This window comes from Miscanthus floridulus, chromosome 16, assembly GCF_019320115.1.
Source record: "Miscanthus floridulus cultivar M001 chromosome 16, ASM1932011v1, whole genome shotgun sequence".
NCBI lineage: Eukaryota > Viridiplantae > Streptophyta > Magnoliopsida > Poales > Poaceae > Miscanthus > Miscanthus floridulus.
The window spans coordinates 21,195,172-21,256,119 of NC_089595.1; the positions used below are offsets into that span (position 1 = coordinate 21,195,172).

Here is a 60,948-nt window from a genome sequence, read left to right on the forward strand (position 1 = left end):
TTATTCGCTCTCCACTTTTGGATAGCCTACCTCACTAGCCATCCAGCCTCTTGGTTTTACAGAGTCTGTTGTAGTACTCTACTATTTTTTTGTCAAATCTATTTTAGAGAATAGCTAAATCAGTAAATTTAGCTAGTCTTTTCGGTTAATCTCTTGGAGATGCTCATCTCGAGCAGTAGGAGAAAACCTAACCCCAAACAAGTTATTTGGGAGCTTTAATATTTTTTGAGGGGCCTATACAGGTCTTCACGCGAATGAGAAATTTTCTCTCCCAAAATCACGTATGTCGCGCGGGACCCATCTGTCAACGGGTAATCTTCTTCTCTATATTTTTTCACCGACCCCTCTTCCTATCTCTCTCTCTCTCTCTCCTCTCCATCCCAGATCGCGAGATGAGCACCGCTGACAGTGGCTCCTCCCGAGCGACAACAGCGGTGCTCCCCTACCCACAGCCAAGGAGCTCGATTTGTGCCTGATAGAGGTCGATCTTGTAGGGTAGGAGCTCCATTCGTTGGCGGTGGAGGTCGATCTAGTGCTCATGGTGGCTAGGATCTCATCGTGGTAGGAAGGATCGACGACGGTTGCTTGTGAAACTTCACTTCCGCCAAAATTACATGGTATGCAGGGAGGGGTTGTTCCCCCTTTTTTGAGGGGTGGAGGTCTGGTTTTGAGGGGATGAGAAAAAATTTCTCACTGGAGATAGAATTGGAGGACTGTTGGAGCTTGCAAATCCTTCAAAACTACAGGTGTTTCTCATTGAGGGTGTGGATCGGGGGACTGGTGGAGATGCTCTTATATACCTAGGGCATATAGTTGGGCTGGGGCCAAATATATGGGCTGGTAGCTTATAAATATTGGACACTGTTATTCGGGCTCGTGGCCCCGCGGGAGAAAATCTAAACCTGCACCCACACCCGCCCTGATTCAGCAAAAGTGAACCCGTCCCCTCCCCCGTCGGGTCCAAAACCCACAAGGTCCTGACCCGCCCCGCCCCCACTCCCATCTTTAGAGAAGAGAAACAACAACCGGTTTTGTTTGCAAATAGGCACCTGGCAAAATTTTGATTCACAACGCTATGGTTACTTGCAATGATCTGTCAACAATATTCTCTTTCTCTTCTTTATTGAAAAATCACATTTCATTAAGTGTGTTTGGTTTGCATAACCGATGCATGCGGAATGTTCTGAACCTAAATACGGTGTTTGGTTTAAAGCACACAATCAACTCGTCCATCACCGGGTCATTCCACTAGCAGGTTAAAATCAGGGACCAACTCATTCCCTTAGAAATGTCAGACGAGTGCATCTGATCCTAGCAGGAACTCATGACGGATATGTTGACGGAGAACAGGATCGGTCCCCAAACCAAACAGCCCATTAACACTTTACACTGGAATTATGCAGGGAGCCACGGGTATGGGTCCATGGCCCGTTCCATCACTCCATCCGGTCGGATCTATTCCCAACCAGCCTAATAAGCGGAGCGGATCGCACCGTAGCCCACCCCGACATAGGACATGTCTGAATACCTTCGGATTCTAAAAATTGGGATAAAAATCCAGGATGTCTCCATGTAGGGGATTTTGGAAGGGATATAAAAAAATCCCAACGGTCTTGTTTGGATACCCCCGTATCTATCTCAATAATCCACATGTGTTGGTGTGCCACCACTGATTTGATTGCATGCTAGTTCCACTATTCCTTATTTTCTCTTCATTCAATAATTTATTTGTAACTTGCATGTTGTAGGTCTGCGTAACTATTGTTTCAATGCCATTTACTTATTTATTATTCTTGTAGCCACCTGTTCATATCAGCGCTCTTATGTTTTTACTTATTGTAGGGCAGCAGTATGTATAATTGATGAACTAGATAGTGAACAACAGGAATGATCGGTCCTATGCAGCTGTGCTCCTTATGCTTCTAATTTGGTTTGATTCAAAGTCTTGATACCTTGATCATCTGTCATACTAATTCTTTGCATTATTAAAGTCCAGGAGATGTCTATTTGAAGAATTTGGAGATGTTTGATGGTATGGAGAATGGAAGATTTTTGTTTTGTTATATTGTTATAAAGCATGTGACAACCATGTGATGTAACACATTCATTTTCATGTCGGTTTGCTTGTAGTTGGTGTCAATCGATGCGATGTTCGAGATAAAAAAAATGGTTGAGGGTATTTTTGAGAAAACAAGGCTCCAGATAGTTATAGTCTCAACGTAGAATCTAGGATCCAAACAGATAGAGATTATTTTTTATCTAGAATCTGAATTTTAGAATCCATGAATTTTAGAACACAAGGATGATTCGAGTTCGGAACGATGATATACCTGACCGTCTAGGGATAGCATCAATTGAAGAAAAGTTTGTCCAACGTCGGTTAAGGTGGTTTGGCCATATCCAAAGGAGACCTTCAGAAGCACCAGTGCATTGTGGAGTTCTAAGTCAAGATATCAATGTGAGAAGAGGTAGAGGAAGACCGAAGCTGACATGGACGGAGGCAATTAAAAGAGATTTAAAGGGTTGGGATACACCTAGAGATCTTTATTTGGATAGGAGTGCTTGGAAAACAGCTATTGACATGCCTAAACCATGACTAGGGGCTCATGTTGGGTTTCAACTCTAGCCTACCCCAACTTGCTTGGGACTAAAAGGCTTTGTTGTTGTTATTGTTATATTCAGGATCTAGATTTCAAGAATCCAGGTGGGATTCAAACGCTACCATAGTTGCCCCAACCCTAGCCCCTCCCGAGTCTCGCACAGCACTGAGCGCTGTGCAACTAGAGGAGCGAGCACTGCTGCTTGCGAGTCGATGGCGAAGAGCCTCAACGGAAGCCGGCGTCCACACCTCGAGTTATTCCTCCAGTGAGTCACCTTCCGGCCTTCCCCATTCTCGGTCTACTCTGTTTCCTTTCTTGTTCCCCCAATGCCTCTTCCTGTTAAATCATTGAATGGGGATCTACACTAGCACTATAGATGACACTATGTGCAAGCTATAGTTCCAGCAGCTAGGAAGGGGGTTACCACACAATGTGATGGCTACTGTGGTTTTCGGTTTGAAGTTCACCTTTGTCTCAGCTTGGTGGGAAGGATCTGGTCATGATGCCACTATTCTAGCAGATGCATTGGTGAGGGATGATGGTTCAAGGGTGTCACCGGTTAAGAGTAGCTAGCTAAGTAAAATAAAAGTAATAGTAGCCAAGTAGGTGTAACATGTGTGTGTGAATGATGTGATGACTTGTAATAATTGGTATTTTTTATATGATGATAATTGGTATTGCTACTATGGGTTGTATCAATTAGTGGCTTGTAATAACAAGTCATTAATTTGTGATAGTTGGTACTGCTAGTATGGAATTGAACTGCTATTATATGCACTGATTTATTTATGTCATGTGCTACTTATGCTAGCCATGGCAGCGAAGAACAAAAAGCCACCAAAGATAAAAAGGACTAGTACAAGGTACATCAAGTCAATTTTATGGGCAAATCAACAGCTATCATATGCCGCAAGGTTGGAGACTTAATCCCATGCCCACTGGTGGGGCTCAAAAACTAGCTTCTTCTGAGACATGATACTAGTGTACTCGACTCTATTAGAAGACTTGATAGAACCATATCAGTCAATTAAAATAACTAGGAAACACTTGTTTGCAACTTACTTCGTGCTAAACTTGACGAAGTAAAGAAGACAGACACTCTCAATTATCTAGATCAAACTTGATATTTCGATAATTACAAGGAGGAAATAGATGAGTTGTGCTGTGTTTTAGCAGCATACGCAAAGTTCACTAGGTTTGTTTCTATTGATCAAATCTTCTTTTCTAATTTTCACTTTTTAAATGTTTCTAATCTTTTTCAATCTTAATCTATTATAGTTGGATAATTATAAGGAGGAAATAGATGAGGTGCGCTGCGTTTTAGCAGCATACCTAAAGTTCACTAGGTTTGTTTCTATTGAGCAAATCTTCTTTTCTAATTTTCACTTTTTAAATGTTTCTAATCTTTTTCAATCTTAATCTATTATAGTTAGATAATTATAAGGAGAAAAATAATGAATTGTGCTGCGTTTTAGTAGCATACCCAAAGTTTAATAGGTTTGTTTCTATTGATTAAATCTTCTTTTCTAATTTTCACTTTTTAAATGTTTCTAATCTTTTTCAATCTTAATCTATTGTAGTTGTTGGTTTAGCAACCAAACATAGAGAGAGGGAGTGAAGAATGAGAAGGAAATGTTTCTAATCTTTTCAATATTAATCATAGTTTTGTTGGTTTAGCAACCAAACATAGAGAGAGGGAGTGGATAATGACAAGGAGAGCCGAATGAACATAGAGAGAGGGAGTGGAGAATTAGAAGGAGAGCCGAATGAGTGAGGGTTAGCTCCCTCTCCACCTTGCCCCCTCTCCCCTTTTATAGATGAAGTGGGAGGGGAGATTTTCACCATTCCCCTAGTGGGGTTTGTGTTTTACATTAGAGCCTCTAGGGGCTACAAATGGACCCTAAACCTTACCCTACAAGCCCATAAGCTATGTAATTGGGCCCCGGAAACATCAATGAGGTCCTAACATATTGTACACCCCCAACAGTATCTCCTAAGCTATTTGGTTTTGATCGAAGGTACAAGACCCAATAGTTGAATACAATTAACACTACTAGAAATATCCACTTCTATGACAAAAATCTTAACGACAAATCCAAAATTGTCAGAGAAGATAGCTTTTTATGATGACTATTTATGTTTTGTCATAGATCAGTGGTGACGATCCTCCAACCCTCCCTATCTATGACGAAATCAGACATCATCACACATAAACGTCATAGAACATAACAAGGTTCATCACAAAAAAAAAAACTCGCGTGACTGTTCCTGCTCATCTGTGAGGGGCTTCTTTAGAACTGTGACAACCAAGGCTTCATCATTGAACTAATTACACATCTATGACAAAGTTTTAGATCTATAACAAATGACACTTCATCATAAATCTCCACATGGTCCTTTGTCCATCCGACGTGTACCTATGGGACCTGCAGTTACTCATCCGTGATGCTTCCAATTCTTCATAAAGTCTTCGCTCGGTCCTTTCTCCATCCGATGTGTACCTATGGGACCCTTCTTCATCCGATGTGTACCTGTGGGACCTGCAGTTACTCATCCGTTATGCTTGCACTTCATCATAAAAGTCTCCGCTCGGTCCTTTCTCCATCCGACGTGTACCTATGGGACCCTTCTCCATCTGACTTGTGGGACCCAATGGCTTATGTGTCAGGTGTACCTGTGGGACCTTTCTCCATCTCCATCTGACATGTGGGACCTGACGGCTTGCGTGTCACTTGTACCATGTGTGTCGTCGGGTTAATTTCTCAAAAAAGGTCTGATACCTGGAAGTCAAACCCGGGATCTGGACCAACGAATGGAACGTCTTTACCATTGCACTAGACACCTAGCTATGCTGATATCTCTTTGGAGTCGCTATAGTATCCTATTGGCTGTGTGGATGACCTACAGGTTGACCTAAATTGGATATCCCCTACAAGTGAAAACAAATATGTGTCCGCTGGCTTTGCGGCGATGGAGGTGGAGGATCCTCAGTCTGCTGTGGTGGCTCAGGCATCCTTTTGGTGGCGTGGCGGGGCTCTCTCGGTGGAGCATGGCCGCATTGGTGTCCGCGTGATTAGTTGTGTGCCATGGCAGAGGTAGTTTGTAGCCGAGCAGTGCCAGTTCATAGAACAAAGGTATGAGTACCTTCTTCTATGATTATAGGACTGTATTTTCTATACACGATAAAGTAAAGTACACATAAAGAAAGGCTATTCTGTACGAATTTCAATTGAAGTCAATGCTTTTGTCACACAAAAATAGAAACCAGAATGTTCCACAGTATTATGATATGAATAAATGCATAGATTAGTGCTCTCGAACACTGTATGCTTTGTTCTAATGCTAGTTTTGCCATTGTCCACCCAGTAGTCTAAAGTCTAATGGAATTTGTATACCTTTGCTACAATGGATGGACAGAACCTAGATTACTAATGGGGTACCATTCTTGGATACGTTCACCACAGGAGTTGGAGAGTTCATTGAGTGGGTTAAATAAAGATACACGGTGCAAAATATCTCATGCCCGTGTCGACAATGTCTTAACCAAGTGGATCTGACTTGGCAGGACCTGCACGGCCACTTATATGTACACAAAATGTCACCCACATACAGCAAATGGATTCATCATGGGGAAGAACCTTTAGGTACTGACATTATAGAGCCATCAGATATGCATGGATCTCATTATGATGGTTGGATTGTAGAGGAGGAGGCACAGGAGGACGACGACAATAACATATTCTCAAATTTTGATGATTTAGTTAGAAACCTGTTCGCATCTGAAGAGCAGTCTGGAAGAGAGGCAAAGTTTAAAAGAGTGTTGGCTGATTTGAAGCAATCAGTTTCTTCTAGATCTATCTACTCAAGATTATCCTTCCTTGTCAGGTTGCTCTATATCAAGTCCCACTATTGAGTTAGCAACAATTATTTTGATGCACTATTGGTGTTGCTGTCAGATGCATTCCCTAGGAGCAACGTATCAAAATCATGTGAGGAGGCACGCAAATATATTCAAAAATTGAGACTTGGTTATGAAAGTATCCATGTGTGCAAGAACAACTGTGTGTTGTTTCGAGGTGATCGTGAGTCAATAGAAGTGTGCCCAAAATGCAAAGAGTCTAGATGGGAGGATGTGGATGGTAGCAGGCAGGTTCCTCATAAGGTTTTGAGGCATTTTTCACTAATACCGAGGTTGTAGAGGATCTTTGTTTCACAAGGAACCTAAAGTGGGAGGATCTACTGAAGCCATTGCCATAAAAAAAGAAAAGTAGGAGGAGCCTAAAATGGCACCATCATTTTGAAGTTGTAATATTACAATAGTTAATATGTTACCTATGCATTGTGCTTATGTAATCTCTATCAGCAGTAGGCAGATTAAGACTTATGCACTACTTGTTATGAAATAATCTCTTGGTTCTGCAATTTAAGTCCTCTTGCATAATCTATAACCTAATGTTTACTCCTTGGCTTTCGCAGGAAGCTATGGAAAATATACTAGCAGAACCTGTTGTTGATGTTGTTTCCAAGGTCCTCTCCTAGGCTAGCTACAACACCTTTTCTTTGAAGAATACTGGTATCAGGACAAGCTGCTCCAGACTTTGGGAACGACTTGCTGCTCAACAGGAAAATTCAGCTGGCCTCGCCGAATAAGTGGATCAACTGAAGAGGATGGCAGAAAACACTGATAGGGAGTTTGAGGAGTTCAAGAAATAGCAACAGGAGAAGAACAATAAGTTTCATGAGCATATCAGGGTCTTAAGCGCTGGTAACTCTCAATCTTGTCAATGGAGTGAACATGTGGTTTGTTTGCTATTTTGATGTGAACTTGTGTGGCGGCTTGATATGTGAATTCTATTAGTAGTTTGCTGCTAAGCTGAACTAGGGGTGGATATGGGCCTTGGTCCACCAGGGCCATGGCCCTAGGCGTGGCCCAAAAAATCTCTTATATCCCTCTTAAATTTTCATGGCCCAAGTTTTCCACCCATGCTCGCGCATCCCAGTTTTGTCCAGCTCGACGTCGTGCCTGCCTAGGCATCCGTGTTGCTCTATGCCGGCCTTCCCTGCTGTAGTGCCGCTCATCTTTCTCCTCGAATGCCCCATCGCCTGCTGCCTCTCACTCGGCATTCTCTACTATCCAAACCCTAGCGCGTGACTCAAGTCTCCGCCGCAGCGGCGCCCAGCCAGTAGCCTGGTCGGAGTAGGATTGGATTGGAAGTGAGCCACATCAACACTAGGATTGGAGGATAGACCTCTAAGCCGGTGAGCCGGTGATGCCGTGACGGCACCTAGAGGTTGAGCCGCGTCGCCACTTCAGCAAGGTGTTGTGTCCATCCATGTATAAAAGCTGGGTTAGTGGATGGATTCATATGTAGATTAGCAGTTATATTTATGTATAAAAGTTGTGCATATGCTCTCGTCTATCCACAAATACTATAACTCTGCTGATACATCTGACATGAAGATGGCACCACTTGTATTGCTTACTGAGATGAATCAGTGTTGTACATTGCAGAATAGTTAGCTCATAAGGGTGGAACCACAAGTATGCCTTTCACTAATTTTATATTTTCATTCAGTTTTGTTGTTGATTATGCATTTTATTTGTTACTTTCGTTATCTATTGGTAAGTAAATCGGTGCTAATGATTCAAGCACTTAGATAGTGACCCTAGTCGTCAAAATTGACAAGCTCCACCACTGAGCTGAACTGTTATTATTTGATTCAGGTTCAATATAATTATGCATGTAGTCATTTTGTGTTGAAATCATTTTTTTTCTGATGTAATGATTGTTGTGCACATGGTAGATCCAGCATAGGCCACGTCATTACATAAAAATCTAACACGTGGGCAAACCAGTGAATGACATGTGTAAGAGCCAGAACAGGACACGTGAGCCAATACAAACTAAATATGTGGTACAAATCCATCCTGCCATATGGTCGAATAAAAAAAGACGCGTGGGTAGTTCAGGGGGCGACACGTGGCCCGATAAAATACTAACACGCGGACATACAACATCATGACACGTGGTCAAGTAAAATAGAGACACAGGGGGTATTGTGGTCACGCCATGTGGACCAATAAAAATATGGCACATGGTCCAATGAAGATGTGACACCTGCTCCAACTGAAATGCGACATGTGTGCCAATAAAAACCTAACAAGTAGAACAACTGGAACCCGACACGTGGTCCAGTTAGATCCTAAAACATGCAAGAACAAGAGAGGGCCACGTTGGGCAATAACAAGGTGACATGTGACCTAAACCATCTCCAATGCAACCGGCTATAACATGTACATGTGGAAAGCATCTACAACAGAAGCACCCACCAGCGTGGCTGCCCCTACCACACATGCCAAAACAGTTCTATGACGGTCAATTTTTTGTCACAGATCTAGCCACTTCTATGACGAGTTTCTAGGTTCGTCACAGAAGTTCAAGTATGACAAAGGATGGCAACAGGGCGGTTTCAGATCAGATATCTACGGGTTTGAGTTCGGGGATGATTTCTCACCCACGGTTTTCGGGTTCAGGGCTCCAAAACCTATCGGGTTTGGTTTTCCACCCATGGATATCCAATGGATATCCAAAATAAATCATTTAGAATTAAGGCTCATGTTTTATAATATGCTAATAATAACTAATTTACTTAGATTATTAAATTTATTCTAAGTTGACTCATGAAAATATTTATTATTTCTTGCCACTTGTTTATACATGTGAATATGTGTATATATATCATGCATATGTTTAGGCACGGCAGGAAATTGGGCCGGTACGATGCGGCCCAATAATTCTTAGCCATTGGGTGATTCAGGGGATCTCGTAGCCATCGGATGAGAGTATATGATGACCAAAACCCTAACTCCCAATTCCCAGATCACTCCCCATAGCCTCCTGCATGTGGCCATCATCTCCTCTTCTAACCATGCTCGACTGCTCCTCCTATCCCGGCGGTCCCCATGATGGCTCCTCCTCCTCCCCGCGTACTCCCCATGGCGGCAGTGGCTCCTCCCTCCTCCTCCCATACTCCCCAAGGCAGCTCCTCCTCCTCCTCCTCCCGTACTCCCATGGTGGCTCCTCCTTCCGTATTCCCATGGTGGCTTGACAACGCGGCGACCTCGCATTGCGGCGACATGAACTACCTTCTCCCATACTCCCATGGTGGCATGGCGACCTTATCGCAGTGGCACGGTGACCTCGGCATGGTCGAGCCGCTTGACATGCAGCACCGACGCAACAGCCTCAGAGTGGGAAGCGGCAGCACGACGCCACTAGGGCTGGCACGGGCACTGCAGGCCGTCGTGCCTAGCAGCACGGCACGACACGATTCAAGCACCATAGTGTCGTGTCTGGGCTGCCGCTTGGGCACAGTGACATGATACAGCACAGCATGGAAGCACCGTCGTGCCCCATCGTGCCATGCCACATCATGCCGTGCCTCATCGTACCATTGTCGTGCCATGCCTGGGTGGCCCATTTAGACATGTATAGTGATAAGTGTGGTCCAATTATAACTTAGTCTCAACACGCAGCTCTTGTCTATACAGAGATAGCCTACATATGATTTTGCCGTTAGCTAGTCTTCGGTGTTGACATTCGCTTGAACCTCCATGACCCTATCTATGGTAGAGCCCTTGGTACCTTCCTTTCATAATTGAGCCTTCATTGAAGACATTGATGTAGTGGACGTAGGCAAAGTAGTTGAAGTAGGTGAGGTAGTTGTAGATGATCATGACATGTCTTCAAGCTTTCCCTCATAGACGCTAGGCAAGGCTTTTGTCTTCAGGCAGATTGCTTGTCCAATGTGCTCCTTGCTGGCCCCTCTTGCCTTGCGCTTGTGAGAAATTATTTTGCGTGCTTAAAGTAAATGGCATAGGTGTGATTGATATTGTAGATGGAGATCCCCCCACTCCAATTGATGATGAAGGCAAAGTCAAAGATACCGATGGCAATCCCTCCACTCCAAAATGTTGGCAAAGGTGTAGTTGATGACGTCGAAGTAGATGGCGGAGCCCCTCACCAATAGCTAGGTTGGCATGGGCAAAGTCGACGTAGCCGAAGTCGGTGGTGAAGCTGCTCACCAATATGTTTGAGAAGGTGTGGTTGATGATGTCAAAATCGGTGGTAAGGTCCTTTGCCAAAAACATTGGGTTGGTTAGTGTTTGAGAGAATTCCTTATTTGACACTGGGAAAATGAGTCGTTCCTTTCTTGGCCCTGAAATTTTCTTCGTTCCCTATTTGACACTCACTTCAACTTTCATCCCTAATTTGACACTACTGTCAAATCCGTTGGCTAACGATGTTCACTGGCAGTTAAAAAGACGTTTTTTGCCCCTAGAAAAAAGCGGCGAAGCAAATTTGAGAGGAAAAAAAAGCGGCGCCTTTTTTTGCAGCTGGGCGCATGCATCAAAGGTGGGCGCAGGTTTTTTTTCTCTCAAATTTGCTTCGCCACTTTTTTTTCTAGGGGCAAAAACATCTTTTTAATAGCCAGTTAACACCGTTAGCTAACGGATTTGACGGTAGTGTCAAATTAGGGATGAAAGTTGAAGTGAGTGTCAAATAGGGAACGAAGAAAATTTTAGGGCCAAGAAAGGAACGACTTATTTTCCTAGTGTCAAATAAGGAATTCTCTCTTAGTGTTTAGCTCATTGAAATGTCAGCGAAGGTGTAGTCGCTAATGGCAAAGTCGATGGCAAAACTCATTGCCGAGATGTTGGCATAAGCGGTGTCATGTTGGCCAGAGTCGGTGGCAAAGCCTATCACTGATGTGTTGGCAAAGGTGTGGATGATGACATTGAGGTAGGTGGCGAAGCCCCTCGCCGATGTGTAGGTGTAGGCATAGTTGATGACACTGAGGTAGGTGGTGAAGCCCCTCAGTTTTTGTTTTGCTTTGGTGTCGACCTCCATACCTTTTGGGCAAGGGGGAGAGAACAACGAAATGAGCCCCTCGACACTTTTAGACTACTTTGGCGCCAGCCCCAATACCTTTTTGGGCAAGGGGGTGAGTAGCAGCAAAATGAGCCCCTTGGCACTTTTAGATTACTTTGGCGCTGGCCCCCAAACATTTTGAGGAGTGGGGCGAAAGTCGCAGAATGAGCCCCTCAACGTTTTTAGATTATTTTGGCGCAAACCAACATACCTTTTGAGGCGAGGGGGCTAGAAGCGGCAAAATGAGCCCTTTGACGCTTTTAGATTACTATGGCGCCAATCCCCAAATCTTTTGAGGCGATAGGGCGAAGAGTCACAAAACAAGCTCCTCGATGATTTTGGACTAGTTTGGCACCGACCCCCAACCATTTGAGGTGAACGTGCTAGAAGCGGCGAGATGAGCCCTCGACGCTTTTAGGTTAGATTGGAGCCAATTTGTAGTTGATATTGTCAATGGTGAAACCCTTTGCCGGGGCATTTGAAAGGTCCTAAATGGCTAGAGGGGGTGAATAGCCTATAAAAATTTCTACAAATACACTAGAGCAAGAGGTTAGTACACTAAATGGCAAAATGCAATTTTGCTCTAGCTCTACAAAGGTTGCAAGCCACCTATCAAACAATTCTAGTTGCTATGATTACTAGGCACAAACAATGGCTGTCACCCATCACTAAGAGCTCTCAACAAGTCTACACTAAAGAGCTCCACTAGGTGATACTAAACTAGCAAGCAAAAGCTCTCAAAACTAGTTACACTAAAGAGCTTGTTACAACCACTTTGTAAGTAAGTAAAGAATGAGTGGGATGTTTATACCGCCATGTAGAGGGATAAATCAATCACAATATGATCACCAATACAATCACCGGGAGATGCTAATGGCAAGAGACAAGCGATTTTTCTCCCGAGGTTCACATGCTTGCCGGCACGCTAGTCCCTGTTGTGTCGACCAACACTTGGTGGTTCCGTGGCTAAGTGGTGTTGCACGAACCTCGTCCACACAATTGGACACCGCAAGAACCTACCTACAAGTGAGGTAGCTCAATGATATAAGCAATTTACTAGAGTTTCCTTTGACGCTCCACCAGGGAAGGCCCAAGACCCCTGACAAGCAACCAATCGAGGCCGGAGACAATCACTAACTCTGCTCAACGATCCTCCAATCACCGGGCCATCTAGGTGTCGGCAAACACCAAGAGTAACGAGCTCACAACCAGCCCAAATCACCCAACTAGTGCCACAAGTTGATGCAACTCAATGCAATGCACTAGAGGCTCTCCAATCTCACTGAAGATGATGAAATCAAGTGAACAAGTGAGTGGAGTGTGTTGCTCAGCTTCCAAAGGGTGTGCACAAGTGTATGAGGTGCCAAGAGAGTGACCAAGGCTGGCCACACTCTCTATTTATAGACACACAAGCAAATAGAGCCATTATACCCCTTGGAGCTGTCTGCGCGGGGGCACCGAACATGGCAGTGCCCCAACGGTCACTTCCCAATGGCTAGAAAACTAGCCGTTGGTCACTGTTGATGGTAGTTAACAACCATCATAAACCATCAATAAAACATGTATAAGGGCACAATTGTGATCATCAACAAAGGTCTAGGGGTTTAAACTAACAAATTCCATGAGTTTTGGTGAATTTGTATTTTCTACAGGGTTTATCTAGAAAACCGTCAAGGTGGACCTACATGTCAGAATTAATCATGCTTATCCGCCGTGAAACGAGCACCATAAGGTTCTAGAGGACTCTAGAGGACACCATACCAAAGAGGGAGCCAAGGGGCTGCCTGGTGGGGTCGGCCGGCCCCACCTGCAGGCCACCCGGCCCCTAGGGCCACCCGTCAGCCTCCACTTCGTTATGTCGGTTCTCCACTACCTCCTAGGTTACATCTACACCGTTCTTTAAGTTGGTTTGATCCCAGGGCTCATGATGGATGCTCTAGCCTATATAAATAGCCATGTACCCCCCCCTCAGCAGATCCCTGAAACCCTAATTTATATCTTCAGGATCAGAGCCAGCAATCAATAGAAGATTAGTCCTCCATAGGATCTAGTCTTATAAATAGAATAGTAAGATAGAGAGTGAGGGAAGAATTTGGAGGACGTGCCGGCCTGTTGGTGCTCACTCTACGGCTTGTACCTTGGTGGATCCAAGTTCTACTTGAGCTTGCCTTCGAGATCTCTCTGTAATCAACTTCTGATTCGAGTAAGCATCTTGTTTATATTGTTCATCAAGATCATGACTCTCTTTTGAGTGCTTTAATCTATAGACACTCTAGGTTAAAGTATTAATCGTAAGTGTAAGCACAGTGCTTAGACTTGGGTTAATCGTGGATGCCCTCTACATTTCGAAAGGTGGTAGATCACGTGTGTGACATAAGTTCTATATAGCTTGTACTATATAGCTTTGTTGATCCTTTGTAGTGCACCTCCCGTCTGTAGGCGCAAGTAGGACATGGTTACGAAGGAAAGCATCCTCTGCTGGTCTCTTTCGTTAGTAATGTCCCTAGTTGAATAGTAGAAGATATAGCTTATCCAAGTCAGAACTAGAGACCTTAGTTTTTCTCTCTACGCTCCTATTTATCCTAACCTTGTTGCTACCCCTAATTAAGTTAGACCATAGTTAGTCTCACACGTTTCCCTATGGATATGATGCTTGGAATACCTCCGGTTGAAAGCTACAGCGGTATCCATGTGCTTGCGGATTTATCTGTGTGCGTTAATAAATACCAACAGTCACCGGACATGGCATGGCGATGGCACCGCCCTAGGGGTGGCGGTGACCATCCCAGCCAAGTTCCCAAAACTGGCCCTCTCTGGAAAAATCGGGTGGTGCACCGCCATCACCATGGCGGTGACCTCACTTGATTGCGCCCGTCTCTGGAGGAAAACGGTGGTGGCACCGGACACCAAGTGGCGGTGACCAGGTGGTGCACCGCCACGCCCGAGGCAGTGTACATCGGCGTGTCCGGTGACCACCCCAAACCAGCCACTCTTGGCCCTTCTTTGCCGAGCCCAGGTGGGCACCACCCTAGGGGTGGCGGTGCCACCGGATAGGGGTGGTGGTGCCACCCAGGCACCTCCATAAGCTCACCATGTTGCAAACTTTTGCATGATTCGATCCATGTCAACTCGAGCTACTCCCCGCAAGCAATTCTAACTCTCAAAGTGTTTTCTCAAAACATGTTAGAGCCAAGTTAGCATTTCTCAAAACATTTTTGATAAATATTTTTGCTTCCTTTCTGATGTGCACTAGGCCTAAATGCAATGCATGAAGTACAACACCTAGTGGCACTAGATGGCTGAATTGTCTAGTTAAGAACCGCTCTTAATAGTACGACCATCTACCCTAAATGTGATCACACTCTCTATAGTGTCTTGATCACCAAAACAAAACCCCTATTTATACATGTGCCTTGAACTCCATAGGATTTTGTTTCTCTTTCTTCTTTTCCAAGTTGAGCACTTGATCATCATCACATGTGGATATCTCATCATTTCATGTGATCATCACCATCTCTTGAGTGCCACAATTCTCCACACTTGGATTGCACCAACCTAGCTCATATCACAACTCATGACAAAGGTTAGTGCATAGGTTTCATCAATTATCCAAAACCAAACTAGGGCTTTCAATCTCTCACTTTTTGGTAATTGATGACAACCTTTTTGCAAAGATATTCAATGAAAACTTTTTGGATTCATGTTGCTTCCCCAAGCATATTACCATGTGTAAAGGTTATGGACAAGTTTCATCAACCCAATTTGGTAGTATTAGCTCCCCCTGCATATGTGCTAAGAGTTTGGATTTGAAAGCTTGCACATAAGCATGGATTGTAAGTTTGGGAGAGTAATAGCTACCAAATGATACTAAGGTGTAAAGAATGGACCTTTGAAGCGTGATACCTATCGGAGTTGCCATTTGAACACCATCCTTAGCACCATGGTTTGCTAGATATCAGTTGAAAGCAAAAGACACTAGATACCTCATGAGATCAACATTAGAAACAAGGTTCTAGTACCACTTGTAAAACCAATTCAAGTGTCTAGCTATCCTATGCATGCTAGTTTTCATTACATCAATCATTTTCTATAATCTATCATACACCACACAAGCATGGATATGGAATTTAAAACTTATGCCATGCAAGCAAACATATGTAATGCACATACAAATGCAACATACAAGTTTATGAGCTTGCTCCCCCTACTTGTGTGCTTCAAGTTTCAATTGATCCCCTTCATTTCTCCTATCTTATCTTTGTGTTACTTCTCCCCCTTTTGCAATATGTTTGGGAATTTCTCTCCCCCTTTGTCATCGATGACCACAAAAGGTGATCTCAAATTTTAGATAGGTTATGTGAAACCATGTGAAGTGAGGATCATTTTCCCAAATTTGGTTCAATCTAGATTACTTGCAAAAGATATTTAACTTGGTTTGATCCAAGGACAAGCTTATTCACACCTCCAAATAAGGGTTATCTTGTACCATGTTGAGTTAAACACTTATAGCTCGTTTTTTAGATTAAACACTAGGTTCACAAGCCCACAAACTATGTCATATGCCACCACTAGATCATTTCAAGCATACAAGCAATAGTGGTACCATACAAGCATCAAATTCATTTGATTTCCATGAATGATCCTAAGACATGTGAGGAATGACTAGATACACTAAACAAGTCCTTAGCAATGGATGAATGACATGTCAATCAATTTTACCTTGCTTTGCTCGAAGGAGAGGCATGTCATATAATGGGGGTGCATCAACACATATTTGAGAAGTCAAGTATGCTCAATTCATTCCTTAGCTTGCAAAACCTCTTCTCATCAAGTGGCTTGGTGAATATATCAGCAAGTTGATCATCAGTGCCCACACTCTCAATGCAAATGTCCCATTTTTGTTGGTGATCTCTTATGAAATGATGGCGGACATCTATGTGCTTTGTTCTTGAATGTTGAACCGGGTTGTTGGTGAGCTTCACGACACTTTCATTGTCACATAGTGTAACACCCTAAAAATTTGACCTAGTTTTAAAAATCACTAAAAATTTGAACTTTTTAAAATTTGCGTAGGAAATAATATATATAGCCAACCTAAACAATTTTTACAAATAAAATAACACAAGAACATAAAATTTTTTGTGTGTAACTTTGTGTGCGAATGTTTGCTTGGCTTGTTGAACTTATGGTGGCACCCTTTTACACATCCATGCATTTAAATTCAAATTTGAAATCATTTAAACATATGCATATAGGAATAGGAAATAGAAAATAGGAAAAGCCACTTGGGCTCATTTCCTCCCCCTTCCTCCTTTTCGGCTCACAGCAGCCCAATACCTCCCTTCCCTTCTCCCCTCCTCCTCCTGTGTGAGCCGGCCCAGTAGCACCGCAGTGGCCACGGCCCAGCGTCTGGCCAAGCTTGCCTCCCCCTCGCTCTCTCTCGCCCTCTCGCTGATGGACGGGCCCTACCCATTAGCTCCATCGTCCACATCTGAGCCGGTAACCGTACGTGGCACAACCATGACGTCAATGCCTGCCAGCGCCACCCCGGTGCCAGTAGGCATCAACGGTGACACGGCAACACGGTCGGACCCATAGCGCCCTCCTTTTCCCCTCTCCCCTCACTGTGCACGCATCAATGGTCGGCGCCATGGTTGTCACCGTGCAGAGCCATCGGAGTAGCCGCCAAGGCAGCTTCGGTGTGTGCTCGAGCAAGCGCTAGCCATGGCGATGTGACCTGATGAGGTCAACCATGTGGCCAAGTGGTGGATAAGCATGGCCATGAGAAATATCTCGCCACCGGGACACTGGCCTAGCCAGCCTATAAATAGGCTTGATCGGCGATGCTCTCGCCTCGCCCTCTCCACCACCAACTTCATCGAGGGCGAGAACACCCCATCTCCCCCTCCTCTTCCCCTTTCCCCTCCTATTTCCCCTCTTTTTCCACTTCTTCCCTTTCTAGAGTTCGCCGGTGCCATCAGTGCTGCCCTTTCCTTCCTTCTTCTCCGCTGCGTCTCTGGCCAATTGGAGTGACCGGCGAGTCTATGAGCTTCCCTTCTTTCTTTTGCTGTAGTTGCTAGGCAGTATAGGTCTCTATGTAGCACTGCCCGCATGAGCCCTGCTCCACCAAGCCGCCATGGCCGTCGGCTATCACCGACGAGGATGCCCCAGGACACACCGTCACCCCCACTGCACTTCTCACGCACCCGCACATGCGTTCACGTGGATAGTTGAGTAGATTAGGGCCTCTAGGGCCTAGTCTAGTGCACTACGCCGCCATGACCTCTTTGTTGAGCCGCTGCCACCGCCATGGGCACCCGCTGCCGACGGCGACCCCACCACCAGCTGCGGCATGACCCAGTAGACCCTGTCCACCCCTCATCCACCACTCTCAAGGACTAACGCCACTGACGTAAGCCGCTCCGGTGAGCCCCGCTCCTCCCCCCTATTTTGATGCCAGCACGGTCGCCTTCGTCTGCCACCGTCCCCCTCTCTCCCCCTTCTCTATCCTCGCCAGGTGGGACCGGAAGGAAACAGCGTCGATGTTCCCCTCCGTCCTTGTCCGTCTCCCCTCTCTCTCCCTTTCCCTCACTGACATACGGGCCCATGGCCTTAATGCCAACGCTGCCATCATTGCTGATGCAAGGAAGGGGCCCACCTATCACACACACAGTGCGGGTACATTTTAGAAAACACCGGGTACACACGGTTAGTGTACACAGAGGGTTAGAAATGCATTTTCCAAACTTAGAAAAAATCCCAGAAAATTTGTAAATAAACAAGATGCATTAAGGAAACTAACCATTTAGTTTGTACCCATTTTAATGCACTAGAAAATGCATATAAAATTCCACCTAGTTAATTAGCTATAGAATAAACTTCTAAAATTCATAACTTTTAAACCATAACTCCGTTTCGCATGAAACCATTTCTAAAATTCATCTAAAATCAAACCCTACCATATGCACCTAGTGCCACCATATAGTTCTATGTTTGCTTGTGCCTTTTCTTTTGTGGATAGCAGTAGTCTTATTGGACCGATATGTTCGATAGACGATGGTAATCGTCAGGAGGATGAAGACCTGAGTTATGTAGACGTGCTGAAAGGTGACAATGACGAAGGCAAGTCCTAGATCCCCTCCCTACCATCTTGCTTTAAACCACCATAATGCTAAAACATGACTATGAGATTATTACCTTGTAAAATGAGCTCAGTTAATGCGATATAATTAAGATAAAGGGGTATCTTGTTATTTTATGAGCTCCACACCATGACTGGATTTAGGGATAATAATGGAACTTAAAACTTGCTAAACCTAAATTAAGCCTCGACATGGGGTGGTAAACTACAGAGGTAGTTTATCATGGTAGGGATGCCTGGATAGGGTTCCTGTGGGAGATACTCGCCTTGGTCACATAAGGACCGGTTCATAGTCCCTCTCGCCTAGTGAGATATTTTCGTATAGCCATATGTCTATATGGGTAGGCTTGATCCCACACCCCATTAGATAGAAGTATAGTGTCTACTAGGAGGCTGGTGTAGGCAGTGAAATATCAGGAGCTGATACGGGGAATAGGTTTTCTTCCGTGTCTGGTTGGCGTGGATGGTTTGTGATCTTCCACGTTAAGCTTTAGGTTTTTAGGCCACGTTCGAGCCACTGTTTTGTCCATTGGTAGAGATTATATGGATGAGGTCAAATTTTGTCCACTGATCATGTATGAGGTTGCACCTATCATGTGGGGAAATTTGTACACCTCTGCAGAGTTTATTAAATCTATTCGAATAGCCACATCCTTAGAATAGGCAAATGCTAGGATGGGATACTATGATTAGCTTTACTTTTATGTGTAATGAAACTGGTAATGGAATTGATGCTAACCCAGGTACTAGTAGGAATAGTAATACTCCGCTAGGACCCAAACCATAACTATAACCACCACTACACTTCTATTTCCACCCTATGGTTGGGACTTGCTGAGTACGTATGTACTCACCCATTGTTGACTCATAGACCTCAGCACAGAAGAAGACTATGACTTCGAAGATGAAGCGTACCATGAGGATTAGGTTTCCCATAAGGAGATACGATCATAGGAATGTGACATCGAGGCTAGGGTTTTGTTCGCGCTCAAGTTGCCTGTGGAATAGGATGTCATTTCGTTGTGTTATAATCCTGCTTTAGAGACCACCAATAATGTCGTTTCATGGCCAAAGCCTTCCGCTAGCTATGTAGCCTATGACTAAGCCCCTTGGGCCACTGTTGTAGACCTTATTTTAGATATCAATAAAGCTTGGAACCTTTTATTATATATCTATGTACCATCCCTATGATTAGTGCGTATTTGTGCATGATCCTAGTGCAAATACGGATGCACCGAGGACTCTCAAATTGAGGGGCCGACACATAGCAATGGCACTTATTTGAATTTGATTATAAAGTCACTCAAAGTGGTTTTCATCCAAAGTAATTGAGCACAACAACTACCGGCTGAAATGTACTTTGCTTCAGTGGTTGAAAGTTCTACGCTATTTTACTTCTTTGATGACCAAGACATAAGTGATCTTCCCAATAGTTGACATGTGCCCGATGTGCTCTTTCTCTCAACTTTGCATCCCGCATAATCAGAGTCCGAATATCCAATCAACTCAAATCTTGCTCCTTTGGGATACCACAATCCAACATTTTGTGTATGCTTCAAGTGCCTCAATATTCTCTTGGTTGCCTTCAAATGACTTTCTCTTGGTGAGGCTTAAAATCTAGCATACATGCATACACTAAACATCACATCCCGCCTTGATGCGGTCACATAGAGTAGGCTTCCAATCATAGACCAATACATCTTTTGATCCACCATGTTACCACTTGCATCACTATCCAAGTTTTCATTTGTCCCCATTGGTGTACTAATTGACTTTGCATCATCCATTCCAAATTTCTTGAGCATGTCTTTGATGTACTTGCCTTGACTAACAAATGTACCATTCTTCAATTGCTTGATTTGAAGACCAAGGAAGTAACTAAGCTCTCTAATCATGGGCATCTCAAACTGATTAGCCATCATCTTTCTAAACTCTTCACAAAAATCTTTATTGGTTGATCCAAATATGATGTCATCAACATAGATTTGCAACACAAATAAGTCATTGCCTATCTTCTTGGTGAAGAGAGTGGTGTCAACCTTACCCATCTTGAACCCTTTAGAGAGCAACAAAATCTCATAATATCTCATACCATGCTCTAGGTGCTTGCTTCATTCCATACAATGCCTTTCTTAGCTTGTAAACATGGTTGGACTTCTTCTCATCTTCAAAACCAGGAAGTTACTCAACATACACTTCTTTATTAATGTAGCCATTGAGAAATGCACTCTTCACATCCATTTGATATAGCTTGATGTTGTGGGCACAAGCATAGGCTAACAAGATCCTAATTGCTTCTAATCCTGCAACCAGGGCATATGTTTCACCAAAGTCAAGACCTTCAACTTGAGTGTATCCTTGAGCTACTAATATTGCTTTGTTCCTTACTACTATGCCATCTTGATCTTGCTTGTTTCAAAAGACCCATCTAGTTCCAATCACATTGTGTCCCTTAGGCCTCTCAACTAACTCTCATACTTGATTTCTTGTGAAGTTGTTTAGCTCTTCATGCATAGCATTCACCCAATCAACATCCAATAAAGCTTCATCTATATTTTTAGGTTCAATGGATGACACAAATGAGAAATATTCACAAAATGATGCTAATCTTGATCTTGTTTGTACACCTCTTGAGATATCTCTAATTATAGAGTCCAAAGGATGATCTCTTGCAACATTGGTTGGTTGGAGCACTTGCACTTGATTGCTTGTATTTGATTGCTTATTTGGTTGAGATGATGAACTAGCCACTTGTTATTGATCTTGCACTTTGTCATCACTTGCACTAGCTTGATTTTGATCATGAGAACCACTAGCTTGCACATTTGAGTTAGTGAGCACTTGATCTTTGTCATCTTCAACTTCAATCACCTCTCTAGGGTTTCTATCACCAATATCCATGTTCTTCATTGCATTGACTAATTAAGTGCCTCTTACATCATCTAGATTCTAATCTTCCTCTTGGGAACCCTTGGTTTCATCAAATTCAACATCATGCACCTCCTCAAGAGTACCACTAGCCAAATTCCAAACTCTATAAGGTTTGCCACTAGTTGAGTAACCAAGTAAGAAGCCTTCATCACATTTCTTCTCAAACTTGCTCAATCTTGTGGCTTTTTCAATATGTAGCATTTGCAACCAAAAACCCAAAAGTATGCAATATTGGGCTTTCTATCATTAAGAGCTCATAAGGTGTCTTCTCTTTCAATGGATGACAATAGAGTCGGTTGCTATAGTAGCAAGCCATGTTGATTGTTTTGGCCCAAAATGAATGACTCACATTGCACTCACTCAACATTGATCTTGCCATCTCAATCAAAGTTCTATTCTTCCTCTCAACTAGGCCATTTGATTGAGGAGTATACTTGGCCAAGAATTGATGCCTAATCCCAAATTCATCACACAAATTGTCAACTCTTGTGTTCTTGAATTTACTTCCATTGTCACTTCTCACTTTCTTGATAGTTGTTTCAAACTCATTGTGAATTCTCTTGATGAATGTCTTGAAGGTTGCAAACACATTACTCTTATCAACAAGAAAGAACACCCAAGTATATCTAGTGAAATCATCCACAATCACAAATCCATATTTGTTTCCATCAATGCTAGTGTATGTGGTTGGTCTAAATAAATCCATGTGCAACAACTCAAATACCTTAGATGTACTCATCATGCTCTTCTTAGGATGTATGTTTCCAACTTGATTTCTGGCTTGACATGCACTATAAAGATTATCCTTCTCAAATATGACATCTTTCAAGCCTCTAACTAGATCATGCTTAATCAACTTGTTCAATTATTTCATTCCAACATGACCAAGCCTTCTATGCCATAACCAACCCATGCTAGACTTAGTGAACAAACATGTTGACAATTGAGCTTCACTAGCATTGAAATCAACCCAAGTATAGATTCTCATATCTAAAACCTTTGAATATCAAGTTAGAGCCATCTACACTTATGATCTCTACATTATCAACTCCAAATATGCACTTGAAACCAAGATCACAAAGTTGAGCTACCAACAATAGGTTGAAGTTCAAGCTCTCTACTAGTAGCACATTGGAGATGCTCAAGTCATTGGATATTGTAATCTTACCAAGCCCCTTGACCTTGCCTTTCCCATTGTCACGAAATGTTATACTATCAATCCCATTATCATCATTTGAGTTGATTGAATTGAACATTCTTGAATCACCAGTCATGTGTTGTGTGCACCCACTATCAAGCACCCAATGCCTTCCTCCGGCTTTATAGTTTATCTATAAAAGAAAATCAATTCTTTTTAGGTACCCAAACTTGCTTGGGTCCTTGAAGGTTAGTTACTAAGTTCTTTGGTACCCAAATAGCTTTCTTCTTTAAGCCCACAATAGGTGTACTAATGAACTTAGCCTTCACACCATTCACACCCTTGGTAAGCATGTAACAAGAATCAAAACAAATTGAGGATACATTAGCATTGTTCTTCTTCTTGTTCTTTATGCAAGATTGCTCTAAGTGCCCTACTTGCTTGCATCTATTGCAAAACCGACCATTTCTCTTCACAAAGCAAGCTTTGAGAGTAGCAAAGGCCGCCTTGCCTTTCTTGGGGGTATAGCCCAATCCCTCTTTGTTAAGAGAGAACCTTTGGCTCACTTTAGCAAGCGGGCCTCACCGCCATAGGCCTTTCCTAGGGCGTGAGTGAGCTCATTCACCTCTCTCTTGAGAGTCTCATTCTCAACCATTAGTGAGGCATCACAAGTGAAATCATCAGTAGTAGTAGAGGTAGGAGTGGTAGTGGTCGTGGATGATGAGCTACAAGAAGGGTTAGTGGGAGCAACAACAATAGGTTCATAAAATGATTCTTCAATAATGTCACATGTTATGCTCACATCACATGATACTATAACCCTTTTCTTATCTTGTTCAAGAAGCAAGGAGTGAGTATTTTCAAGCTTGGTGTGAGCTTTGCCAAGCTTCTCATGGGCTTCCACTAGCCTCTCATGAGTAGCATTGAGCTCATCAAAGGATTGCTCAAGAGTATTAAGCTTCTTTTGTAATTCTTTGCACTTCTTGCTTTTCTTGTTAATTATTGAGTCGGCTTGTTCTAGCATGTTCATTTGAGAATTCATCATCATCACTATCATTTTCACTTTCACTATCATCATTTTCACTCTCATCATATTTTACCTTGGAGCCCTTGGCCATGAAGCATGATGGAGTGTCAAATAGTGAAGGCTTGTTGTTGATAGTAATGCTTGCTAGAGCCTTCTTCTTGGATGCCTTGTCATCATCACTTGAATCATCATTGGTGGAGGCATCACTATCCCATGTGACAACATAGGATTCACCCTTCTTCTTCTTCTTCTTCTTTAAGGTCATCTTCTTCTCTTTCTTTTCTTTCTTGTTCTTCTTCTTCTCATTATCCTCATTATCCCTATTGTAGGGACAATCCGCTACAACATGATTGGGGCTCTTGCACTTGTAGCACAACCTCACATACTCCTTGTTCTTGAAGTGATCTCTTCTCTTCCATGCACCATAGCCTTTCTTCTTCATCATCTTGCCAAACTTGCGCATGAAGAGAGCTAGTGCTTCATCATCACTATCATCATGAGAGCATTCTTCATCACTTGATTCTTCCTTCTTAGCCTTGCCCTTACTCTTGTTCTTGGAGAAAGAAGTGCCAGCCTTAAATGCCACACTCTTCTTCTTGTCTTCCTCCTTCACAATTTCTTCACCATCACTATTGTATTGGTCCTCGGTCATCACATCACCAAGCACCTCATTTTGAGTGACATCCTTCAATCCACCTTTAAAGATGATAGTTCTCAATGTCTTGAATCTCTTTGGCAAACACATCAAGAATTTGTGAGAGAAGTCCTCATCCTTTACCTTCTCACCCAAACTCTTGAGATCATTGATGATGACTTGTAGCCTATAGGACATCTCCAGAATAGACTCATCATCCTTCATCTTGAAGTTTGATAGCTTGTTTTTGAGCATGTAGAGCTTGGCACTTTTTACCATTGAAGTGCCCTCATATGTTTCTTCTAGTCTCACCCAAACTTGACTTGCCTTATCAAGATCTTTGATTTGCTCAAACACCTTTGAATCAATGCCATTGTATATTGTGTTGAGTGCCATAGTATTGCATTGCTTGTTGATCTTGTCATTGTCGATGAGATTGGTAGGGTCAATGATCACAAACTTATTCTCTACCACATCCCACACCTTGTCATTGATTGAACCAAGGTACATCTCCATCTTTCTCTTCTAATAATCAAAAGATGCACCATCAAAGAACGGTGGTTTACCCCTAACAAGGTTGAACACAATTTGAGCCATATTTTGCACCAAAGGTTGTTAAGCCTTGAAACAAACAGTGACCATGGCTTTGATACCACTTGAAAGTTCTTAAATGGCTAGAGGGGGTGAATAGCCTATAAAAATTTTTACAAATACACTAGAGCAAGATGTTAGTACACTAAATGGAAAAATACAATTTTGCTCTAGCTCTATAAGGGTTGCAAGCCACCTATCAAACAATTCTAGTTGCTATGATTACTAGGCACAAACAATGGCTATGCCACTACTCACTAAGAGCTCTCAACAAGTCTACACTAAAGAGCTCCACTAGGTGATACTAAACTAGCAAGCAAACAAGTTCTCAAAACTAGTTACACTAAAGAGCTTGTTACAACTATTTTGCAAGTAAGTAAAGGAATTAGTGGGATGTTTATACCGCCGTGTAGAGGGATGAATCAATAACAATATGATCACCAATACAATCACCGGGAGATGCCAATGGCAAGAGACAAGCAATTTTTCTCCCGAGGTTCACATGCTTGTCGGCACGCTAGTCTCTGTTGTGTCAACCAACACTTGGTGGTTTGGTGGCTAAGTGGTGTTGCACGAACCTCGTCCACACAATTGGACACCGCAAGAACCTACCCATAAGTGAGGTAGCTCAATGATATGAGCAATTTACTAGAGTTGCCTTTGACGCTCCACTAGGGAAGGCCCAAGACCCCTCACAAGCAACCGATAGAGGCCAGAGACAATCACCAACTCCGCTCAACGATCCTCCAATCACCGGGTCATCTAGGTGTCGGCAAACACCAAGAGTAACAAGCTCACAACCAGCCCAAATTACCCAACTAGTGCCATAAGTTGATGCAACTCAATGCAATGCACTAGAGGCTCTCCAATCTCACTCAAGATGATGAAATCAAGTGAACAAGTGAGTGGAGTGTGTTGCTCAGCTTCCAAAGGGTGTGCACAAGTGTATGAGGTGCCAAGAGAGTGGCCAAGACCAGCCACACTCTCTATTTATAGCCACGCAAGCAAATAGAGTCGTTATACCCCTTGGAGTTGTCTACACGGGGGCACCGGACACGGTGGTGCCCCAACGGTCACTTCCCAACGACTAGGTTAAAGTATTAATCATAAGTGTAAGCGCGGTGCTTAGACTTGGGTTAATCGTGGATGCCCCCTGCATTCTGGAAGGTGGTAGATTGCGTGTGTGACATAAGTTCTATATAGCTTGTACTATATAGCTTCGTTGATCCTTTGTAGTCCACCTCCTGTTTGTAGGCGCAAGTAAGATGCGGTTACGAAGGAAAGCATCCTCTGCTGGTGTCTGTCCCTAGTAATGTCCTCGGTTGAATAGTAGAAGACATAGCTTACCCAAGTTAGAACTAGAGAACCTTAGTTTTCCTCTCTACACTCCTATTTATCCTAACCTTGTTGCTACCCCTAGTTAAGTTAGATCGTAGTTAGTCTCACACGTTTCCCTGTGGATACAATACTTGGAATACCTACGGGTGAAAGCTCTAGTGGTATCCATATGCTTGCGGATTTATCTATGTGCGTTAATAAATACCAACAGTCACCGGGCATGGCATGGTGGTGGCACCACCCTAGGGGTGGTGGTGACCATCCTAGTCAAGTTCCCAAAATCAGCCCTCTCTGGAAAAATAGGGCGGTGCACCGCCATCACCATGGCGGTGACCATGGCGGTGACCTCCCTTGATTGCGCCTGTCTCTGGAGGAAAACGGCGGTGGCACCGGACATCTAGTGGCAGTGACCAGGCGATGCACCACCGCGCCCAAGGCGGTGTACACCGACATGTCCGGTGACCACCCCGAAACAACCGCTCTCGGCCCTTCTCTGCCGAGCCCAAGTGGGCACTGCCCTAGGGGTGGCGGTGCCACCGGACAGGGGTGGCGGTGCCACCCAGGCACCTCCACATGGTCGGCACGTTGCAAACTTTTGTGTGATTCGATCCACGTCAACTCGAGCTACTCCCCGCAAGCAATGCTAACTCTCAAAGTGTTTTCTCAAAACATGTTAGAGCCAAGTTAGCATTTCTCAAAACATTTTTGATAAATATTTTTGCTTGCTTTCCGATGTGCACTATGTCTAAATGCAATGCATGAAGTCCAACACCTAGGGGCTATAGATGACCGAATTGTCTAGTTAAGAACTCCTCTTAATAGTACGGCCATCTACCCTAAATGTGATCACACTCTCTATAGTGTCTTGATCACCGAAACAAAACCCCTATTTATACCTTTGCCTTGAGCTTCCATAGGGTTTTGTTTTTCTCTTTCTTCTTTTCTAAGTTGAGCACTTGATCATCATCACATGTGGCTATCTCATCATTTCATGTGATCATCACCATCTCTTGAGTGACACAATGCTCCACACTTGGATTGCACCAACCTAGCTCATATCACAACTCATGACAAAGGTTAGTGCATAGGTTTCATCAATTATCTAAAACCAAACTAGGGCTTTCAGCGTTGGTAAAAGCCTAGTTGACGATACACGGTGTTGATTGCGAAACAATAAAGTTTGCAAAACATAGATTCACATTTGTATTGTTGCATGTATTCTTGGCAACACAAACTCAGTAAGGTCTTTTTATATTGTACATAGAGATCGAAATGGATGCAGGTGGTGCTCTATGACTGCTGATTAATTTTGATCTCGCCAAACATGTTTTTGCTGATATTGGTGGTCCTTACGATGGTAAGGACCTCCTTTCAGCTTTTTAATATTTGCTTGGGTGATTCAAGTTTATAATTCACGCGGGTACAAGAGGAATGGATGCCATGAATGAAGATACATTTCTGTGAGAGATACTCACCGTGATGTTATTCTGCATGTTAGAAATAGATAAATATATAAAATGATAGATGATCATTTCGAGATGGCCCCTTGGGCTAACTATGGGTGTTTTTGTCTTGAGCAACTAAATTTGTTGCAAATATTTTGGTCACCTTGGCTTTGCTTCATGTGAAGTTTGTGCTTTCGCATTTTGCTTGTTAAAGTTGAAAGTTAAAACATTATCTTAAATGTATTGACCATTTGAGGAAAATAAAACGTTAGACAACAAAAGATGGATTGAGAGTACTTAAAGGTAAAAACCTGCAGAAGTGATGGTGCCTTCGACATGTTAGTGAAGGGTGAGTATTTCCATGTATAAATATGTAGAAGTAATCACATGTCACATGTCCATTGAATAAAGTGACTGAGAAACATTGTTGCAAAGTTTAGAGTTGCACAAGTCATTGCTTGGTGTTACTTCAATGAAATAGTATAATCCTGCAAATTTGAGTAGAGTAAAGAAACAGCCCCTTAAGAGAGGTGTTAGGTAAATAAAGGATTCCATGAACGTTTCTTTTTTAGAGGTATTTATGGAATCTGAGTAGCACATAATTAGTGTGGCAAGCTTAGTTTAAACCTGCTATTCGGGTGAACAATTTTAAAAGTGTATTGCTGATGCATTCAAGTTTTAGCTGTGGAGGATAGTTGAACCAAAGGCAGGGACTATAAATTTCTATACCAAAGAAATCTATGCTGTTGTGCGAATGGACGAAATGAGGTATATTTGTACCGTAGTTTATCTAAAAAATGAGTGTGTGCTCGATAGTACGGATACCGACTGGGTGATGACTTATCTGTGCGTGTAGCTAGGCTCCGTAATGTTCGAAATGATAGAGAGGTGGTTGTTGGATTAGCAGCTTCTAAAAGCACGGAGTTGGGCGAAGAGACGTAGCCAGAGTTGCTTAGCTTCAACTCTTCGTGCTGTGAGTTCGCGTAAGGACGGCGCGAAGACTTGTTGACATGAGTACAGTCCAACACCCATTCGCCGGCGAGTGGCCTGGATCCATGGTCACTACTACAGAATGTTACTACAGGAGCGGCTCTAAAGTCTCTGTAGGGGTGACTATGTTAGCCGTCCTTCTCAGGGTGTTCCTACAGAGGGTGTCTCTGTAGGGGCGGTTTCCTGACCGCCCCTACAGTGCCCTCTGTAGGGGCGGCTGGTGTTTTCAGCCGCCCCTACAGTGCCCTCTGTAGGGGCGACTAGTAATATCAGCCGCCCCTGTAGTGGACTTTTGTAAGGGCGGCTGTATCACCAGCTGCCCCTGTTGTGTGTATTTGTAAGGGCGGTTCAATCAAGAACCGCCCCTACAGTGGATTTTTTAGCAAAAAAAATAATTCAAATTCAAATCTGACCACATTATTTAGAACATTGACAATATCATTATTCAGGTGCATAGAACAATATCCACCATTAGTTTGAAGAGGAAAAAAATCCATTCAGCATAGAAGTCTAGGTATGGTCATTCATGTATTAGTGTATTAGCGAGCCCACTGGTGTCACATTTTATCTAACTACAAATTGGCTAGCCCACAGTCATTTAGTTTGACTATCACAACAACTAAGTTTGAACTTAAAGATTTCATCTCTAGGGAGTCTAAAATAACTAAACATTTGTATCCACGAGCACTTCAATTGGCTTCCAATCCATAAGATGTGCTACCTGGAAATCAAAATGAATATAAGATAAGTTAGTTTTCAGCAAAAACTCTAAAAAGAAATGTCATCTAAGTAGCAGTTAGCATTTGGTGTCAAATGAAGCTAAGTTCATATTCATCATAGCAAGAGTAGATTAGATGTTACTAGAAAGCAATAATTCAGTTTCACACCAACTCTCAAATTCTCATTAAACTTCACATAGTGAAGCACAAGCAGTAATAATTCAGTAATGCTCACATGATTGAATGTTCACAAAAATACATGTAAGAATGTTCACGGTTCCAAGAAAATGGAGATATGTACCTGTAGCTTGCCAGCTAAGATTGCAATCAGCGTTAGTAGCTTGGCATGATCTGCACATTTAAACCAAATTCAGAAATTAGGGTTTTGTGGGATTTTGATATGCATATTTAATTTAGTGACTATGAAAATAGATGAACTGGATGAAACATCACAAGTCAATACTATATCAGACTCATTATGAGTAAGCTTAAAAAAAGAATTGTCAAAGATTCAAAAAAGAAATGTCATCTATTTATCAGTAAGCTTTGAAACTAATTAAATAGTTCAAACAGACTGTGCAATGAAGCAAATAGAAAGATGATTGCATATCTCCATTCAGCTATTCTACAAGTCCAACAAGATCTCAATGAAAATATGTAAAGAGCTTACTATCCTCAATAGAAAGATGATTGCATATCTCCATTCAGCTATCACAAAAATAGAAGTATGTATAGTATCTCACCTTCTTTCTAAGATTTTTGCTACCTTTAGGAACCTTCTCATGTGACAATAGAGTCAGCACTGACATTGAAATTGAGTGTTTGCATCAAAGTCAAGACCAGCATGTTCAGGCTGGGTCAGAGCACTATCCTCCTCTCCTGCAGAAATTTAAATAGGCGTGAAATTTCAATGTTGCAATGACATTACAAATGCTAACAGATATCTAGACGAGTGTTCTTATAGGCATTTAATCAAACAATTCAAGTATTCCTGCATTGATTACAATATGTGGCTCAAGCAAGCAAGCGAAAAACTTCAGCATAGTTCTGTTCCATGATTAGTAGCATGCACTGACCTCAATCGACAGGTGCAGAGGTTCAGCATCTGGCCGTCCTTGCTCGACACCAGCATCTGCAGGAGCTTAAGGATCTCGACGCACCCTGCAGGAGAGACGAGATGATGTGGGGAGCCGAGGACCTACACAGCACGAGCGGACAGAGAAGGTGTACCTGATTATGCTCGTCGTCCTTGTTGCCCTCGCATCTGGCCGTCCTTTCTCGACACCGCCTAGCATGGGGGCTGCGCGCTGTCGCCGGATCTACCGTGGGAGGCACCTCCTCCATGGTCGGATCCCCCATAGCCTTTGTGCCGCCTGTTACCACCTCCTCCACGGCCAGGTGTGCCGGATCTGCCGCACGCGAGGAGCCGACGAGGCGCCAGCCACCGGCCGCCGCCGCCCAGTAGATCCGACAGACGCAAGGAGCCCTAGGCCAGTAGCAGGCCCTGGGCACCCCGCGTTGCCGCCGGCCACGTCCCCGGCACCCGCCCCAGCCGCTGCTCGCCGAGAGTGGAGCGCCGCCCCTGCCGCCGTTAGCACAACACAGCCAGGGTCGGGGTCGGGGTCGGCCGTCGGGTGGGGCGGGGCGCGGCCGCGCGTTGAGCTTGCCTGGCAAACATGGAGGTGGGCCATCGCGCGTCGAGCCTAGAGGTCACACGGGCGGCGGCGCGGCTAGGGTTTCGGCTCTGCTCTGGGAGACTAGGACGGGGTCGACGCGAGAATGCGAGATGTGGACGCCTGGATGGGGTCACGGGCTCCTCACTTGGTTGTGCTGGGCCACGTAGAGTGGCTAGTGGGCTTTACAAGATTGAGATCAGTTAACAGTGGATCCGTGACGTCCTCATTTGACAAAATTTAAACCTTTCAAATTTGAAATTTTAAAAAATGACAAGTTCGAACTAAAATTTGAGACCCAAAATGATTTCAACATAAAAAGTGATGAATACCATAGTTGTTCAACTCATTAATATCTACAACTTTTATTTTAGTCATCTTATCATTTGACAAAATTTGAACCTTTCAAATTTGAAATTTTGAAAAATGACAAGTTCGAACCAAAATTTGAGACCCAAATTGATTTCAACATAAAAGTGATGAATACCAAAGTTGTTCAACTCATGAATATCTGCAACTTTTATTTTGGTCATTTCTTCATTTAACAAATTCTTAGCACACATTATTCACTAATCTTACGCATGTCTCATATAGTTTATAAAACCTTATGAGAGATGTGTCACATTTGTGAACAATGTCATTACCACTTTGTCATATGAAGAAATGATCAATACAAAAGTTGTAGATCTTGATGAGTTATTCAACTTTGGTATTTATCACTTTTTCAGCGGAAATCATTTGGAGAACCAAAATCTTGTCTGAAGTTGCATTTTTTTTAAATTCAAAATTTAAATTGCTCAAACTTTTCATATGTATATATTGACAAAACCAACAAAATAAATTGATAGAGAATGATTTTAGAAAATTTTAGGAAAAAAATCATCAGATTTGGAGTTAGTATGAGGAAGAAAAACTAGTTACAAAGTTGACCCACAGATTAAAAAAAGAAATCACACTGTTCACTATGATCATGTAAGGAACATCTAGAACAATGTGATTTCTCTTTTTAATCTGTGGGTAAACTTTGTAACTAGTTGTTCTCCCTCATACTAACTCCAAATATGATGGTTTTTTTCCTAAAAATTTCTAAAATTATGCTTCAGCATTTAAGTTTGATCAAACTTGGATGCGACAATGTTTTACACATTTTAAAATTTGAAATTTGACAAGTTCAAACCAAATTTTCAAACCCTAAATGATTTCATATGTAAAAGTGATGAATACAAAAGTTGTTCAACTCATCAAGATCTACAACTTTTATTTTGGTCATCTTATCATTTGACAAAATTTGAACCTTTCAAATTTAAAATTTTAAAAAATGACAAGTTCGGACCAAAATTTAAGACCCAAAATGATTTCAACATAAAAAGTGATGAGTACCAAAGTTGTTAAACTCATTGATATCTACAACTATTATTTTAGTCATCTTGTCATTTGACAAAATTTGAACGTTTCAAATTGGAAATTTTGAAAAACGACAAGTTCGAACCAAAATTTGAGACCCAAATTGATTTCAACATAAAAAGCGATGAATACCAAAGTTGTTCAACTCATGAATATCTACAACTTTTATTTTGGTCATTTCTTCATTTGACAAATTCTTAACACATATTGTTCACTAATCTTACACATGTCTCATATAGTTTATAAAACCTTTTGAAAGATGTATCACATTTGTGAACAATGTCGTTACCACTTTGTCATATGAAGAAATGACCAATACAAAAGTTGTAGATCTTGATGAGTTATTCAACTTTGGTATTTATCATTTTTTCAGATGAAATCATTTGGGAAACCAAAATCTCGTCTGAAGTTGTATTTTTTTTAAATTCAAAATTTAAATTGCTCAAACTGTTCATATGTATATATTGACAAAACCAACAAAATAAATTGATATAGAATGATTTTAGAAAATTTTAGAAAAAAAATCATCAGATTTGGAGTTAGTATGAGAAAGAAAAACTAGTTACAAAGTTGACCCACAGATTAAAAAAAATCACACTGTTCACTATGATCATATAAAAATCATCTAGAACAGTGTGATTTTTCTTTTTAATCTGTGGGTAAACTTTGTAAGTAGTTGTTCTCCCTCATACTAACTCCTAATGTGATGAGTTTTTTTCTAAAAATTTCTAAAATCATACTTTAGCATTTAAGTTTGATCAAACTTGGATGTGACAATGTTTTACACATTTTAAAATTTGAAATTTAAAATTTGACAAGTTCAAACCAAATTTTCAAACCCTAAATGATTTCATATGTAAAAGTGATGAATACAAAAGTTGTTCAACTCATCAAGATCTACAACTTTTATTTTGGTCATCTTATTATTCGATAAAATTTGAACCTTTCAAATTTGAAATTTTAAAAAATAAGTTCGAACAAAAATTTGAGACCCAAAATGATTTCAACATAAAAAGTGATGAATATCAAAGTTGTTAAACTTATTAATATCTACAACTTTTATTTTAGTCATCTTGTCATTTGACAAAATTGGAACGTTTCAAATTGGAAATTTTGAAAAACGACAAGTTCGAACCAAAATTTGAGACCCAAATTGATTTCAACATAAAAAACGATGAATACCAAAGTTGTTCAACTCATGAATATCTACAACTTTTATTTTAGTCATTTCTTCATTTGACAAATTCTTAACACACATTGTTCACTAATCTTACACATGTCTCATATAGTTTATAAAACCTTACGAGAGATGTGTCACATTTGTGAACAATGTCGTTACCACTTTGTCATATGAAGAAATGACCAATACAAAAGTTGTAGATCTTGATGAGTTATTCAACTTTGGTATTTATCATTTTTTCAGATGAAATCATTTGGGGAACCAAAATCTCGTCTGAAGTTGCATTTTTTAAAATTCAAAATTTAAATTGCTCAAACTGTTCATATGTATATATTGACAAAACCAAAAAAATAAATTGATATAGAATGATTTTAGAAAAATTTAGGAAAAAATCATCAGATTTGGAGTTAGTATGAGAAAGAAAAACTAGTTACAAAGTTGGCCCACAGATTAAAAAAAGAAATCACATTGTTCACTATGATCATGTAAGGATCATCTAAACAGTGTGATTTCTCTTTTTAATCTATGGGTAAACTTTGTAACTAGTTGTTCTCCCTCATACTAACTCCAAATGTGATGGTTTTTTTTTTCTTAAAAATTTCTAAAATCATGCTTCAGCATTTAAGTTTGATCAAACTTGGATGTGACAATGTTTTACACATTTTAAAATTTGAAATTTAAAATTTGATAAGTTCAAACCAAATTTTTAAACCCTAAATGATTTCATACGTAAAAGTGATGAATACAAAAGTTGTTCAACTTATCAAGATCTACAACTTTTATTTTAGTTATCTTATCATTTAACTAAATTTGAACCTTTCAAATTTTAAAATTTGAAAAAAGACAAGTGGGCACTACAGGGACGGCTGGTGATTGAGCCGCCTCTACAGATCAGCTCCAACTGTAGGGGCGGCTCAGGTTACCAGCTGTCCCTACAGTGCCATCTGTAGGGGCGGCTAGGCTGCTAGGGTCCGAGGACGTCCATTGTAGGGACGCCCTCAACCCCATCCACCTCTACAGTAAAAATACCCCGTTCCTATAATAAAAATCTGGCGTAGTGGGTTTTGCTTCCCCCAGACTTTCGTAACATGTCTTCCCAACGTGGCCTAGAAAATCCGGCTGTTAACAAGGTGACCGTGTGCTGACAGCCTTTGGCACCGGGTGCGAAACTGCAGCTACTAGACTTGGTAGTCTTTGGGAGAGCCAAATTTGGTACTCTTAGCGTGAAAAAATTGAACCATATTTTTGCGGAAGCCTTGAACCACCAACAATAACAGATGTGAAAAAACCCATTTCCAAAGATATCGGCTATTGAAGCTAGCACAATACTCCCTCCGTTCTATTTTATCTGGCGCAAGCTAGAATGACACGGTCTAAGCTCCTAGATTATACTTTGACCATTCATTTGCTTTATATTATATTATTTACGCTTATAAACTTATAATTATTGGATACTATAATTGCTTACAAATCTAATCATATAAAGTTTGTATTATAATAGTTAAAAATTATTAACCTAATTATTGGTCAAAGTTTTTAAAATTTGAATCTTGATATACGTGTGCTCCAGATAAAATAGAACAGAGATAATAATAATATACTTGAAGGCAAAGTCAACTATGAGAATTGCATTCAAAGTGATGTCCGAAAAATTGATATGCTTCGCCCTCACGTATTTTCGGAGGTTCGAATTCTTGAGCCCGGCCTTATGCTTTTTTATATGCTTTGCCCTCGTGTATTTTCGGAGGATCGAAGTCTTTAGCCCTTAGGCTTGCTTCGTCCTTACGTATTTTCGGAGGGTCAAACTCTTGAGCCCTTAGGCTTTTCGATATGCTTCGCCATTGCGTATTTTTAGAGGGTCGAAGTCTTAAGCCCTTAGGCTCTCAATTTGCTTCAACCTCATATATTTTTGGAAGGTCGAACTCTTGAGCCCTTAGGCTTTTCGATATGCTTCGCCCTCGCGTATTTTTGGACGGTCGAAGTCTTGAGCGCTCTCAATCTGCTTCAACCTCACGTATTTTCGGAGGATCAAAGTCTTGAATTATTGTGAAATCAGGATCCCGTGAGGCCACCGTTGGTGCTCAATAGTGTTTGCCCCTAGACTTTGGGCTAGACGGCTAGGCCGTCTAGATGGTCAACTTTGATCAAAGACGGTCTAGATGTGAGGGCGCTAGACAGTCATTAGACGCAATTAGACGATCATCTAGACATCCTAGACTTAAGTCTAGGTGACGGGCCGCAACCCAAATGTAGGGACCCTAGTGTACATTATAGTGAGTGTGATTGGCCGAGCGTCTAGACATCCTAGACTTAAGTCTAGGTGAGCAAGAGGGAGAGAATGATGAGTAGTCACTACATTTGAATATTTGATCTGATCATGATATAACTTTAATTTATTTATTTATCATATCATATCAATTATTGAGCATGTTATGTTGAGACTTGAGAAGTGAGAACTATGTTACTTGTGACTATTTGTCATTTGTTGTGTTGAGACTTGAGACATGTGCATTTATTTTATATATGTGTATGAAATTTCTACTGTTCAAATACAAAACCGCGTAATACGTCTAGACGCGTCTAATCATCGTCTAGACCATCTAGACGATAGTCGGGGGGTTGACGACGCCTAGCGTCTAGGCTATAGCAATGGTGCTCAGGGAATACTCTTTCGCCGACTCTGACCCTCTAATACACCTTCACCGGCTCCGAATACCAGCAAATGGAGAAGACAACCATTGCCGAAAATCAAAAGGACGGGAGCCAGAGATTATAGGGTTCGTCGGCCCCTTCGCATGGACTGAATTTCGGATCCCCTGAATGAAACGTTTAGAAAATTTACGCCTCTGCGAGTACATAGGAATTAAGAAATTATGCCTAAGTGTTCTTGTTTTGCATATAACCGAAAGCAACCATTGGCCCCTGAAAGGAACATTATTTTGCTTGCTACACCAATACATCTTTATGCTGTTATAATTGGACAACATATGACAGACTTCGTATATATCCTACTAAAGCATTTAGTTCCATCATAATCCATTTTAAGTCATGTCACATCTTGCCCGTTAATCGTCCTTGAGAAAACTGATTTTGGCACTACAAGAAAGTGCATCTACAAGTCTCATGCACTTTGACTTGAGAAAAGTGCCAACGTACAAATGAAAAAGGCGTAACTAGAACAAAGGCCCTCAAAGCATAAGAGGCAAACGACCTACGTCACGGACAAAATTTCTCTTATTAGTTGCTCGCCCCTGCACTACACCATAGTGTATAGCCTCTTCTTTGATCTTTCCAATCATTATGTTCGGAGATTTATGCTGATGCTCGAAAACCATGACTTCTGCTCCCTCCGTAACTCCCAAGTGACAATAAACGACAATGGTCTTACTGCTTTACACGAAACACCTGTGAGTGTCCCCACTAGCGATGGAAAATGGAAATGGATATCCGAATTATCTGATATATGTATCAGCTAAAACTTGTAATATGTATATTTGTATTCATATCCGTTTCTAATATGGATACTAAATGGATATATCCGAATTCGTTTTCCAGTGTTTTTCTCTATCCGATTCCAGATGCGTATTCGATAATATTCGACAGTACCTCTATCCGCAAACAAAACAGGGTATCATGAACCTTCTTAAACGTTTTCTATCCATAACGAGTGACCAATTATTTAATTTTATTATTACTAATAATGCATTGAACCCATTTAATTGTATATCTATAAATAACTTTTAGTTTAATTTAAATTATTAATGATACGTAAAGATTAAATTATTTTTGGTATTTTTTATGAATTAGTTTAATCCTAATATATTTGTTCTTTTAAATTATTTTAATACTTTAGTTTATTTATTTATTGATGTAAATTATCTTATATAAAATTATAATTTCATGATAAATATTTATATAAATATAATATTGATTGATTAATTGGTATATTTAATTATTAAATATTTATGGATGACTATATTATTTTTATGTGCTATTCTTGTCATGTTCACAAATGCTTTAATCTCTACTTGTCTGATAATTTTGTAATACCAATACTATTGATAAAGTAAAATGGCTATTTGTTTTCTACCATTTTTATTTGAATTTCTTCACTTGATCTACTATTTTATTCAATATTGTCCATTATAATTTAGTATACTTCGATTTGGTTGTGTACTCCCTGGATGCAATGAGCTTCCATGTAACTTGGTCATGAGTTTCCGAATTTAATTCCACCTCCTGCAGTCCTTGTCAAAGCCAAGTAAATTGAGTGAAGTGGTGTATGCTATCAGATGCCAAGAGATTAATGTCCCTCACCTAATTATTTTCCTATAAAGTTTGCTACTTACTGATTTCAAAATCAAGGGTGCCACGTCCTTTGGCATTCGCCATTCAACCAGGGCGAGTGCCAAAAAGATGCTTTTGCTCTATCGCCAAGTGTGATATTTAACTTAGTCTTATTAAAATAAATAAACAGTGGATGCAGAACATGCAAAAATTTCAGAAGAAGAGGTTAGGGAGGCTTTATTTCAAATGAAACATAACACCGCGCTCCTTCTGAGTTCTATCAGGTCTTCTGGACGATAATAAAAGATGACTTGTTGGCACTCTTTCGGGAATTCCACTGTGGATTGTTACCTCTCCATAGCCTCAACTTCGGGACTATAATCCTTTTGCCAAAAAGTAAAGATGCGAGCAAAATTCAGCAATACAGATCGGATATGTTTGCTTAATGTTAGCTTTAAAATCTTTACTAAAGTGCTTACCAACAGAATCATAGAAATTGCAGATAAAATAATTAGGACATCTCCGATGGCCTTCATTCCTGGTAGAAATATTATGGAGGGGCAGTGATTCTCCATGAGACGCTACACGAACTCCACACTCGGAAAAAAAGATGGAGTGATTTTTAAGATTGATTTTGAGAAGGCATATGACAAAGTAAATTGGAACTTTTTGCAACAGCCCTTAGACTAAAAGGTATTCATCTGACTTGGTGTCAATGGATTAAGATGGTGGTTCAAGGAGAAAATGTAGGAATTGAAATAAATGATCATTTGGGACCTTACTTCCAGACCAAGAAAGGCCTTAGGCAAGGAGACCCTTTATCTCCAATCCTGATTAACATAGTGGCAGACATGTTGGCAATTATTTTAAATAAGGCCAAACAGGAGGGTCTTATTAGGGGAATAATCCCACATCTAATAGATGATGGACTGTCAATCTTGTAGTATGATGATGATACAGTTATTTTTTTAGATCACAACATCGACTTAGCAAAGAATATGAAATTGTTACTTTCTATCTTTGAACAATTGTCTGGTCTAAAAATTAACTATCACAAAAGTGACAACTTCTGTTTTGGGCAGGCTAAAGAGTGTGAGGAACAATACTCGCAACTCGTTGGTTGCAAACTAGGACAACTCCCCTTTAAGTACTTAGGCATCCCAATGCATGTTAGAAGACTATCGAATAAAGACTGGAAAGTGATAGAAGATAGAATTGAGAAAAAATTAAGCAACTGGAAGGGTAAATTGTTGTCAACTGGGGGGCGTTTAGTCTTGATGAAAGGTCCTTGTTTGGTTTTGGTAATTGAGTGACAACTTAGGTGGGCTAATTGTGTTAAAGTGAGATACACAGGTGATTAGTCCACATGTACATCATGTGTGAGCAACCTATGCTATGACAATGGAAATAGCTTGGATATGTTGCATGGCTCATACATGTGATGAAGGAGCTCATTCCATATGAGACATGACATTAAGTTATGTGATCAAGGTGGAGATGATCAAGACAAGGCTTGGCTTGATGGACCGGTTGCAAGTGTGAAGGGCAAGTCTAGTGTGGACTTGGCGCCGATGGACCCAAGGCAACGGTGATGAGCAAGTGAAGTCAAGATCAATGAACCAATACGGTCACGTGATGATATGAAGTGAATCATATCATTTATGATTGGTTGGTGCATGTGTTGCATCAACATTGGAGGTGATGGAATGGAATGCGCAAGGCAAAGGTATATTTATAGGGCATTTTATTTCACCGATCATAGGAGTGTAGAGAAGTTTATGATCGGGTTTAGGATAGATGGTTGTACTATCAAGAGGGGCAAACTTGTTTGCATATCGGTCATCTAGTGTCACTCAAGTGATCTAACTTTGCATCGTTGTTAGGATCGAGTGGCGTGGTGAATTGAGTGACTAATCCTTTAAAAAATGATTATGAAAATGCTAACACACTTGCATATGGTGGTGAACAATTGGTGGTGTTAGCACATTTACAAAGGTGGTGAAATTGGAGAAGAAATAGCACATGAAATGGAGAACAATTGGTGGTGTTAGTGTTTGTCAGTGAGAGAAATCTCTCCACCAGCGATTCCCATTTCTCAGCAAGAAATTCTTGTTGAGGAATAGTGTATGGGAGAGAGAGGGCCCTAGTGATCGGACACAGGTAGTGTGATCGGACTCTAGTCCGGTCCGCTTCGTGACGCACTAGCGAGTGGCGCGGCTTGATCGAACGCTGGCCTGGGGACACGACTGGATGCACCCCTAACACTGTTCACCAACTGGCACTGCACATAGCAAGCAAACGGACGCGGCAGCGAGTCTGGTCGTACATGACCGGACGCATCAGGTCATGAAAATTCATCTCTGGACCTCTCTGTTACACGATCGGACGCGCGGCTTGGTGAGTCTGATCATCCGAGCGTTGACGGTCAGGTGGCGTCAGTGCGCATGTGAAGGAGCTGTTGGACAGCAACAACTAGTTTCAAATGGTCGGGACGCGTGGTAGCCTGGGAGCGACCAGACTCTAATGACCGGACGCGGTCGGTCATCCCTACAGAGAGTCCGATCACTGCACAGTCAGCCCAAATGAAGGGGTATCCATTCTATTTGACCTTGGGCTATAAATAGATGGGGTGCTCGGGCTTGGCTGAGGTTAAGCACCTTGGGGGACTTTGTGTCCATGCTAGAGAGTGCTTGGGAGCCCTCTAACTCACATACGCTTGATAGTGATCATCCAATTGAGTGTGAGTGCGATTCTAGTGTGATTGCATCGTGAGGTTGCATCTAGTGGCACTAGATCGAGTTGCAAGCCGGTGGTGCTTGTTACTCTTGAAGGTTGCCACCTCCTAGACGGCTTGGTGACGTGATCTCCGTCGAAGCACGCAAGGAATATTGTGCGATGCTCCAGAGAAGTGATTATAAGGGGTATTGTGCTCACCTCGCGGGAGCCGCAAAGAGCAACTCTAGTTGAGCATGTCATTGAGTTACCCTCACTTGGTTCGTGGAGTTGGCTAGGCTTGTGAAACACCTATTAGCTCGCCGAAGCACCAAGTGAACGGTTGACACAACGGGGACTAGCGTATTGGTAAGCACGTGAACCTCAGGATAAAAATCATCATGTCATCCTTGTCTTCCCATTGGTTTGCATCTCCGTTACACAAGCTTGTACTTACTTTTCATATATTGTGCTTGTGTAGTTGCTCTTGTAATTACTTAACTTGTGTAGCTTTCTAGTTACCATCTTACTTGTGTAGCATAAAAGTAGCTCCCTTGCATGACTAATTTGGTTTTAGTAACCTTGTTAGTCACATTGCTTAGTTTATGTAGCTAAGTAATTTGAGCTCTCTAATTTGGCTAGTGATCTTAGGAGCTTTGTGCTTTTGCTTACTAGATTATGTAGGAACTCCCCGTTGTTTGAAGTACTAGTTGCATATGTTTGTGTGACCTTACATCTAGGATTATTTAGGTGAGATGTTGCTAGCCCGGCACCTTAGTTTCTTAATTAGGATCTTTATAAAGTGCTTGTGAATTTAAATAGAGGGGTGTAGTTTTGGTTAGACCGATAGTTTTATTTCCGCATTTGTTTCGGTTAGCCGGCGCGTTTAATTTTAGAAAGGACTATTCACCCCCCTAGTCCGCCATCTCGACCCTACAACTGATAAATTATGTTTTATCTAGTCTACCGATGTTTATGATGTCTTTTTTTGAGATCCCTATGGATGTTTAAAAAGATTGAATACTTCGGATCTAGACTTTTTTCGCAATATGATCATGAAAAAAGAAGAAGTATAGGTTAGTCAAATGACCTATTCTCTGCCAGCCAAAAGACCAAGGTGGAATGGGAATTATGAATTTAGAGCTACAAAATAGGTGTCTGCTGAGTAAATGGTTGTTTAAGTTATGTAGTGAAGAAGGCATGTGGAAGGATTTGATTAAAAACAAATACCTAAAAAATAAAACGTTGAGCCAAGTTGAAAAGAGAACAGGAATTTCCCATTTTTGGGCTAGCCTTATGGGTGTCAAAGATCAGTTCATAAACCTAGGTTAGTTTAGATTAAATAATGGAACTCTAAATCAGGTTCTGGGAAGACAAGTGGTTGGGACACCAGGCATTTAAAACCCGATATCCAAACCTATAAATTTGGTGCGCAAAAAGCAGGCAACGGTAGTTGAGGTTTTGCAAACTGCTCCTCTAAATGTGTCCTTCAGAAGGGCTTTGGTGGGAATAAAATTAACATAGTCTAGTTGCTAGTATTGTGCATGTTACGCTCAACAATATGCTAGATACCTTGGACTCCCACTTGGCATCACCAAGCCTACCTTACTTGAGTTCAGCCCTCTTCTCACAAGAATAGAAAAAAGATTGTATGGAATCAGTAAGTTCCTGTCTTACGATGGAAGGGTAATTCTTGTCAACTCAGTTTTCTCTGCACTACCTACATTCTAGATGTGCAACCTCAAACTCCCACCCCAAGTCACCAAACAGATTGATGTCTTCAGAAAGCACAGAAGAGGCACATGTCTTGCAGCTTGGGAAACTGATTGCAAGCCTAAGACATAGGGAGGATTGGGCATAATAGACATCAAAAGCCAGAATGATGCTCTTTTGATGAAGTTCCTGGACAAATTCTTCAACCATGCTGATGTGCCTTGGGTAACTTCAACTTGGAGTAAACTCTACTCTAATACACAAACTCCACCACAAGCTAGAAGTCCAGTTGGTTCCTTCTAGTGGAAAGATGTCCTTAAGCTCTTTGACAAATACCATTCTATGGCCTCTTGCATTCCTAACAAGGGTAACACAGTTATGTTCTGGTCTGATGTCTGGTTGGATGAAGCTTTCAAGAACAGATTCCCTCAGGTGTACTCCTTTAGTAAGAAACCAAAGTGCTCTATAAACTTCTTCCTTGATCAGGATATGTCTAGGCTTTTTAGCCTGCCACTATCCATTCAAGCTGCAGATCAATTACAAGAAGTTGAAAACATCTTGCAAGCCAGATACTGGGATGAAAATGTAGATGACATCTGGATCTATTCTTGGGGCTCCACAAAATATAGTAGTTATAAGGCCTACAGCATCCTTATTGGTACAACTGCAGCATCACCATTTTTTAAATGGATCTGAGCTTCAAGTAATCTGGGTAAGCACAAGTTCTTCTTCTGGCTACTCCTCAGAGATAGATTGAGCACAAGAAACCTCCTAAGAAGGAAGAATATGCATCTAGATGATTACAGTTGTGTCCTCTGCAATTCAGGTTGTGAAGAAACCAGCTTTCACCTCTTCTTTGAGTGTGCTTTCAGCAGAGACTGCTGGCTTACAATACCAATCAACTGGAACCTGAATCTCAGCCCTTTAGATATGATTCTTCGAGCTAGAGCAGATTTTGATAGCATTATCTTCAGAGAAATTTTCATAACAGCTTGCTGGATCATCTGGATAACAAGGAATGCAGTCATCTTCGACAGTGGTCAGATCAACATCAATGCATGGAAGATTCAAGAATGAACTTGGTTTGGTGTGTACCAAAGCCAAGCCGACCAAACAAATTGCACTTAGTTTATGGAGAGATAATTATTTGTAGCATGTGCACTCTTTCTCTTTGGGCCTAGATGCCTTGTAATTTTGTCTTTTTTGTTTTCACCCTTTGTACATACTATTCCTTTATTTAATTGAAAATAAAAAAATAGGCAGGTTCCCCTACTGATTCGGTCAAAAAAAACAATATGCTATATAGGTTTGTTTGGGGTTTACATAAAAATGGGTCATTTTCGGTGAATTCTATGTATAAGTTCCTTATCAGCAATGGTTTGAAAGTCACGCGGAAGATATGGCAAATGAAGATACCCCTAAAACAAAATCTTCATGTGGTTCTTGAAAAGGGGATAATTTTAACAAAGGATAATCTAGCAGGAAGGAATTAGAATGATAATAAAGTCTGCTGTTTTTTAATAAACTTGAAACCATCCCACGGCTTTTCTTTGATTGTCATTATGCTAGTTTTCTCTAGCGTGCAGTTCATTGGGTGTTTGGTATTACCCCTCCAACAAGCGTATCTCAGTTGTTTGGGGATGGTCAAAATTGGGCCGCTGCAAACACAGTTTGCTTGTTTTGACACAAGCATCGGCCATGTGCGGGGCAATCTGGCTCACAAGAAATGATTTCGTTTTAAAAAAAGCCAAAAACAAACTTTTTTGCAGGTATTGTTTAGGGGGGATTTATTGGCTCCGATTCTGGACTCAATTGCAACACTTAGATGAGAACAAGACTTCCATTGTGGAGGCATGCGGGCTTTTAGACTCTAGTGTCATGTTTTTGTTTGCTTCTCATGAGTGGAGTTTCTCTTATCGCTTTGGACATTAGGATTGATGCTCTGGTTTTATTTTAAGTGTGAGTTTATAATAATTTGTCTAATTCTTCCTTCAATAGAGGAACGATGAAGCCGAAACTTTTGTTTCCATTATTAAAAAAAACTACAACACATTTGGAGCTACGTACGCACGAATCGACGAGTATCAAAAAAAAAAAATTGCGCCTCCTAGTACTATATCAATATCAGCATGGGAAGAGCCTCCTGAGCTCGTCGGTGGGGTTGGCCAGCCACGCGCAGAACAGACATGCGGCGGCGGCTACGGACGCGGCCGAGAGCACTGCCAGGCAGCCGACGTGCGCGGCGTCCCCGGCGATGGCGGCGACGGCCATCATGGCGAGCTCGACGAGGCTGGCCACCGCGATCTCTGTGGCGCCGATCAGCTTGGCCTTCCCCATGGGGTTCCCCGTCTGCACCACCTGCAGCCCGATGACGCTGTACGCCATGTGCCCCAGCCGCGACGCCACCTGCATTGCATGCATACCATCATGACGTTCACGTCCTCCGATCGAGTTCAGGGTCTCCATGCCGCCGTGATGAGAATAGAAGGGAGTGGCCTTACGATGAAGCCGAGGAAAGCGAAGAGGGCGCCGCGCCGCGAGACAGGGCCGGTGAGGAAGACCACGACCGCTGCGCCGAGGAGCGCGCTCTGTGCGACCAGCCCTGCCGCCCCGACCTGTCACGGTGCACGGAACGAAGAACACACACCGGTGTCAGAGCTGACATGATCGAACGCGTTATTATACTACTAGCCTGACCTTTAGAATGCCCAGCTCTTTGACAAGGTATGGAGTCACGAACGTGGCCAGAATCCCCACCACCGCCGATGAGCCGCCGAACGCGCCGAGCACCGTCGCGCTCGCGCCTGCCAACGCGAGGAAGCGCCACGATGATATTGTGTATTGCGAATATGAAGTCGACGACGGACAGCGCGCACGGGCGGGTGTACCGTGTAGGCGTGTACGTACCGTGGTGGATGAGGAAGGTGGTCATGAGAGCGCCGGGCGCGAGCGCGACGTTGAAGCAGACGAGCACGTAGGCGAGGCTCGCCGGGAGGACGGGCTGCCGGAGGTACTCCGTCCAGCCGCGCCTGATGGTCTCCCAGGCCTCGCCGACCGCCGTGCTCCTCCCATGTCGTCCGGACCGCTCTAGCGAGCCCGGACTAGCACTAGCAGAGCGGTCGAAGATGCCGTCCGCGAGCCGGCTCATGGCGACGCCTAGAAAAAAACAGAAGGGGCAGGGCGCAGAGCGAGATGGCGCAGGAGAGCCTGACGCAGGTCAGCGGGTCGTTCCTGGAGAGCAGCACTGCGAAGATGGACGCCCCCGCCGTCTGCACACAAAAACGGGAAAGAAAACGCAGCACGGAGATGATGATGATGATCGGACGGGGTCACGGGGATCGCTACGTCGACTTGCACTGCATTGATGATCAGGAGGAGATGATTGTACCTCTCAGAGGAGATCGACCCTGCTGAGCGCCGCGTTCGCCCGCGCCAGTGCGATCGGCCTGCCTTCCCCTGCTAGCTAGTTCAGCAGCCACAGTGTCAGAGATGTCATCATTCTCATGAGCGGAATTGGTTTCAGGTCTGAACATCTCTTTGGCAATGGCGTGTACCTGGACGACGAAGTCGCGCTCGGCGATGACGCCGAGGGAGACGCAGGAGAGGCGGTCGACGGCCGTGGACGCCACCAGCGCGGCGAACCACGGCTGCAGGAGCAGCGCCGAGGCAGATGAAGTTCGAGGGACGGTGAAGGCGTACATGACCATCGCCGCCGACACCAGGTGCGCTGCCGTCTGGATCACCGTCAGAGATCGGTACGCGGGGATCCGGGGGAGCGAGCTCACGAGATCCCCCACCAGCGGGCGAGAGCAGCTTGGACACGAACGGCGCCATGGCCGCTGGCCGGTCCAAGGTGCCGTCGTCCGCCGGGCAGAGGGGGACGCGCGGGAGACGAAATGGATAAGGTGCTTTCGTCTCGTGAGCCAGGCCTGGGCAAGAGCTCAGCCCAACTGCAATGGTTACTCGTGAGGCTGATTGGATCGGCCCATGCACGCAGGGCAATCGAGCGCCACGCGCGGGAAGGCCTATCTGTAGTCTCTATCATCAGAACTCAGAAGCCTCTTGTCCCCTTCCCCCGCCCCCACTCCCACTCCCACTCACACTCCCGCTGGCCGCACGCAGCCCGACGCCCCGACAGGCGTCCGCACCTCGGCTCCGGTCCGATTCCCATCCCCATCCCTCGGCGGCTCGGCCGGCGTCCTGACTCCTGCGGGAGGGCGGTGCAAGAGGAACCAGCCCGCCAATGGCAGGTGCGTCCCGCGCGCGTGCTTACGGGAGCGGTGGCCCTCCGCGTATCTGACGAGGTTCTCCTCTCCTCCCTCTCGCAGCTGCGCGGCGGCCGGTGGCGAAGCCCAGGGCCGGCGGCGGCGCTGGGAGGAGGAGCGCGTGGCTGGCGGCGGACGGGAGCAAGCGCTGGGGGGAGGCCTTCTTCCTGCTCTACACGCCCTTCTGGCTCACGCTCTGCCTCGGCGGCGTCGTCCCCTTCAAGCTCTACGAGGTGCTTGCTGCTCCTCCGTCTCATCATCTTGTGTTCATCTAGACCCGCATGATTCTCGGTTGGTTGTTGCCTTGTTGGTCGGTCCGTCGATCGGGTTCTCGATTGGATCTACCGTATCTCGACGAGCACAATGTGGCCACGATCACGAGATCAGGATGTGCTGTTGCGTTGCGTGAATAAACTATTAATGCATTATCTTTCTGCCCATTCTTGGCTTCTTGTGCCATGTGTAGAGGTTCACGGAGCTGGAGTACCTGATCCTTGGCTTGGTGTCCACCGTGCCGGCGTTCGTCATCCCCCTCTTCCTCGTAGGGAAGGTAATCCATAAATAAATTCTACCCTCCTGTTCTGTTCCCTCGGCTGGCTGCTCATCTCGCCAACATATGTATGCTTTTCTCTTTTCTGTTCAAAGTAAAGTCATTAAATATGCATGCTTTATGTTAATTCTTCAAACTATAAGGTAGGGTACACATGTGATTTGTCTGTAATCCACACCAGTGAAGGGACACTGCTGGTGTTGACATTTTGCTAATATATCAACCATCTACCATTAGGTGAGAAATGTGAGATGGAAAGGAATAGCAGACTGGTACGTGGAGAGAGGGCAAGATACATGATGCTCTGTTGCTGAAAGATCATTAGATTTAAGCCCACTCCAGTGTGGGCCCTCTTTGCTGTTTTTTCCCCTCTGACCTGAGACGTGCTGCATCTGTCAGCCACAAGCCCTGTGGCATGCCTGTGTTGATGCTGCCGGTCATGTGCTCTTCTTTTCACCTTTGATAGCACCTGTTATTTTTAATCATGTATCAAAACAGGTTCATTTTTGTGATTTGTCAAGACAACCTTATGGGTGATTTATATAATTCATACAAGGTCATGCTTCATATGTCTGAATAGTGTCCTTTGTTCTGTTGTACCAGTACTTTGCTTCCAGCTTACATGCTGGCTATCATTTTGGAGATTAAAAGAAAACTGGTGTTTGACTTTCTTTGGTTCCCTAAAAGATGTTGCCGTTCATTTTTGCATTAAAAATGCAGCCATTTTCTTAATATTATTTATTTAATACGAACCTTTCTTCTTAATATAAAGTGAATTCATATGTTCAGAATCTAATTTATCGTTAACTTCACTTTTCAGGCAGATAGTGTTAGGAATTTGAAAGATCGATACTGGGTCAAGGTAATTATTTTCATCTGTGAATCATTTTCGACATTTTAGGTTTATAAATATTAAATAATTATTTTCATGGAATAGCTCAACATTGTATAAATTATATTTGTTGCCGTCATCGGATCCTAAAATATTCAGCGAGTTAACTTTAATGAGTTTTAATTAATTTCACCTAGTGAGTGCAGAAGAACTATGTGGCAAATTTGGGAAATTTACCAATTTGTCTCTGATGAATTGGGACTTTTAAAATCATTATGATTTGAATTCAGTGTGCTGCTACTCTAAAAATTCTGTAGCAAGCTACCAATATAAAGAACTAGACATGTACTTCTCAATTGTTTATGGATTTCCTTTTACTAGTGAGATTTGTTGGTTCAGTTTATCTTTTGAAAACCATTTGCTAAATTCAAAACACGTCTTACCATTGCAGGCTAATATTTGGATTATAATTTTTAGCTATGTTGGTAACTACTTCTGGACACATTACTTCTTCACAGTTCTTGGTGCGTCATATACTTTTCCATCATGGAGGATGAATAATGTAAGACTTGATGGCTTCTAGTTGTTCTTGTAGATGTTCTCCCATATTTTGAGTGGCATCTTTGTTATGCAGATGCACAGTTACAAGTACTGCAACTTGTTGTCATGTGTTCCAACTTGCATTTGATAGTACAACTAGAGGTTTCATGTTTGCAATCCTGCATCACCGCAATTAAACTGAATTTTCTCTGTCTTAGATAAATTCCAGCCAATTCATTCTGTTGAAATTTGATGTGATGTCATAGCAATAGATGAATATGTACTACCAATACTTGTTGGTGCTGTTCTTAAGGTCTACTTGGATAAAATTGAATAGAAAAGTTATTGTTATTATTTTATTGATAAGGAAGATCCAGGATGGTTGTGGAACAGGGGAAATCAGTTACCTTGATCACATCACAATTTGGAGTAACTGGATTATTAGTTTAATTAGCATATTTTTTTATAACAAGGTTTGGGATGATATGTTCCTGTTTCTTACTTTCAGTAAATGACAGAGAAAATGGTATGTGGAACCACTCTGGTTTCAGAATCTGAATCCAAGCTTTCGGAAAAACTGACAATAGAAACTAGATAGTTGAGCTGGCATGTATGTTCTGCAATCGTTTTAAGAAGAAAGAAAAATGTGTCCAAGAACCTTGTTCCCATTTTTTCTGAGTTAATGATTGATCACAGTTGCAGTGTTATTTATGATTTTTTAATTACTTTCATGTTTCAGGTACCCCATACGACGTTTCTCCTGACCCATGCTTGTTTCCTGTTCTATCATATGGCATCAAATATGACACTCCGTAGATTACGTCACTCTACAGCTCACTTACCACAGTCTATTCGCTGGTTATTTGAAGCAGCATGGATTTTAGCGCTGTCATACTTCATAGCGTACCTGGAGACCCTAGCCATTGCAAATGTATGTTCTTGCTAATATTTAACTTTCCACTTTCTAATTCTAGTACGATCAGTTTTCCTTTTATATAGAAAGTTTGAAAAATTAATGCCTTATTACACTAAATAGTTTAATGCTCACCCCAATTTGTAGCAGTAATGTTGCATATCCCTTGTTTAGTTCATTGGGCATTTGCAAATTAGTGTTGATGTTGACATGCTGGACCTGGTAGACATTTCAGAGCATTTAGACATACCTAGTCATTAACACTTGTAGATAATCCATTGTTTTTAGGACTCGTTATCTCAATAAGTCATGTGGAGGTACCATCGGTTGCAATCTTTTGCATAATATGCTACATTCAATTCTGTTTTGTGAGAGCAATGTGTTAGTTTTATTTGACCATTGTCACACTCCAAGAAAACTTGAAAATTATCGTACTACAGTACTAGGTGTATTATCATAAGATCATGCAACTATAGACATAGAGTTCAAATAAATTGAGAGCACCCATCTAATAATTTTTTTCAGCATGACATCCTTCCTATTAGTCAAGTGAGAAACAATAGCTTTAAGGTGGTAACCTGCACAATACATGCAAATATTGAAATATTCAGTCGACGATGAAAGAATCAGGATTCTTTGGGATTAACTATATATACCAAATCTAGGATAAATATTCAATTATTCAAATCTGACCAGATTTTGAGCAAGTACGCGTTGCTTGTTCAATACATTTTATTTCCGGGAATAGTTGAGGACTTGAGGTAATCTATAAGAAATACAACTGATCTTACTTTTCACATTTCATCAATCCTATCTAAGAAGCCAAGTTTTCCATTTTTGATGTCAGTATATATATATATATATATATATATATATATATATATATATATATATATATATATATATATATATGTAACTGTCCATCGCTTTCTCTGTTTTTGTTTCCACATGTTCATGGCTGATATTCTGCGTGGACTTTTGCAGTTCCCATACTATGAATTCGTTGACCGGGATATAATGTACAAAGTAGGTTCTTTGTTCTACGCAATATACTTCATCGTCAGCTTCCCAATGTTTTCAAGGTAAAATGAATCTGAGCTTAGATGTGACCAACTAGTTCCACAATCATTTTCTATTTATTTGGTTTCTGGTACTTGAACTCACTTGCTCTTCATTCGGTAAGAAAATCTGCTGATTTCCTTTAGAACAACGATGCTTCTACTATTTCTTTTTTTGTGCTTTATCCATGTCTCTGTCTGCCTTCAATTACTAAGTCAGACTATGTTTATCAGTCTTAAGTTTACACGAAAGATATTGTCTCTCAAGTTTCATTTCAGCTGGGTCTTTAGGAGTATCGGTTCATTGAGTTTTGTGAATTTTGTTGCTTCATATTTTGTCTATGTGAACAATTTTTGCTTTGTTGGTAAGCTTGGTTAGATTGAGTAACAAATCATATGTAGCAAGCTTATGTCTTCCCTGTTCCCACTCATCACCTGATGAAATAATGGAATAAATGGCACTCTGATTATTGAGACAAATAACATTTGTCATCAAAACCAATATCACTTCCCGTGATTGATGTCAACAGACATGTCGTAACCATGATTTGATTTGGTGCTGTTTTGTTGAAAATACAGAAAACGAGGACTATTATAACTTTTTCAACAACTTAAGTGTGCCTCTGTTACTTGTGGTTCAGGATTGACGAGAAAGATGAGAAGTGGAACCTGTCCAGGGTAGCTGTTGACTCTTTGGGCTCAGCGATGCTCGTCACGATAATACTGGACCTATGGCGCATATTTTTGGGGCCAATAGTTCCCATCCCAGAGTCGAGGCAGTGTGGTGGTCAGCCAGGGCTCGCATGGTTCCAAGTGCAGAACGAAAGCACCTGATTCAGCGAAGCTGCAAATTCTGTGTCTCCACATCATCATCTAAGTAGCATTCATCATGACTGATAAAAATCTGCCTCTGCTGCACCAAAGAGATGATGACATTGACATGATGTGCCCTCAGAAAAAACGATGACATGATGTGTAACTTTAGAGCAGGGATTGTGTCGTGAAGATGTGCTTGTTGTCTTGTATGTTGTCATGTGTATCATGTTCATGACATTCTGGTAGTACTGTGCTGAATTTTGCTTGGACTTTTTAGGCTGCATAGCAACAGGTAAAGTTCTTAATGAAGTTTTCAGCAGAGTAATCCTGTACGAGCTAGCTTTGCATCACCGAGCACTGCGCACTTCAACAATGTTGTGGAAAGGAGACTGATTGCCTTTTTTTTTTTGGTATTTCACTATTGCCATCCGTTTTATAGGAAATAGGCATCAACATGTGCTTGTCCACGTGTTTGGAATTTTAAGTGACATTTTATAAATTTGAAAGCAACAACAAATCAAAATTGGTAATCTCAAGTACTGTTATCATTATCGATATGCCTTAGGGTTTTTATTAGACATTCTTTAATTATGGTCTTGTTTGATACAGCTTTATGTCCAAAATAAATTGAAATTAAAAGCAAAATGGTGTGCTTTTCTAGCGCGTTTCTTCCCATTTTGTATTAGAAAATGTATCACATCAGCTTATTTTGACGGCACTTTTCCACGTTTTGTACAGTTCTCGGGGAAGCTTTTTCTGACGGGATTTTTGCACTAAAATGTAGAAGTACTAAATAAATAGATAGATAAGCTTACCCCGATAAGGTTTTTTTTCCAGCCACATTTCTTCCCGCAATCTCTTTGTACGTACGAAAACACAAAAGTACTAGACACAGGGAAGTGCTTATGAGAGAAGTACCGAACATGTAGACTGTATCCTCCTACAACCTTTACCAGCGCCGCACCGTTCATGTCATGACTTGTCCGGTCAAGTCTGAGCGCTTGTTACCTTAATGTACTGTTCATCAAACAGTCGTTTAGCCCGGTTACGCACCGTTGAAACACTATACGGTGGTACAGTATTTCTGTTTAATCGGTTGTTTTGACCGTTTAAACGGTCGTTTTGCCCATTTAAACACCCGCCCGAATAATGGGCTAAACGGAAGGGGCCGTTTAGCGTTCGGATAGCACTGCCTTAATGAAAATGACGTGCAGTTCTCTTGCGTTGTTTGAGAAAAAAAAAGTCTGAGCCCTTGTGGGTTTTAACCAGGCGTGGCACGACATGTGCAATAACCATCTATAAATTAGTAATCTGTTTACGGCATGACTAGCACACAGACATCCGGACGGATGCCCGCGTCTAGACGCTTGTGGCTGCAGTCCGTTTCTACGCCTGACACCAGCATCTGCTGCTCCTAGAAAACTGTGCCCCCACTTCGCGCCTCTGTCCGCCTGCACCCCCTCCGCTTTCTGCGTGCGGCCTCTCCACATGCCACAACACATGCCGCGCGGGGACTGCCTGTGCCCCTGTCGCCATCGTCCTCCGCTTCCCGCACCTGCTGCCGAGCAGCGCTCCATCCCTCTGCTTCCCCCATGTGCATGCATGGCGCCCAAGCAGCTGCAGCAGGCGGTTGTGACAGTTGAGTCACTTTGCAACATGTGCAACATCATGATCTACTTTTGCAACATTAAGATGAAAACACTTGCAACATTCGCGCACAGCTGAAACACTTGTAAAAGCATATGAAACTCTTGAAAACCACTGCAAACATATACAACATCCAGATAAAATAGTTGCAACATACGTGTGAAACATATACAACATCTAGATAAAACACTTGCCATGAACGTTTGAAAAACAAATAAAACATTTGGAACACACACTTAAAACAGACGTGTATAGCCATTGCAACATATGCAACATCACGATCTACTTTTGCAATATCAAGATGAAACACTTGCAGCATTCGCACGAAACAGCTGAAACACTTGCAAACAAGCATCTGAAACACTTGCAAAAGCATATGAAAACTCTTGAAAATCATTCCAAACATATGCAACATCCAGATAAAATAGTTGCAACATATATGTAAAACATCTACAACATCTAAATGAAACACTCGCAATGAACGTATGAAAAAATAAGGTCAATCTACATGCATTTTCTCACACTCAATTAATTATTTATTGCATCTAGATTAGCATTTACTATGGATCTTAAAATTTATCCGGTTTAATAAAAATAAGGTTGGGTTCATGAGCTAATTAATTCCAATAAAAATAGCTAGCTTGTTTTTTTTTTTTGACAACAGAAATAGCTAGCTTGTTATAATTTGTATGGACGGATCTGGGGACTATGCAACAAATTATATGTTTCTTATTTCAACGGTATATATATTTACTATATAAAAGGGACAAATTAAACAAGAATAGAAAGGCAATAAAAGAAGGTGGAGAGAGAGAGTGAGAGAGAGAGAGAGTGGCGTCTAAGCCATGGGTGTGGCCCTTGTGTGTTGTGGGCCTGTTGGGCCACGAATCTGACGCTGCAGCCAAGTTTTCCCGACGTGAGCGTGAGATAGCCCAATGAAGAATGGAATCATTATTTTTGCATGTTCATCATCATCTGTCCAGACTCGAGAGAGCGAGAGACGGAAGCAAACAAGCAAGAGACTTTTCCCTGTGTGCCCTTATAAAAGATTGTAATTCTCTGTGTGCCCCTGAAAAAATTCAGCGGTCTTCAGCGCCACTACTCCAACTTTTTCGTGTCATCCATGCCACTTCCGTCAGTTTGGGCTCTAACGCCGTTAAACTGCAGGTGTGAAAAGACGAAAATGCCCTTAAGTTCAAATATGTTATTAATTTTTTTTGAGCATCTTAACGACTTCAAATGAAAAAACTCAAAACTAGAAAGTTGTAGATCTCGTCGAGATCTATAATTTTCATATAAATTTTTTTTTCATTTAATTTCGCAAAAAAAATATGATTTGATATGATTAATATATCTTAGAAAAATCATATTATTTTTTTTGCGAAATTAAATGAAAAAAAAATTATATAAAAATTATAGATCTCGACGAGATCTACAACTTTCTAGTTTTGAGTTTTTTCATTTGAAGTCGTTAAGATGCTCAAAAAAAATTAATAATATATTTGAACTTAAGGGCATTTTCGTCTTTTCACACCTGCAGTTTAACGGCGTTAGAGCCCAAACTGACGGAAGTGGCATGGATGACACGAAAAAGTTGAAGTAGTGGCGCTGAAGACCGCTGAATTTTTTCAGGGACACACAGGGAATTACGATCTTTTATAAGGGCACACAGGGAAAAGTCTCAACAAGCAAGCAGTGGCAATGCGATGAATTGGGGAGAGCGGCGCCGGCGCCGACGCCGACGCCGACGCCGGCGGGGCCCGGCGATGCAGCAACAACACGTGTGGCGTGGCCCACAGCTTCATCAATGCACAGGGTGGGCACTGCCACTGGGCAGGGAGAAAAAGGAAGAGAGAGAGAGAGAAAAGGGCACTCAAATCTGCCAGCGCATCGCTTTTGTGCCGGTGGTAATCAGGCGCGGTAATCAGAGCTGCTGCCTGCTGGGGCTGGGGGCGCCGCGCCGTCTCATGTGTCATGTCAGGTGTATTTGTGACGATTTGCTAAACACTAGCGGTACGTAATTAGGGAAGAATCCGTTTTTTTTTTACTATATAGACCACGCCATACAAGTAAAGATGGCAACGGTATGTTACCTGATGATACAAGCCTCACAGACCCGCATCCGTGAGAGAAATTGTGCATCCGCACCCGCGCTCGCCACCAACCACGGGTAGCATTCTGTGCCCGCGCCCGCTATCCGTGGGTATGTCTTGCCCGCGGGCATGCCCGCCAGCGTGGTGGGACAACGACCTGCACGGCGGGGACGGCGGCCTAGGTCGGAGCCTCGGAGGCTCCGAGCGGGGAGGATGGCGACCAACGTCGGAGTGCGCTGGATCTGGAGAGAAGTCACGCGTGGAGACTGGAGAGGAGGCGTGCGAGGCCGTCGGAGTGCGCTGGATCTCAGAGGAGTCGCGCGAGTGGGGGAGGCGCCGCGACCGCGAGTGGGAGTCTTGGAGCGGGAAGGCCGGCGTTCGCTAGCTGTCGGAGTAGGGAGGCCGGAGGCCGGCATCGGGGTGCCACGAGTGGGGGAGGCGCAACGCCCCATGTGAAGGAGCCATGCCGACGCCGCGAGTGGAGGAGCCGTGCGCGATTGCGAGTGGGGGGAATGGGGAGGTAGGGTCGCGGGTGATGGGCTTGCGCGTTAGGGGCAGGCGGCTGGCTAGGGACGGGGGAGGGGCGGCTTGGATGGGCGGCGACGGTTACACAGGGGCACCCCCCTCGTGGTCGTGGCCTCGCCCGCGTGATGGCTCGAGGCGGCGAGGACGGCTGCCAACCGAGCGCAGCGCGAGGTGAGAATCCAAGTCTGTGAGAGACCGAGACGAAGGGGCGGCGACGGGGATTGGGGTGGTTGAGTGGGGTGGGGGTGTGGATTGAATCAGGAATAAACCCTAGGAATTGTGTATATATACATATATTTGCTTGTAGGTCCCACATGTCAGACCTGTGGAGCGGGTCTGGCGGATACGTGGGCGAGGATAGCAAATTTCTTTGCCCACGAAGAACTATCCTCTGGATTTAGGATGGTGCCCGCACCCGTGCCCGCGGGCAAGAAGTGGTGCACGTATCCTTGCCCATCAGGTTCCATGCCCGCGGGCATGCGGGCATTATGTGCCCGTTGCCATCTTTACATACAAGGCCATAATAATATTTTAGAAGCACTCAGCACAGCCTAATCATGGAGCTAGATCCACTTGAATTCTTCGTGTAAATCAATACATACTCTTTATTTACTTTGGGAAATCACTATAGGGGCTTCATTTTTCTTTTGCGGGGACGATACATATCTATTTGGAGAAAATTGCTTCCATCACCTAAAGAACTGCTTCCTTCCTTAACCCTTTTAGATTTGAAGTTACCTATTTGGCCTGAAATCTAACTATCTTTCATTGCATGACCCTTACGTTAGATTTGGCCACTAACGGTGTTAAGCAGGGTCATGAGACGAGACGATGATTTTACTCCTGAAATATGTAATGTAATCTGAATTTTCATATATTTCATATTGAGAATTATCTAGACTATTTTCACATGGTTTGATGAGGTCATCACAATTGTTCAAAAATAATGTAATATCTAGAAAAGCCAAAACAACTTGCAATTTGGACTAGAGGGAATTAGCTGTCTAAAAATTAGCCAACGTTCCATATAAAAACCATCTTCTCACGTTCAAAAATAATTTTGGTAAAACTGTCATCTTATCGTTTTTCTAATATTTGCGTCTTAAGTTCTGTTTGGTAGAGCTTCTGTATAAAAGATGATTTCACTTAAGAAGCTAGAAAAGTCAAAAGAAGTCATATTTAGGTGGCTTCACCTTTTTAGTATAAAAAACAGTATTTTCTCTCTTGCAACTTCCCTTGATGAGCCGTTATACGAGCCAACATTTAGTGGAGATTCACTCAAGAAATCCGAGAAGGAAAAAAAAAGCCTCTCTAAAAGTCGTGCCAAGGAGGAACTTAATAAAAGCTAAAATAACAAGTTTTTGCTATAATAAGGCTCAGTAAGGGTGTGTTTAGTTGGGGAGTTGAAAAATTTTAGGTGTCACATCGGATGTGTTCGAGAGGGGTTTTTGGATACTAATAAAAAAACAAATTATAGAACCCATTAGGAAACTGCGAGACGAATCTAATGATACTAATTAATCGATCATTAGCACATGTGGGTTACTGTAGCACTTAGGACTTTTTATGGACTAATTAGGCTTGAAAGATTCGTCTCGCGATTTCGCCGAAAACTGTGCAATTAGTTTTTTTTCGTCTACTTTAGTACTCTATGCATGTGTCAAACATGCTCTTTTATTGTAGGAGATAAAAAATTTTTGGAAACTAAACCTGACCTAAAGCTGTCCATGTCGATTGTCCCATGATAAGCGGGGTGAGGTTTTAAATTTTGCTCAGAACCTCTCATCGGGGACCATCAAATGTTATCTCCTTTTCGTCGGTCGATCTCGGTGCTTGGTCCTCCACTCCTTGGTGTGCTTGGCACGTAGCAGACCGGCAGACAGGTGTAGCACTCACACTCACACTCACTGTGCCCGGTACTTGCTCCATGAGCTGGCACCTGGCAGGCACGTAGTAGCGGAACCAGACGCAGACCTTTATTTCCATATACTAAATAAATCGGTCCAACAAAAAGAAAACAATTCCAGGTCTTCTAGTTAACATTAGATTATCTTACATTTGACTAATTTTATACAAAAATAATAATATCAGTATATATGACTCAAAATAAATATATTATAAATTCAGTCTAACTTAATTATTTAGCATTACTTGAGTTGACAATACTCTACAATTACATCCATGTTGAGACGGAGGGGGGAGGGAGAATATAAATATATATCTTCAAGTTGTAAGACTGCCCACAGCGTTACCGGTGCTGGTGCTGAAAAATCATCTTCGTACGCCAGCTCGTATCGATGCCAGAAACCACAAATGGTTATAGTGTGAGTTTCGATGATTTGTTGTTCATACATGGGACTCAAATATTCAGAATCATCAGCGTGCCTGCTTAGCGTGCGAAAGAGGAAGAGTGTGCTGGTTCAAACCATCGGCCGTTGCGACAAACAAACAAAAAAAAAACTTTTTTTTTATTTTCTCAACATTGAGGAATCAAGATGACCTGAGTGGAACTTTTTAGAGACTTTTTCCTGAGTGCCATTATAAAATATCGTAATTCCCTGTGTGCCCCTGAAAAATTTAGCGGTCTTCAGTGCCACTACTCCAATTTTTTCATGTCCTCCATGCCACTTCCGTCAGTTTGGACTCTAACGCCGTCAAACTGCAGGTGTGAAAAGACAAAAATGCCTTAAGTTCAAATATGTTATTTTTTAAGCATCTTAACGACTTCAAATGAAAAAACTCAAAACTAGAAAGTTGTAGATCTCGTCGAGATCTATAATTTTCATATAAAATTTATTTTCATTTAATTCCGCAAAAAAAATATGATTTGATATGATTAATATATCTTAGAAAAATCATATTATTCTTTTGCGGAATTAAATGAAAAAAAAAATTATATGAAAATTATAGATCTCGACGAGATCTACAACTTTCTAGTTTTGAGTTTTTCATTTGAAGTCGTTAAGATGCTCAAAAAAATTAATAACATATTTGAACTTAAGGGCATTTTCGTCTTTTCACACCTGCAGTTGACGGCGTTAGAGCCCAAACTGATAGAAGTGGCATGGAGGATACGAAAAAGTTAGAGTAGTGGCGCTGAAGACCGCTGAATTTTTTTAGAGTTACATAAGGGATTACGATCTTTTATAATGGTACACAGAGAAAATCTCGAACTTTTTATTGGTTTCAGCATCGGCTCCCACAATGTTACTACCTGATGCCTCAGCCTTCTCTCTTGTTTGAGCATCGGTAAAAATCAAGAGAGAATTATTTATTTGGCACTGAAACAAACAAGTGTTTCGTATTTGGCACTCGAAAATTTGAACTTTCTTATCTGGCAACAAATTGAAATTTCCTTTCGTAAATGGCACTGCCGTCCATTTAGGGCAGTAACGGTGTCAAATGACCGGCAAAAAGACATAAATACCCTTGTTTGCAGCAGAAACCCATGGTGCCAAATAGGGAAGTTCAAGTATTTTCGTATGGTGCCAAATAGGGAAGTTCAAGTATTTTCGTATGGTGCCAAATAGGGAAGTTCAAGTATTTTCGTATGGACGATATTGGCCTCAACTACTTCCCTCATCCTAGTCACTGACGGTAGGCCCCACGCATGATCATCGTCAACTGCAGCCACCAGCAGTTCCGTACGTGTGTACCCATCAACTAATTAGCGGATTGAGATGCTGCAGGCGAACCCCGGGTGCTACGCCATCGTGGTGAGCACCGAGAACATCACGCTCAACTAGTACTTCGGCAACAACCGCTCCATACTGCTGTCCAACTGCATCTTCCGCATGGGTGGCGCCGCCGCGCTACTATCCAACCGCCGCGCCGACACCGGGCGCCCCAAGTACCGGCTGCTGCACACGGTGCGCACCCACAAAGGCGTCGCGGACGAGTGCTACGGCTACGTGTACCAGCACGAGGACGGCACAGGCCGCGTCGGCGTGTCGCGGATGCGTGAGCTCATGGCCGTCGCCGGGGACACGCTCAAGACGAACATCACCACCCTGGGCCCGCTGGTGCTCCCGCTATCGGAGCAGCTCAAGTTCCTTAGGTCCCTTGTGCTCCGTCGCGTCCTCCGCTCCCGCAGCGTCCGTACATACATCCTGGACTTGCCAACGACCAGGAACAGCAGGCTCCCCAGCAGCTGAGGCACCTGCACGCTCGACTGCCATGGCCGATGTAGAATAAGATTGCACAACTGGACAGCTTTCATTGATCATTTATAGTATACATATATAGGATTATATCTGGGGCCTTTGGCCGTGCTGTACGCTGAGAACGGGCGAGCATGCCTAGCGGACATGCAGGCAGCGTGAGGACCGGGCACGCGAGAGCGTGGTGAGCGAGTCACTGGCGCGGCGAGCGCGCATGCAAGGGCGCGGCATGCGCCTGAAGTGCGTGTGAGCTGTTGAGGCTGTTGCAGATCCGATATGCCAGGGTTTCTCAGCCGTTATGGAGTTGCTTCTGTTGACAACCGAGAAGGCAGCAGCATGGCGGCTTGCTCGCGCGCGCTCGCCGGCCATGGCGTGGCTGCCTTCTTGGCCATGGCAGTCGAGCGTGCAGGTGCCTCAACTGCTGGGGAGCCTGTTGTTCCTGGTCATCGGCAAGTCCGAGATGTACGTACGGACGCTGCGGGAGCGGAGGACGCGACGGAGCATGAGGGACCTGAGGAACTTGAGCTGCTCCGACAGCGGGAGCACCAGCGGGCCCAGGGTGGTGATGTTCGTCTTGAGCGCGTCCCCGGCGACGGCCATGAGCTCGCGCACCAGCGACACGCTGACGCGGCCTGTGCATCCTCGTGCTGGTACACGCAGCCGTAGCACTCGTCCGCGGTGCCTTTGTGGGTGCGCACTGTGTGCAGCGGCCGGTACTTGGGGCGCCCGGCGTCGGCGCGGCGGTTGGACAGTAGCGTGGCGGCGCCACCCATGTGGAAGATGCGGTTGGATAGCAGCATGGAGCGGTCGTTGCCGAAGTACCAGTTGAGCGTGATGTTCTTGGTGCTCACCATGATGGTGTAGCACCCCGAGGTTCGCCTGCAGCATCTCAATCCGCTAATTAGTTGATGGGTACACACGTACAGAAACTACTGGTGGCTGCAGTTGACGATGAGCACGCGTGGGGCCAACCGTCAGTGACTAGGATGAGGGAAGTAGTTGAGGCCAATATCGTCCATACGAAAATACTTGAACTTCCCTATTTGGCACCATACAAAAATACTTGAACTTCCCTATTTGGCACCATACGAAA

The 60,948-nt window shown here is 42.8% G+C and overlaps 2 protein-coding genes and 3 pseudogenes across 2 annotated transcripts; 2 read left to right on the top strand and 3 right to left on the bottom strand.

Annotated features, from left to right (window-relative positions):
- Positions 1-23,738: 23,738 nt before the first annotated feature.
- On the bottom strand, positions 23,739-24,920 carry LOC136510400 (uncharacterized). The gene has a single exon (XM_066504862.1). It carries the CDS (start codon positions 24,918-24,920, stop codon positions 23,739-23,741), a length of 1,182 nt encoding a protein of 393 aa, XP_066360959.1.
- A 19,645-nt stretch (positions 24,921-44,565) lies between these two features.
- LOC136510401 (solute carrier family 40 member 3, chloroplastic-like) lies at positions 44,566-46,633 on the bottom strand (annotated as a pseudogene).
- On the top strand, positions 46,537-51,921 carry LOC136513657 (cycloeucalenol cycloisomerase-like). Its single transcript, XM_066507621.1, has 8 exons — positions 46,537-46,706; positions 46,785-46,954; positions 47,188-47,271; positions 48,092-48,133; positions 48,555-48,665; positions 49,383-49,574; positions 50,541-50,638; positions 51,256-51,921. The coding sequence occupies exons 1-8, from the start codon at positions 46,700-46,702 to the stop codon at positions 51,446-51,448; spliced, it is 897 nt and encodes a 298-aa protein (XP_066363718.1). The 5' UTR covers positions 46,537-46,699; the 3' UTR covers positions 51,449-51,921.
- A 7,454-nt stretch (positions 51,922-59,375) lies between these two features.
- On the top strand, positions 59,376-59,849 carry LOC136510402 (3-ketoacyl-CoA synthase 20-like; annotated as a pseudogene).
- Positions 59,850-60,269: 420 nt separating this feature from the next.
- LOC136510404 (3-ketoacyl-CoA synthase 20-like) lies at positions 60,270-60,709 on the bottom strand (annotated as a pseudogene).
- Positions 60,710-60,948: the final 239 nt, after the last annotated feature.

Excerpts from the sequence above, each read along its gene's own strand:
- LOC136510400 (XM_066504862.1), bottom strand. The coding sequence starts at position 24,920 with ATGGAGATGTACCTTGGTTCAATCAATGACAAGGTGTGGGATGTGGTA.
- LOC136513657 (XM_066507621.1), top strand. Across the intron at positions 48,134-48,554 it reads AAGATCGATACTGGGTCAAG|GCTAATATTTGGATTATAAT; the intron begins GTAATTATTTTC and ends TTACCATTGCAG. Across the intron at positions 50,639-51,255 it reads AGCTTCCCAATGTTTTCAAG|GATTGACGAGAAAGATGAGA; the intron begins GTAAAATGAATC and ends CTTGTGGTTCAG.